This window comes from Anomaloglossus baeobatrachus, chromosome 4 (assembly GCF_048569485.1).
Source record: "Anomaloglossus baeobatrachus isolate aAnoBae1 chromosome 4, aAnoBae1.hap1, whole genome shotgun sequence".
Lineage (NCBI taxonomy): Eukaryota > Metazoa > Chordata > Amphibia > Anura > Aromobatidae > Anomaloglossus > Anomaloglossus baeobatrachus.
In genome coordinates, this window is record NC_134356.1 from 453,665,254 (window position 1) to 453,720,776 (window position 55,523).

General features: G+C 45.4%; 1 protein-coding gene across 1 annotated transcript; it reads right to left on the bottom strand.

Annotated features, from left to right (window-relative positions):
- Window positions 1–10,879: 10,879 nt before the first annotated feature.
- LOC142302503 (uncharacterized) lies at window positions 10,880–54,690 on the bottom strand. The gene is made up of 5 exons (XM_075343583.1): window positions 54,546–54,690; window positions 52,839–53,390; window positions 11,536–11,601; window positions 11,002–11,074; window positions 10,880–10,911 (listed from the first exon to the last, which is right to left on the bottom strand). The coding sequence occupies exons 1-5, from the start codon at window positions 54,579–54,581 to the stop codon at window positions 10,880–10,882; spliced, it is 759 nt and encodes a 252-aa protein (XP_075199698.1). The 5' UTR covers window positions 54,582–54,690.
- Between the last annotated feature and the right edge of the window lie 833 nt (window positions 54,691–55,523).

Consider the following 55,523-nt stretch of genomic DNA (forward strand, 5'->3'; position numbering starts at 1 on the left):
ATTCCCCTCCATGTGCTGATTCCCCTCCATGTGCTGCCTCCTCTCCCCCCTCCCTCCATGTGCTGCCTCCTCTCCCCCCCCTCCCCTCCCATGTGCTGCCTCCTCTCCCCCCTCCCTCCATGTGCTGCCTCCTCTCCCCCCCTCCCTCCATGTGCTGCCTCCTCTCCCCCCCTCCCTCCATGTGCTGCCTCTCTCCCCCCTCCCTCCATGTGCTGCCTCCTCTCCCCCCCTCCCTCCATGTGCTGCCTCCTCTCCCCCCCTCCCTCCCTCCATGTGCTGCCTCCTCTCCCCCCCTCCCTCCCTCATGTGCTGCCTCCTCTCCCCCCTCCCTCCCTCCATGTGCTGCCTCCTCTCCCCCCCTCCTCCCTCCATGTGCATGCTCCTCTCCCCCCTCCCTCCATGTGCTGCCTCCTCTCCCCCCCTCCCTCCATGTGCTGCCTCCTCTCCCCCCCTCCCTCCCTCCATGTGCTGCCTCCTCTCCCCCCCTCCCTCCCTCCATGTGCTGCCTCCTCTCCCCCCCCTCCCTCCCTCCATGTGCTGCCTCCTCTCCCCCCCCTCCCTCCCTCCATGTGCTGCCTCCTCTCCCCCCCTCCCTCCCTCCCTCCATGTGCTGCCTCCTCTCCCCCCTCCCTCCCTCCCTCCATGTGCTGCCTCCTCTCCCCCCCTCCCTCCTCCCTCCATGTGCTGCCTCCTCTCCCCCCCTCCCTCCCTCCCTCCATGTGCTGCCTCCTCTCCCCCCTCCCTCCCTCCCTCCATGTGCTGCTCTCTCCCCCTCCCCCCTCCCCTGCCCCTCCCCTCCATGTGCTGCCTCCTCTCCCCCCCTCCCTCCCTCCCTCCATGTGCTGCCTCCTCTCCCCCCCTCCCTCCCTCCCTCCATGTGCTGCCTCCTCTCCCCCCCTCCCTCCCTCCCTCCATGTGCTGCCTCCTCTCCCCCCCTCCCTCCCTCCCTCCATGTGCTGCCTCCTCTCCCCCCCTCCCTCCCTCCCTCCATGTGCTGCCTCCTCTCCCCCCCCTCCCTCCCTCCCTCCATGTGCTGCCTCCTCTCCCCCCCTCCCTCCCTCCCTCCATGTGCTGCGTCCTCTCCCCCCCCCCTCCCCCCTCCATGTGCTGCCTCCTCCTCCCCCCCTCCCTCCCTCCCTCCATGTGCTGCCTCCTCTCCCCCCCTCCCTCCCTCCCTCCATGTGCTGCCTCCTCTCCCCCCCTCCCTCCCTCCCTCCATGTGCTGCCTCCTCTCCCCCCCTCCCTCCCTCCCTCCTCCATGTGCTGCCTCCTCTCCCCCCCCTCCCTCCCTCCATGTGCTGCCTCCTCTCCCCCCCTCCCTCCCTCCATGTGCTGCCTCCTCTCCCCCCCTCCCTCCCTCCCTCCATGTGCTGCCTCCTCTCCCCCCCTCCCTCCCTCCATGTGCTGCCTCCTCTCCCCCCCCTCCCTCCCTCCCTCCATGTGCTGCCTCCTCTCCCCCCCCTCCCTCCCTCCCTCCATGTGCTGCCTCCTCTCCCCCCCCTCCCTCCATGTGCTGCCTCCTCTCCCCCCTCCCTCCATGTGCTGCCTCCTCTCCCCCCCTCCCTCCATGTGCTGCCTCCTCTCCCCCCCTCCCTCCATGTGCTGCCTCCTCTCCCCCCCTCCCTCCATGTGCTGCCTCCTCTCCCCCCCTCCCTCCATGTGCTGCCTCCTCTCCCCCCTCCCTCCCTCCATGTGCTGCCTCCTCTCCCCCCCTCCCTCCCTCCCTCCATGTGCTGCCTCCTCTCCCCCCCTCCCTCCCTCCCTCCATGTGCTGCCTCCTCTCCCCCCCTCCCTCCCTCCTCCATGTGCTGCCTCCTCTCCCCCCCTCCCTCCCTCCCTCCATGTGCTGCCTCCTCTCCCCCCCTCCCTCCCTCCCTCCATGTGCTGCCTCCTCTCCCCCCCTCCCTCCCTCCCTCCATGTGCTGCCTCCTCTCCCCCCCTCCCTCCCTCCATGTGCTGCTCCTCTCCCCCCCCTCCCTCCATGTGCTGCCTCCTCTCCCCCCCCTCCCTCCCTCCCTCCATGTGCTGCCTCCTCTCCCCCCCTCCCTCCCTCCCTCCATGTGCTGCCTCCTCTCCCCCCCTCCCTCCCTCCCTCCATGTGCTGCCTCCTCTCCCCCCCCTCCCTCCCTCCCTCCATGTGCTGCCTCCTCTCCCCCCCTCCCTCCCTCCCTCCCTCCATGTGCTGCCTCCTCTCCCCCCCCTCCCTCCCTCCATGTGCTGCCTCCTCTCCCCCCCTCCCTCCCTCCATGTGCTGCCTCCTCTCCCCCCCTCCCTCCCTCCCTCCATGTGCTGCCTCCTCTCCCCCCCTCCCTCCCTCCATGTGCTGCCTCCTCTCCCCCCCCTCCCTCCCTCCCTCCATGTGCTGCCTCCTCTCCCCCCTCCCTCCCTCCCTCCATGTGCTGCCTCCTCTCCCCCCTCCCTCCCTCCCTCCATGTGCTGCCTCCTCTCCCCCCCTCCCTCCCTCCCTCCATGTGCTGCCTCCTCTCCCCCCCTCCCTCCCTCCCTCCATGTGCTGCCTCCTCTCCCCCCCCTCCCTCCCTCCCTCCATGTGCTGCCTCCTCTCCCCCCCTCCCTCCCTCCCTCCATGTGCTGCCTTCCTCTCCCCCCCTCCCTCCCTCCCTCCATGTGCTGCCTCCTCTCCCCCCCCCTCCCTCCCTCCCTCCATGTGCTGCCTCCTCTCCCCCCCCTCCCTCCCTCCATGTGCTGCCTCCTCTCCCCCCTCCCTCCCTCCCTCCATGTGCTGCCTCCTCTCCCCCCCTCCCTCCCTCCCTCCATGTGCTGCCTCCTCTCCCCCCTCCCTCCCTCCATGTGCTGCCTCCTCTCCCCCCCTCCCTCCCTCCATGTGCTGCCTCCTCTCCCCCCCTCCCTCCCTCCCTCCATGTGCTGCCTCCTCTCCCCCCCTCCCTCCCTCCCTCCATGTGCTGCCTCCTCTCCCCCCCTCCCTCCCTCCCTCCATGTGCTGCCTCCTCTCCCCCCCTCCCTCCCTCCCTCCATGTGCTGCCTCCTCTCCCCCCCTCCCTCCCTCCCTCCATGTGCTGCCTCCTCTCCCCCCCTCCCTCCCTCCCTCCATGTGCTGCCTCCTCTCCCCCCCCTCCCTCCCTCCCTCCATGTGCTGCCTCCTCTCCCCCCCTCCCTCCATGTGCTGCCTCCTCTCCCCCCTCCCTCCCTCCCTCCATGTGCTGCCTCCTCTCCCCCCCTCCCTCCCTCCATGTGCTGCCTCCTCTCCCCCCCTCCCTCCCTCCATGTGCTGCCTCCTCTCCCCCCCTCCCACCCTCCATGTGCTGCCTCCTCTCCCCCCCTCCCTCCCTCCATGTGCTGCCTCCTCTCCCCCCCCTCCCTCCATGTGCTGCCTCCTCTCCCCCCTCCCTCCATGTGCTGCCTCCTCTCCCCCCCTCCCTCCCTCCATGTGCTGCCTCCTCTCCCCCCTCCCTCCCTCCATGTGCTGCCTCCTCTCCCCCCCTCCCTCCCTCCATGTGTTGCCTCCTCTCCCCCCCTCCCTCCCTCCCTCCATGTGCTGCCTCCTCTCCCCCCCTCCCTCCCTCCATGTGCTGCCTCCTCTCCCCCCCTCCCCTCCCTCCATGTGCTGCCTCCTCTCCCCCCCTCCCCTCCCTCCATGTGCTGCCTCCTCTCCCCCCCTCCATGTGCTGCCTCCTCTCCCCCCCCCCCCTCCCTCCCATGTGCTGCCTCCTCTCCCCCCCTCCCTCCCTCCATGTGCTGCCTCCTCTCCCCCCTCCCTCCCTCCATGTGCTGCCTCCTCTCCCCCCCTCCCTCCCTCCATGTGCTGCCTCCTCTCCCCCCCTCCCTCCCTCCATGTGCTGCCTCCTCTCCCCCCCACCCTCCCTCCATGTGCTGCCACCTCTCCCCCCCTCCCTCCCTCCATGTGCTGCCTCCTCTCCCCCCCCTCCATGTGCTGCCTCCTCTCCCCCCCCCTCCATGTGCTGCCTCCTCTCCCCCCCCCCCCTCCATGTGCTGCCTCCTCTCCCCCCCTCCCTCCCTCCATGTGCTGCCTCCTCTCCCCCCCTCCCTCCCTCCATGTGCTGCCTCCTCTCCCCCCCTCCCTCCATGTGCTGCCTTCCCCCCCTCCCTCCATGTGCTGCCTCCTCCCCCCCCCCTCCCTCCATGTGCTGCCTTCCCCCCCTCCCTCCATGTGCTGCCTCCTCCCCCCCCCTCCCTCCATGTGCTGCCTTCCCCCCCTCCATGTGCCATCGCTCTCTCCCATCAGACTCTGCCCCCCTCCCTGATCTGCTGCCTGCTCTCTCCCATCCTTTTCACCCTCCTTCATCTGCTGCCTTTTCTGTCTGCTGTGATCCTGCTGCCTAGATCAATCCTGTAAGGTAGCTATCCCCAATCTCACCTCCCACCCCCCCCATCCTCCGCCGCTCCTCCATCCGCTGCGCCCTTTCCCATCCTCCATCCGCTGCGCCTTTTCTCATCTGCCGCTCCTCCATCCGCTTCGCCTTTTCTCATCTGCCGCTCCTCCATCCGCTGCGCCTTTTCTCATCTGCCGCTCCTCCATCCGCTGCGCCTTTTCTCATCTGCCGCTCCTCCATCCGCTGCGCCTTTTCTCATCTGCCGCTCCTCCATCCGCTGCGCCTTTTCTCATCTGCCGCTCCTCCATCCGCTGCGCCTTTTCTCATCCTCTGCCGCTCCTCCATCCGCTGCGCCTTTTCCCATCCTCTGCCACTCCTCCATCCGCTGCGCCTTTTCCCATCCTCTGCCGCTCCTCCATCCGCTGCGCCTTTTCCCAGCCACCATCCGCTGCGCCCTTTCTCATCTGCCGCCCCTCCATCCGCTGCCGCGCCCTCTTGCATCGCATTATCCAGCGCAGTTGCTCGCTTCCAGACTGCAGTGGATGATGCGATGCGAGACTCGTGCATTGCTCTCACGTTTGGCACTGGTCTTAGTGGCAGGCGCTCTTTTTTTTTTTTTTTTACTGATGTCTGTATTTTTTATTTCGCCAAACTAATTTTTTTTGTATGGGGGGGGGGGGGTCTAGTTTCCAAAATGGGATCACATGTGGGGGAGCTCCATTGTTTAGGCACCTCAGGGGGTCTCCAAATGAAACATGGCGTCTGCTAATAATTCCAATCAATTTTACTGTGAAATGGCGCTCCTTCTCTTCTGAGCCCCGCCGTACGCCCAAACAATTGATTTCCACCACATATGAGGTATCGTCGTACTCAGGAGAAATTGCACAATACATTTTATGGTGCATTTTTGCTGATACCCTTGTGGAAAAAAAAGCTACCTGTTTGAAAAAACAATTTTGTGGTAAAAAAAGGAATAAAATATTTTCACGGCTGAACATTACAAACGTTTGTGAAGCCTCCAGGGGTTCAAAGTGCTCACTAAACAGCTAGATAAATTCCATGAGGGGTCTAGTTTCCAAAATGGGATCACATGTGGGGGAGCTCCATTGTTTAGGCACCTCAGGGGGTCTCCAAATGAAACATGGCGTCTGCTAATAATTCCAATCAATTTTACTGTGAAATGGCGCTCCTTCTCTTCTGAGCCCCGCCGTACGCCCAAACAATTGATTTCCACCACATATGAGGTATCGTCGTACTCAGGAGAAATTGCACAATACATTTTATGGTGCATTTTTGCTGATACCCTTGTGGAAAAAAAAGCTACCTGTTTGAAAAAACAATTTTGTGGTAAAAAAAAGGAATAAAATATTTTCACGGCTGAACATTACAAACGTTTGTGAAGCCTCCAGGGGTTCAAAGTGCTCACTAAACAGCTAGATAAATTCCATGAGGGGTCTAGTTTCCAAAATGGGGTCAATTGTGGGGGAGCTCCATTGTTTAGGCACTTCAGGGGGGTCTCCAAACGCAACATGGCGTCCGCTAATAATTCCAACCAATTTTGCTGTGAAATGGCGCTCCTTGCCTTCCGAGTCCTGCCGTGCGCCCAAACATTTGATTTCCACCACATATGGGGTATCTGCGTACTCAGGAGAAAATGCACAATACATTTTATGGTGCATTTTTTCCTGATACCCTTGTGATAAAAAAAGCTACCTGGTTGAAGCAACAGTTTTGTGGTAAAAATTTTTTTTTTTCTTTTCACGGCTCAACGTTATAAACTTCTGTGAAGCCCCCAGGGGTTCAAAGTGCACATCAAACATCTAGAAAAAATATTTGAGGGCTCTAGTTTCCAAAATGGGGTCACTTATGGGGGAGCTCCATTGTTTAGGCACCTCGGGGAGTCTTCAAACCCGACATGGCGTCCGCTAATGAGTGCAGCTAATTTTGCACTCAAAAATTCAAATGGCGCTCCTTGCCTTCCGAGTCCTGCTGTGTGCCCAAACATTTGATTACCACCACATATGGGGTATCTGCGTACTCAGGAGAAAATGCACGATACATTTTATGATGCATTTTTCCTGATACCCTTGTGAAAATACTAATTTTTATGGCTAAAGTAACATTTTTGTGTTAAAAAAGTAAAATTTTCATTTTTTCGTCTACATTGCTTTGGTTTCTGTGAAGCTCCTAAAGGGTTAATAAACTTCTTGGATGTGGTTTTGAGCAGAGTGAGGGGTGCAGATTTTAGAATGGGGTCACTTTTGGGTATTTTCTGTCGCCTAGGTTTCTCAAATCACTCCAAATGTGATGTGGTACCTAAAAAATTTTTTTTTGTAAATTTTGTTGGAAAAATGAGAAATTGGTGATGAACTTTGAACCCTTCTAACTTCCTAACGGAATTTTTTTTTTTCAAAAATTGCGCTGGTGTAAAGTAGACATGTGGGAAATGTTATTTAGTAACTTTTTTGTGTGACATATCTCTCAGATTTATGGGCATAAAATTTCAAATTTTGAAAATTGCAAAATTTTCAAAATTTTCGCCAAATTTCCGAAATTTTCACAAATAAACGCAAAACATATCGGCCTAAATTTACCACTGACATGAAGTGCAATATGTCACGAAAAAATAATGTCAGAATCGCCAGGATCCGTTGAAGTGTTCCAGAGTTATAACCTGTCAAAGTGACACTGGTCAAAATTGCAAAAAATGGCCGGGTCTTTAAGGTGAAAACAGGCTGGGGGCTGAAGGGGTTAATTAAGAGGTGAAAAGAAAAATTCCAAAATTTGTAGACAAAACGTTGTGGGGTTTATTTTGCCTGTGTTAATTTCCGAGACCCATAACGTTTTTTTATTTTTCGAGATATGGGGTTGTCTAAGGGCTTTTTTTTTTTGCGCCCTGTGCTGACATTATAACGGATCCCATTTTTGGGGTACACACATTTTCATTGCCTGATGAATCCTATTGCAATGTTGTGATGACATTATAAAAAAAAAATTTGGTTTAATTTTTTTGTTGAGGGATTGGATTTTTTTTTCTATTTTGATATATTAGAGATTTCTGAAAGCAGAGCTACCAATTTTTTTTTTAAATTGTTTTAATTTAAAATGGAGCAAGAGGGGCGATTTTAACACATACATATACATACATACATATATATATTCAGATCCTGAAAGCAGCTGTGTTTGGTGCCCAGAGTCAACCAGTCTAAATGTGCCAATGATATACTGGCAGTAGATCAAGCTACAAATTGTAGACAATGACATAGTATGAAGCAAACACCAACAAGGAAACCACAAATAAGGCGACGAGTAAAATAAATAAAATTGAAAATACTTTAAGTGTTATCAAGTGACAGGGATATAATATTGCCCCGACAAAGCAGTGTGGGTGTAGTGTCTTAAAGGGGTGGTTCTCGTACAGTAAATTAATGTCTGCGTCATTACTCCCAGTGTTTGGCATTAACTCAGGAGCTGACATCGACAGTGCAGAAGAAAAATCAGTGTGCTCAGTCTCCACACTCACAGATTGGCTGTTGTGCTATCAGCATGAAGTCAGCTTCGCAGCCAGCGTCAGACACCAGGGGCAGCGGTGTTGACTCAGCAGTGGACCCAAGAAAGAGTATGGTGTGGTTTGTTTCTGTATAACAATCTGCATCAGGGAACATTCATTAACTAATAGAGAACCACCACTTTAAAGGTGCATTTACACTGGATGATAATTAGTAATGATCAAGCGCTACCGTGAACAGGCGCTCAGTAGTCGTAACGAGCAGATGGATGCATTTCCCCGAAAAATACTCCAGTCCCCCATTGACTGCCATTATACTTGGGTACTCCAGTCGCTCCAGTTTGAGAATCAGCTGCTTGTTACGAGTACTGAGCACTCGAGCATGGTAGTGCTTGCTCATCACTAATGATAATCCTGCAAATTCTAACGGTAACGACCCATTGTTCACGTCAATTGTGTAAGGTAAATGGGCTAAGCGACTGTACAACACAGTGGAATCTTGGATTAAGAGTAACTTGGTTTGAGAGCGTTTTGCAAGACAAGCAAAGCTTTGTAAAAATTTGTAACTTGGTTTAAGAGCAATGCTTTGCAATAAGAGCAAATACTCACAAAGCACACTTATGGTTCTGTCCTTTTACCGCGCTCTGACCCGCTCTGGAGGCAACTTCCTGTACATATGTACTGCATACAGTACACAATATACCATTGTACAATACAGTATATATAGCATATCTATCAATTTGCATTTGTGGATACAGTATTGTACTTTCTTTTTGCTAACCAGTGCAGCACATTACTTGTACTGTAATCTTGTAATCTAATTGCCTGTGCAGTATTCCTACCCCACATTTGGCTTAGTTCTGCCCTTATTTTGAGAATAGATTTTGGGGGTGTTTTCTTGTGTACTGTACTAGAATAAAGGTTGTCATATTTACACATAATTTTCTCTCTCTATATTGTACCTCCCACACACAAACAATTCTATTGTAAACTAACGTGCAATTTTATATGCTTTTTACTGTACAGTATCTTGTATTAGTGCACGGTAATAATTTGATATGAATACAGTACATTTTGTATTACTGTAATAAGTTTGTATAAATACAGTAATTTGACTACTATGTCCCAAGAATGACAAAAGTATATTAGGAGTGATACCTTTATAGGCTAACCAGAAAAATCATATTAGCAAGCTTTCAGAGCACACAGGTTCCTTCTTCAGGTAAATTACAAAGAAGGAGCCTGTGTGCTCTGAATGCTTGCTAATATGATTTTTCTGGTTAGCCCATAAAGGTATCACTCCTAAAATACTGTTGTCATTCTTGGGACATAGTATATCAATTGATTTTTCTGGCTAACACGGTACCACAATATTACCCTGTATTGCACATTATAAACACAGTCAATATTCTTTGGATTGTGGAACGAATGGTCTGTGTTTTCAATTATTTCTTATCAGAAAATTTGCTTTGATATCAGAGTAACTTGGTTTAAGCGCACACTCCCGGAACCAATTATGCTCGTAATCCAAGGTTCTACTGTATGCCCAAAAATGCTTGTTCATTGCGCATTAAATTGTTTGTGCAAATTAAAGATTCTCACTAACCTTTTGAAAATTGTTTAATGTAAATGGAGATCGTTCACTACATTGAAATCCTCGATAGGTATGGCTCTCAGCGATTGGTTAGTAATGCTCAGACAATTCTTCAGTAGCAGCTGAAGCATGTGAATGAGCACATATTCATGTCATATTGTTCATCGTTATTGCAAACGCTACTGTCCATGAACCATGACACTGAGTAAGCATATTAATTCGATCACATTTTCTTTCCACAATACTTTATGAATTCATGTATTAGAAATAAACACCTTCACTTATGGAATTGGAGAGTGGAACATTTCACTACACTTCAGATTATCTGTGCTCTCAGTGCATTATGTTCAATCGCTATTCAACTATCACTATTAAATCATTTCATTAGAAATTCTCGACCTGTATAGACACTTGTCTGACAGCGTTTGCTAGACGCGAGTTAAAAATTGCATTGTTCATTCGATTATCTGCTTGTTTAAACAAACCCTCAGTCCATGGTGCCCATTATACAGGCCAATCATTAATGCAAGGTAAAATTAATGGCCAGTTAAAATTTTTTTTTTTTTTAGTCCATGTACCAAACGGATTGTACCTGGACAGAACACTGAAATGAGAGCTTCACACATCAGCGTTTTCTTGGTCCAAACTCAGCCCACGCTGCACATACTGGCCACTGATCTCTTGACCCAAACGCCACAACTTTATATAGAGGGGCATGAGCTTGTTTAGTTCAGGTCAAAAACCCTGCAACTGGTCCATGCATGGTGATCCAGAACATGCACATGTGAACCTGGACTGAGGTCAGTAACTCAGAGTTCACATGTGATGGAGAGAGATAAAAAAAAAAAAAATTGCATATTGCAGCATGCACTAGTATCATCACTTGCAGGACAAAGTGATGACCCCCCCCCCCCCCCCCCCCCACCTCCCTTCCCGATCTGTTTTAACTCCCAAGTGCTGCAATCATTAGGGCCCTGTTTGAAATTACGACAGGTTGACCATCCAATGTGAATGGGGGCTTTCCTACTTCCCCACAATGTTAGCTTATATAATGACAACGTCTGCAGGCATCATTAATCACTGTCCCTGTTGGGGATCACAATATAAATTCCCTATCAATATGTCTTTGGTTGTGTGGGTGGAAACCCACACAAACACTGGGAGAACATACAAACTCCATGCAAATGTTGCCCTTGGTGAACCTGGTGCTGTAGACAATAGTGCTAACCTCGTGCGATAATCGGGCAGTTTAAATTCAAATGCCCAAGTCTTTGTCTTCCGTTGCCAGATGGGTCTAAAAATAATGTTTACCAACTATTTCTGAACTTTTTTTTTTTCTTGTAACCCTTTGGAAGCCTATAGGAAGAACAGCATTAACATTGTACTTTGAGCATTCCGTGTTCTGAGTGGAGACAAAAAACGCCAAAAACAAGGTCTCCCTACTGCTTAAAATTGCTATGTTGTGTTTCATACAGCCAAACTAGGCATTAAAGTAACATCTGGTCACATTAAAATACAAAAACAGCGAAAAACTATCAAATCATTTTCGAGAAAAGGGGAAACAATGACAGCAGCTGCTATTAGCTCACCTTTCTTTTGCATGAACACAAAGAGATCATCGAGAAATTCTTTCCGTTTAGGATCACTGTCAAGCTCATAAAGCTGGAAGGTAAAAAACAAATTAGCACACGTCTTACAAACAAAGCCAAACCTGAGGCTTGATTAATAAAAATTAGCCATCTTTTTCTAATTTTGACTTAATTTTTTTTGTGAATACTGTAACTTCTTGTGCTGCAATAATATACTGGACAGGTGTGTCACTATTTTTGGAAGAACAAAGCCATGTTTTTCTTATACTAGTGAACCCCTTTAGAAAGGCTCCCTATTAAACAGATGTCAGCTAATCGATTATTTGGTCAACAGCTATCTCACCTGAGTGACCGTTCCACAAGAACACTCAGTTGAGCGCTTGTGTTCGCTCTCAGAATGCTGCCGCCAGACTTCTGGCCATGGCTTATCTCGTGAAGAGGAAAGGAATTGGCTGTAGGAAATCGATCAATCCAAATCCATCTCTCCATGTCGTTGAGGTAGAATCTGTACTGTATTTTTTTTAGTAATATTACCTTTGCAAAATCCCGAGATGCTTCTCTGCTATGTCCATCTCCATGGTCAGACCAAGAGGTGTTCTCCTGATGAGAGATGAGAAGAGAAAAAAATAAAATAAATTTCAGCATGCAAACATGAGGTTCAAAAGCAGCAAAATTAAAGAGGTTGTCCACTACTTTGACATTGATGGCCTATGCCTAGGATAGGTCATCAATGTCTGATTGGCGGGGGTGTCGGACCACGGCCAATCAGCTGCTTTGTCCAAGCGGCGGCAGCAGGAAGTGATCAGTTCTGGAGCTGCTCCATCTTTTGATAGCGGCCAGGCCGAGTATTGCACATCTGCCTCCTACTGATTAGAATGGGAGGCGGATGTGAAGTACCGGGCTGCTATCAGATGATGGAGCATTTCAGGCTGCCTGCTGCCGGGACTGACAACAGCTAAATCGGTGGGGGTGCTGGGAGTCAGATCTCGGCCGATCAGACATTGATGACCTATTCTAAGGTTAGGTCATCAATGTCAAAGTAGTGGAAGCCCCTTTAAGTTCCTATGATGAGTATTTGGTGAGTTTTTGATGTTAAAGGGAACCTGTCACCAGTTTTTTGCCCTATAAGCTGCGGCCACCACCACTGGGCTCTTATATACAGCATTCTAACATGCTGTATATAGGAGCCCAGGCCACTGTGTAGAACATAAAAAAACACTTTACAATACTCACCTAAATCAGTCGCTGCGGTGGATGTGGCTCAAATAGGCGTATTCGTCCTCCGGTGCCGGCGCCTCCTCTTTCGGCTATCTTTGTCCTCCTTCTGAAGCCTGTGTGCATGACGCGTCTACATCACACACACTCGCCTGTCCCGCGCATGCGCAATACAATACTTTGATCTGCTCTGCTAAGGGCAGATCAAAGTGTGCCTGCTCAGGACCTGAATGCCGGAGAGTGTGTGTGACGAAAGCGTCATGCACCACGACTTCAGAAGATTGACAAAGATGGCCGAAAGAGGCGGCACCGGAGGACGAAGACTCCCATTTGATCCACATCCGCTGCAGCGACCGGTTTAGTTAAGTATTAATGTGTTTTTTTATGTTCCACACAGTGGCTTGGGCTCCTATATACAGCATGTTAGAATGCTGTATATAAGAGCCCACTGGTGGTGGCCGCAGCTTATAGGGCAAAAAACTGGTGACAGGTTCCTTTTAATTTTCCGCACTAATTAACTACATTAGGCTGCTTGAGTTTTTATCATGTCATGTTTTAAATAAAACTGCTCTGTAATGCCTCCTGTTACTTAGCTCTGCTAAAGATGTGCTGATAACTTCATCTGCGAGTAACATGTGTTTAGGCCTTTTCCTCTACAGAAATGCACTAAAAACACCTGTGTTTTTTACTCATGGATATTCATTACCTCATTTAAGTCTATGAGGAAAATCCAGCAATAAAAGATATATTCACCACAAGAGGTATTGATATGTTGTAGATTTTAAAAATGAACATCTAGTCAGTTTACGCTGCATAAAACTATGGAAAAACATTGTGTAAAATATGCATGTTTGACACGTCTCAATCCTGGGTTTTTCCAACACATTTGAATAGGTGTAAAATGCGTCAAACACACTGAATTATCAAGCTCAAATTTGAAAACAAAACCAAAAAAAAAAACAAAAAACCGCTTTAAGGCCCGTGCGCACTAAAAAAGAAAAGAAATTTTCTTAAGAAAATTCCGGAGGCTCAGCAAGATTTCCGCACCTGTGGGAAAATACCGCACTGAAATCAGTTTCCAAATCCGCATGCGGTTTGTTGCATTTTGCTGCGGATTTGGTGCGAAAATGCCGCAGCCAGCGTCGGACTGGCTACTGCAGGAATCTCCAATAATACCAGGCCTGGCCACGGTTAGCTGCACTGAACTCCTGAGCTCCCACCTGAGCTCCGGAGTGCAGCCTAGACTAAACTGCGAGCGCCGAGTGATTGATTGCCGTTTAGTTCAGGCCGGGCTGCTCTCCGGAGGTCAGGTGACAGCTCTGGAGTGCAGCCCGGCCTCTCTACAGCTGTCACCTGAGCTCCGGAGATCAGCCCGGCCTGAACTAAACTGCAATTGCCGGGGAAACAATCACTCGGCGCTCGCAGTTTAGTCTAAGCTGCACTCCGGAGATAAGGTGGGAGCTCCGGAGTTCAGTGCAGGTAACTGAATCCAGACCTGGCATTACTGGCGATTCCTCCGGTAGCCAGTCCCGCAGCTAAGTGCGAAAAAGAAGTGACATGCAATTGTTTTTGCTGTGGGAATCCGGCAGCAAAACATGCAGCTGTCAAAATCCGCCTAGTGCGCGCAGCATTTTTTTCCCCATAGGATTTGCTGGTGAATCACTGCAGAGATATTATGAACATTTTCTGCAGCGAAACATGCAGCAAATCCGCAGGAAATACGCGGGAAATTCCATCTAGTGCACACAAGGCTAATGGTTAAAATGTACAAGGAAAAATAAGCAGCGTGTGCATGAGATTTCAGAAAGCTCAGTTTCTTGGTACTGTAGTAACAAGAAAAATATGACTGGCATAAAAATAAAGCCCACATCACAAAAAAAGAAAGAAACATTACTATAATATGCAAATCAAATAATTTCACAGCCTGTATAAAAAAAAAAAAAAAAAAAAAAAAAAAAACTGGAAAAATATGCCTGTTTAGGACTGGGGGTAAATGGCCTGGTCTTCAACTATTAAAGTGCAGCATTTTTACCCCTGAAAAATGTATGCACCAAACAACTGACTTGTCATTTGTTTCTGCGATTTTTACCAGTGTTTTTCTGATCAGAATGCAAAAAAACAAATAAATACAAAACAAATACAAAAGAAAAACCACACGTTCGGTTAAAAGGGGGGGAAAAAACGACCTCGGTCCATCTAGTTCCACCTTCCTCCACCAATTACACATTTTGACATTAAGTCATTTATAACCGACAATGTTGTGTGTACTGAGGAAATCATCCAGCCCTTTTTTGAAAGCTGTTATAGTATCTGCCATTACTACCGCTTGTGGTAGGGCATTTTACAGTCTGACTGCTCTAACTGTAAAGAACCCTTTCCTATTTAGCTACTTGAATCGCTTTCTTCCACTTGCAGTTAATGCTTCCTGGTCCTTAGTACTGTCTTTGGAAGAAATAAGTCATGTGCCAGTCTTTTATATTGACCACACATGTACCTATACATACGAGATCTCCTCAGACGTCTTTTTTTCTAAGCTAAATAAAGCCAACTTTTCCAACCTCTCACCCTTCCCTGTAAGGCTATGTGCCCACAGGAGCTTATTTCTGCGGATTTTGCTGCGGAAAACCTTCGGATTTTTCTGGATTTTCCAGATAAATCCGCAGGTTTTAGCATGTACAGTCACTCCCCATGTTATCCTATGGGACATGGGGAGTGCTGTGTCCACGCTGCAGAAAGTGCGGCTGCCGATCATGCTGCGGATGTAGGCATCCGCATGTATAATTGCATGTCAATTATTCATGCGGAATTACCTGCTGATGTCCCGGCCCTCCGCTATGGAGATAGAGGCCGGGACGTCCGCAGGTAAGCCGCATTAATGTCCGCATGTTTCCCGCAGCTATTCCGGTGTAATCTAGCAGCTAAAAATAGCTGCGGACGCCGGCGGGCAGCTGCGGGAAACATGCGCTCGTACCTGCTGATACATCCGCTGGTACGAGCGCCCGTGGGCACATAGCCTAAGTCTAGTTACCCGTCCTTTAACGTATTAATTTCTAACGTTTTTATAATGCGTTTTCCTGCCAAGACATGTAGTTTTAGGTGCAGAAAATCTGCAAACAAATCTGCAACATGGGAACATACTCTCAGGGTATGTGCCCAGGATCAGGATTCAGTGCGCTGTGGCCTCCTGCATGTGTTCTCCCTATGGAGGACGCATGCGAATCCACAAACAATTGACATGCTGCGGTCTGGAAAGACGCACCTCAGGTCAGTGTTTGCTGCGGGGAAAAAAAAAGCACAGTGGGCACAGGATTTTCTAGAAATCCCATCCACTATGCTTGCACTGTGAAACGCAGTGTTTAGGACACAGCTGAAGCAGGCTACATCCAAAACGCAAAGACTGACCATGGGGCACGCAGCCTTACAGTCTCAACATAATAAATGGAACTTGCTCATTGTAATCCACATGCTATGTTGTTTTTTATGTCATGCATTTGTAAATCATCAATGCGTTTTCAAAAATGTGAAATTCTAACACTGAAAAATGCTTCAAAAACACTCAAATGACAAAAAAAAAAAATAACAGACGCATAAAATCCATGTGTAATGTACTTTTTTTCTCAAAAAAAAAAAAAAAACACATTGCCAAAACACCCTGTGTGAACATACCATTACATTCACAACATTTGTAATGCATAAGCCGAAAAAGAAAAAAACTTAAAGGGAACCTGTCATATGAAAAAAAAAAAACAAAACAAAACCGCTATTAACTTACAGATATTGGGTTAATCTCCAGGTTAATAGCATACAGAACCTGCCTGACGCCTGCACATCAAATCCCGCTGATGGGAGAAAACGAACTTTATCCATCCTGGCAAAATTCAGGTTACGGTCATCGTGGTGACGCCGGTTCAGTCATCGCTCTATAACCACGCTCCCCGCACTGATAGCTGCTCAGCAACAGAATCAGCTCAGTCAGTGCGTGGGGTAGGGGGGTTTGGTACGATTGCCGCCGCCGCTCTCCATCCACAATGGTGACAACCTGTGCAAGCGCCGTCACGATGACAGAAACCACAACGTTGGCGGGAGGAATAAAGCAATAAGGTTAATTTCCTCCCAGCAGCTGGGTTTGATGTACAGACAGTGGGCAGGTTCCAAACACTATTGACCTATAGATTTACACCGTATTTGCAGGTTAATAGCATTTTTTCTTCACTTGACAGGTTCCCTTTAACATGCCATTTTTGGTTGTATTTTTTCAACAACCTGCCTGATTAATTAGCGTCTGTGATCTGAAAGCTTGCATATGTAATTTTTTTGTTTAGCTAATAAAAACTAATCACAAGTAGAATATTTGTGTCTTTGGAGGCATAAACCACAATTTATTTTTTTTTATTGTACAGTATTATAACCCCTTCACGACCGCGGGCCGTAAAATTACGTCCTATTTTAACGTGACTTAACGACCAGGGACGTAATTTTACGGCCTAAACTTCATTTGATTGCCGTGGCCATAGCAACGGCTTTCAAATGATGTCCCCTGCTGTTTCTTACAGCAGGGGACCTTTGCTTGACCCCAGGGGGGGCGGCATCGCCACCCCCTATCGACGATCGATGTGATTGGCTGTTCAAATCTGAACCGCCAACCACATCGATCGCACTAATTTCGGCAAAAATAATGCCCGAATTAGTGCGATCCTGTGAGATCCAGCTATGAGATGCCGCAGCTGCAGCAGCATATCATAGGTGGACCTCAAACATGCCGCCCCCAGCCCCTGCAGCACTGATTGGAGCGATCGTGCTATGACGCGCAATCGCTCCAATCAGTGTGCAGTGGGGCGGTCTGATCTGCCGGTGGCCGCCCTCCCCAGGCCTGTGCTGGCCTGAGAGCCCTCCCCCAACATGTCTGCAGCGTGCAGTGGCTGGTACTTGTGGTACCACGCCACCGCTGCCGCCGCCGTAGCTGAGGTCACCGCTGCTGCTGCACGTGAGTACTGTGCTCACTTTGCAGCCCGTGCGCGCTCCCGTGGTGCCCCTGCGCGCTGCCGTGATAGCCCCTGCCGTGCCCCCCCGCAATCTGCTCCCCCCAACCACCCCCACCCCCCCCCCCGACATCCCGATCCGCTCCCCCCGCGATCTGACTGCCTCCCCCATTATCTCTATTCTGCTTCTGCAGCTCCCTCTCCGGTCTCCCCCTCTGCTCTCCCCCCTCCCCCTCTGCTCTCCCCCCTCCCCCTCTGCTCTCAACCCCCCCTCTCCCCCTCTGCTCTCCCCCGACGTCCTCTTACCTGTCTTCACCGGCCTGATCACATCTGCGTCCATCGCTGGGTCCTTCCTGGGCATTCTGCTGATCTGCCTGCTGCTCCTGTAAAGCTGTCCATCTCTCTGCCATCTGTTCCTCTGCAGCTCTTCTGGTCAGTGATCCTCCTGCTAGTCCTCTGGGTACTGTGAGTATAACTTTTTTTTTCCGTATCCCCTGTCCATTTTTACACCTCATCCGTCCGTGCGTCCTGCCAAGCGCTGATCAGGAATGCAGATAACGGATCGGCATCCCTGCTCAATTTTTGGCGTGACTTTTTTCCGTATCTGCGACGCTTTTTGTATCGCATCCGACCGTGCGTCCTGCAGCGGCCGATCAGTGCACTGCGTCTGTGCGTTTGAAAAGTCAAATGGCGCTCCTTCTCTTCTGAGCCCCGCCATGCGCTCAAACAATTACTTTCCACCACATATGAGGTATCTGCGTACTCAGGAGAAAATGCACAATACATTTTATGGTGCATTTTTTTCCTGATAGCCTTGTGAAAAAAAAAGCTACCTAGTTGAAGCAACCGTTTTGTGGTAAAAAAAAAAAATTTTTCTTTTCACGGCTCAACGCTATAAACTTCTGTGAAGCCCCCAGGTGTTCAAAGTGCTCACCAAACATCTAGAAAAAATATTTGAGGGCTCTAGTTTCCAAAATGGGGTGACTTGTGGGGGAGCTCCATTGGTTAGGCACCTCAAACCCGACATGGCGTCCGCTAATGAGTGCAGCTAATTTTGCGTTCAAAAATTCAAATGGCGCTCCTTCCCTTCCGAGCTCTGCCGTGCGCCCAAACAATTGATTTTTACCACATATGGGGTATCAGCGTACTCAGGAGAACATGCACAATAAATTGTATTGTGCACTTTCTCTTTTCTCCCTTGTAAAAATGAAAATTTTATGGCTAAAGTAACATTTTTGTGTTAAGTAAAATTTTCATTTTTTCCTTCCACATTGCTTTGGTTCCTGTGAAGCACCTAAAGGGTTAATAAACTTATTGGATGTGGTTTTGAGCAGTGTGAGGGGTGTAGTTTTTAGAATGGGGTCACGTTTGGGTATTTTCTGTCACCTAGGCCTCTCAAAGTCACCTCAAATGTAATGTGGTCCCTAAAAAAAATTATTTTGTAAATTTTGTTGGAAAAATGAGAATTTGCTGATGACCTTTGACCCCTTCTAACTTCCTAACGGAAAAAAAATTTGTTTCGAAAATTGCGCTGATGTAAAGTAGACAAGTGGGAAATGTTATTTAGTAACAATTTTGTGTGACATATCTCTCAGATTTATGGGCATAAATTTTCAAAGTTTGAAAATTGCGAAATTTTCAAAATTTTCGCCAAATTTCTTAAATTTTCACAAATAAACGCAAAAAATATCGGCCTAAATTTACCACTGACATGAAGTACAATATGTCACGAAAAAACAATCTCAGAATCACCAGGATCCGTTGAAGCGTTCCAGAGTTATAACCTGTCAGTGACACTGGTCAGAATTGCAAAAAATGGCCCGGTCATTAGGGTGTTTTAGTGGCCGGGGGTGAAGGGGTTAACAAGGGAGAAAAATAATGGAGATCACACCACAAAATTGCCAAAAACCTCACCTACACCATGATGCTATTGATATTCAAAAAATCCTCAGGCCAACAAAATGCAAGAAAAAGAAAGCGACTACAGTAAAAGATACAGCACTTGTCTGGAGTTTACCATTTTCCTATTGACAGAGGTTTTCTGCAGAAAATGTGTTAAAATGTCACCGTAGTTTTTGGTGCAGATGTTAGAGAATGTCAGGTTTAGATTCAGCAGGAGGAATGGCTCAAGTCCTTCCTTTACGTTTCCCATGTCTTGTGAATCCATTTATTGATTTGGTTAAAAAATAAAATGGTCTTCCTGAAAAAAACTGACTACTTAAGTTTTGCACATTTTTTCAAAGAAAGTGACTTTTTAGGCAACATTGTGGGACAGATAAAAATTTGCATACAACTGTAGTAACGCTGGGTTCATGGGCGCTCGTCAGAGTCCATGTACGGACCCCAATATCCGAACTGACTACAGTTCTCCTGAAAAAACGTACAGCTTCATGGGTTCATAGGAGACAAAAACTGTGTAGTCCGGACGATTGCGGTATACATAAGGACCATGATATATGCCTGTCCGAACACAGCCTACAGAGATAAGATAATGAGAAAAATTATATATATTTTCCGAATTTAAAACGCTCACTAAATACTCAAAGTGTGCATGTGGCCTCATTAAAGCATAAAAGACATTATCCGGACAGTCCCATAGAAAACAGTTAAGAGTTGTTCAATTAGGATTCCCATTATATCACAGCATTGCCGCCAGACTTGAGAAGGGATCAGCTTTAAATTGCAGCTACTAATCCTCTTTCAGCTCTAGTGCCAGTCAATGGACTGCTGGATCTACTAAACATTTTGTTCACCAGTCACTTCCCTTCAGGCATTAACAAACAATTTTATTAGCCCAGTAAAGAGCGATGGGGGTTGGGAGAGCTGGGCCAAATTTCAGTGCTTGTTTACTGCCCAAAGGAAATGGGGAAATAAAATCACTCCCTACATTCCCTATACGGATGGGAATTCCAGTGTGAACAAAAGGCTGCACCCTGCCGGCTAACAATCTTATATTTCACTGCTCAGCGACTTACAAGTCTCTCTAGGACGATCCTTGGAATAATACAAGTATGAATGAATCAAGAAAACAGAGGATTGGTTTTTACCCTTGATTCACCACTATTGAACTGGTTGGAAATGTTATGAAGGGTTTATATACATGACATCATAAGGCCCTGTGCGCACTGGAAAACGGAATTTTCTTAAGTAAATTCCGCAGAGTCTGAAAGATTACCGCACCCGCGGTACAAAACCGCGGCAAACCGCACCCGAAAACCACATGCAGTTTGCAGCAGTATTGCCGCGGTTTTGCCGCATGCGGGTTGGTACATGTGCTTTAATGCATTCAATGCAATTAACACATTGAAGAAAAAAAAAAAAAAGTAATTTCCTTCTGAGATCGATAGCAGACAGATAAATAGACATATAGAAGAATAGATAGAAGGATAGATAGGTAGATAGATAGAGTCCCTGTGAGAACACCCTGCATTTCTCCTGAGTGGTAGTGTGTTCACATTACCGGCCGTGGGAAATGACCGGTAATTACCTCTCTGCAGTCTGTCTCGTTGCGAGGCTGCATTCAGCAGTGTCAGTCGCGGCTGGATGCAAGTATCGCAGGACGTGGATTACGCCGGAGCTGTGTGTTTCGGGGGGGGGGGGGGTTAATAAAGGGGTGAACCAGGGGCTTTTTTGTGTTATTTAAAATAAAGGATTTTTCGGTGTGTGTTTTTTTCACTTTACTTACGGGTTTATAATGTCAGCTGTCTCATAGACGCTGCCATGATCAAGCCTGGACTTAAATGGCGGCGATCCGCTGTCATTTAACTCATTATTACCTGGATAGCCACGGCATCTGGAAGAGTCAGGGACAATCCGGGACTGCCGCATAATGGATGAGACAGTCCCGGGGCAGCTGTGGGCTGATATTCTCGGCTGCGGGAGAGGGGGCATTAACCCTGCCCCTCGTCCTCCCCATACTGAGAATACCAGGCCGCCGCTGTGTGCTTACCTCGGCTGGACAGTAAAAATACAGCGGAGCCCACGTGTTTTTTTTTCTTTATGTCTGTTTGATTTGTATGTACCGTATTTTTCGGACTATAAGACGCACCCTGGTTTTAGAGGAGGAAAATAGGAAAATAAAACTTTAAGCAAAAAATGTGGTCATGACACACTGTTATGGGGCGAGGATCTGCTGCGGACACTGTTATGGGGGGTAATGTCCCCAAATTCTCTACTAAGGTACCCCAATCCTGGTAATGATCTTCCTGCCTTGTATATGATCCTGCTCACATACCCCCATCCTGTTCACATTATTATTATTTATTATTATAACGCCATTTATTCCATGGCGCTTTACAAGTGAGAGAGAATATATGTACAACAATCATTAACAGTACAAGACAGACTGGTATAGGAGGAGAGAGGACCCTGCCCGCGAGGGCTCACAGTCTACAGGGAATGGGTGATGGTACAATAGGTGAGGACAGAGCTGGTTGCACAGTGGTCTACTGGACTGAGGGCTATTGTAGGTTGCACATACCCCCATGCTGTTCACATACCCCCATGCTGTTCACATACCCCCATGCTGTTCACATACCCCCATGCTGTTCACATACCCCCATGCTGTTCACATACCCCCATGCTGTTCACATACCCCCATGCTGTTCACATACCCCCATGCTGTTCACATACCCCCATGCTGTTCACATACCCCCATGCTGTTCACATACCCCCATGCTGTTCACATACCCCCATCCATCCTGCTATATGCCCCCATCGTGCTCATATACCATCCTGGTATATGGCCTGTATCCTATAGCACAGAGAAAAAAAAAATAAACGTTTATACTCACCTTTTCCTCACTCCCTGCAGCCGATCATCTTCCTTTCTGCACCACTGACCTGTGTGTGTGGAGCCGTTCCCCTGCAGCATCGCGATGTCTTCCTGTCTGTGCCGGTCAGCTGATCAGCACAGATCAGCTGACCGGCACAGACAGGAAGACGGCTCCACACACGGGGACGGGTGAGTACACTGATTCACTGCACCCGGCGCTGATAATGACGTGCAGGGAGCAGTGAATACAGCCACACATGATCACTCCAGGCTGTAATTGCCAGGGGTGATCATGTGGGCCGGCTCTTTACTATGCGTGCGTCCCCGCTCGTCCTCCCGCCCACCTATCAGCGCCGACTTCTGCGCTGAGAGATGGGCGGGAGGATGGGCGTGCATATGTAATGAGCGGGCCCACGTGCCCCCGATGACCCGCTCCACCGCAGCACCTCATTCCCCGCAGCTACAGTCAGACCATAAGACGCACCCCCAACTTTCCTCCAACATTTGGGGGGGAAAAAGTGCGTCTTATGGTCCGAAAAATACGGTATATTCTATATGTGTGAGTGCGATGTGTGTGTGTTCTGTGTGTGTGATCTGTGTGTGTTTACTCTCTGCTCCGCTTCCTCTTCCTGTCATAATGACATCACTTCCCTGCAAAACTCAGGCAGTGATGATTACCGCAGGTAAACCGCAAAATACCGGAGGGAATAACGCAGGAAAACGCAATGAACCGCACAGAATTTGCTGCCTGCGTTATTCCCTGCGGGATTTCACGATTACATGGCAGTCAATGGAGTGAAATCCCACAGCGACGTGCGGAAAAGAAGTGACATGCAATTGTTGACACGCAGCAAAACATAAAGCTGTCAAAATCTGCATAGTGCGCACAGCATTTTTTTTCCCATAGGTTTTGCTGGTGAATCACTGCAGAGATGTTATGAATGAAACATGCAGCAAAACCGCAGGAAATCCGCGGCAAAAACCGGCAAGTGCGCACAGGGCCTTAGGGTTTGTATATAAAGTTAGGCTAAGCTCACATCAGATATCCTGTAGTCCTGCCTTAGAACGGATCCAGCAGGAATCCGTTGGCAATCCGTTAATAGATCAGTTTTCCATAGACCCTACAGTTAAAAAAAAAAACCGGATCCCGCAAAAATCTATTTTTTTTCAAAACTGACAAACGTTCTGTTTGCACAATGGATTGCTGCTGGATCTGTTCTAACAGATGATTACAGGACATGAGACCTTAGGCTAAGAGGGCTTCTAATGAGGAACATGGGGTCTTCTGCATCTCTGAAAGCTTCATATGGAGACCAAGGAGTTTCCTCTTTTGGCATATTACATCGGAGGCACACATCTTATACAGTTGGCCATGCAGCTCCCATGTAAGGCAGCCATATTGCCTCAGTGCACAAGGCTCTTTGGTACTTTGCCTCACAAGCCCCACTTCTATGAATAAGGTCCGATTCATCGCATCACTGGATCAGACTGGTATCCTTTTTTTCTTGGACATGTTGAAAAAATAGTTTCTCCACCTTCATTATGTCAGTTCAATGTTTTTCACAGACCCATAAGCTTGGGCAAACAAATGCACACTAACCTGCCCGTTTTCCATATTTACAAGCATACTACCAAATAATACGGGGAAAAAAGGCAGAAAAACAAAACCTGCGTACAGATTTATTGGCTGTAAATTAGGTGACTGTTTTAATCTGCAGGATCTGGAAACCATGCATATTAACTCCGACACACCCATGCTGATTTGGCCAATCTTTACCTTAATTAGCTCCAGTCAGCGATCCTCATTTATTGAGCAAAATCATTGAGTCAGCTTATGGGATTAGACTTTAAAAGATGCTGTATACCTTCCCTTCTATATTAGGTGAACAGGGCTGACACTAGAACTTCAAAAGAGAGGACTGTGTGTGTTAGCACCTTAGAGGGTGGTATACAATGTGCCGTGCATGCCAGAATGCTAATTGCATCCCACCCATAAGCTTATTATAAAATTATGGAAGGGAATCAGAAGACATACCGAACAATAATATGACGGAATAACACAAAACTTCTATACATGGTTCTTTGATTTGCGTCATGGGCTAAAACACAATTTTTGTATTACATCATCAATATTAACTGAAAAGGGACTACACCTTGTTACTAGTGCTCTATTAATTTCTACAAACTAACATAGTTGACCATGAAAACTGGCACCGACACACCCCATAAAGACTAAGGCTAATTTCACACTTCCATTGGGCGAAATCCGCTGGGTCCGTTGCTGCGTCGTTTTGACGCATCCGTTATTTTTTGTGGTGTCAACGGATCCGTTATTTCACAGGAATAAGTTAGCTGATTCCTGTGAAATAACGGACCTGTTGCATCCGTTTGGCGTCCGTCTAAAAGAATGCGTCGGCTCTGTTTTGTTGGGGGTTTTTTTCTTTTTTTTTTTTTCATTCTGGGCATGCTCAGTAGAAATTAGCAAAATCCAGCAGCTGATTCCGCTGTAAAGCACTTTGCAACGGAATCCGCTACCATAGGGAGCCATTATAAATTAACGGAAGCAACAGAATCCGCTGGTCAGCGTCATTTTGACGCAAGCAAATAATGTTACATTCAGCGTTGCTTCCGCTGAGCGGATGCAACGGAGCGTCGGCCAACGGAAGCCACGCAGGAACTTTTGGCACAATCCGTCATCAATGCAAGTCTATGGGAAACAGCGGAATCCGTTAACGGATTCCGCTGATTCCCAAGACAGCAGATTGCACCAAAAAAAAAACGGAAGTGTGAAAGTACCCCAAGTCTGATGTTTAAGTACAGAAAAACATTCATACCTGCTTGATTTAACCCCTCCAAGATAAAACAGAGCCCAAATCAAAGAACCAATTTGCACAGCTAATTTGTAAAATTAAATATAAAACCCCTTTGGTCACGCTAAAATATTTTCATGTCAGTGCCCAGCTCTCTTCATCTGTCCCATAGAACTCGAATGGTGCAGTATGTAGTGGGAGCGACTTACACTCCTAACAACTTGCGCTAGCTTCCGTCTAAAGGTTGGGGAGAGGGTGGGGTACAAAAGGCCCCAATCCTGGAGATCAGTGGGGTTCCAAACTGTAGGAGCTACATTGAAGTCATTACCTATTCTTATTATTAGCTATCCAGTGGATAGAAGATAATTTAAAATGGCATACCTTCTCGATATCGGGTGGCATGGTCCAGCGTATGGTGTGGACTCAGGAAAAGAGCCCTGCTCTATACTCCCCAGTCCACAATGCGTTGCACAAGCAGCACATTCCTCTAACTGTAGCGACAGGGTCTAGCTCAGTCCATGGAAGTTTAAACATTGAGAGGACGCTGCCACTATATTACATCAGAATTTATATTGTTGGGATCTGCGTGCCATGATTGAGGAGTGCTGATCGCTTACAATGGCATTTGAGGGCCTACTGAAGGCACTCACTGCGGCAATCTTAATAATCTTATAGGAAATCTTCAATTTTTGCAATATTTGCAATAATAGTACAAGCGATCAAATGATTGCATGAAAGAAAAAAGGTAATAGGTTGTTAAATATATTTAGAACAAAAAAAAAAACTTCTGCAATACAAAATTATAAAATAAATCATAACTAGGTAACACTGCACCTGCAGAAGTCAAATCATGAAATTATGAAATGTCGTAAAGAAAAAAATGCATAAACTGGTGTTTTTTGGGTTCTCTCATAGAAAAAGAAAAAAAAAAAAAAAAAAGTGGTCACAGCACAGATCAAATCTACCCTCCTTTATATTACTGGAATATGGCAGAATAATAGATTAAAAAAAACAAAAAAAAACTACAGCTCCCCAAACAAACAGTAAACCCTCAAACAGCTCCATAAATAGGGAAAGATGGGGGGCAGGGGACAGAAAAACCATACACACACCTGTTTATACTGATTTAGGAATTTAGAGTTCAATTTAGAAAAAAATACAAGAGGTTAGGGATATTTGTCCACAAGCTGCAGTCGGTACATTTTTACTGACTTCCTTTACAGACCAGGCATTTGCCATAAAAATGAAAGTTATTTACCTAGTCTAAATGCAAATGTTGTCCTGAATCTTCAGTTTTTAATTCTTAAGATATGATCTCCATTTTTCTGTATGCAATTCTAGTCTTGTTACCAATTGGGTGTGGTCTTCCAGCCTCCCTTAAAGAAAAGTTGGCCAACAAGACTAAATTTACATTCAGGATGGGGGGGGGGGCTGTTTCTCAGGAACAAAAGAAAAATATCTCCCAATTCAGGTGAACAGTAGTATTGAGTGAGTAAGTAAATAAATAAATTAAAAAAAACAAAAAACACAAAGTTAGGACTATCTGGCTTTAGGGTGAAAATTCAGGAGGATCCTATAATGCACACTAACCTTCTAATGTGACGGTCTGAACTTTTGGATGCACATGTCCAACTGTTCCAGGTTTCAGTACTTTTTGCACAACTTGCTGTTCAACAAGGAGCTTAGTGGCAAAATTCACAAGAGTTTGATCCATGAATCGCCCAATACATTTCGTGGTTCAATTTGAATTGGTATTGGAACAGTCCTCATCATACTGTTCACATTTTTACATCATGAGACCAAGACGACACCTAACAATTGATCAGTAGCAATTCGCCATTGTGAGACTTCAAGCAGATGTTCTCAGACAGAACTTAGTGGCCATTGAATTTAGAGTGTCACAGAGTGTCATTAGCAGCTTCTACAGAGATACAGAGAGACTGGAAAAGTCACAGAAAAGCATAGAAGCGGATATCCTTTGGATAGATCACACACTGATGACCACTTTTGTGAACAATGCCCTGCGAAACTGGATGATGAATGCCACACAACTCCATGCACATCTAAGGGAGGCGAGAGGCATCCAAATGTCATATCAAACCATTCAAAACTGTTTATTATCAGCATGGTCTGCGTGCTAAACAGGCATTATCCTGCATGGGCCAGGGAGCATCAACACAAATTAGGGTTACAATATGGCTGTGCGTCGGGGAGCCCTCGGATGAGACTTAAAATCTAGGCTTCAAAAGTATATTAGAACAAAAAGGTATTAAATGAGCTGGAAAAAAAATATGAGCAATCAAACCAAAAAAGTGACAAGACAAGCCTACAGATTTATTAAAAGAGGATAGTAAAATATTTCATCAGGCTGTAGTCCGCCTTATAGGCCCCTGCAGCCCATGGTAAACCTGAATTACCAAGGGGCAAAACGTGAGCAATTCTTTGTAAAAGATCAAAGTTCAGACTAACATTGTCATTTAACCTTTCATATAGTTCTCCAACTTTTTTACATATGATGCAAGATCTAAAGGAAAAAGGAGAAGGTGTCTTATTTTTCCCTTTTTAGTATGTATTTGCTTACTGACAGATCCTTTTAAAGCAGCTTTTGTTTGTGCTGTGAGGAAGCCATCTCTCAGGTATGTGATCATTAATGACCAGAAGAAAATATACTGCAGAGGATGAAAGAAATCCCATGTCCATCAAGATCAGCAGCCTTTTCTTTTACAACCCCCATTCAAATTGATCAAGGCATGAGCTCTAGAGACCCCTCCAGTAAATTATTCTAGTCCCATCTGAAGGGCTTTAGTAGTTCATTAATATCTGTAATGGTCATTTATGGCCTTCAGCACTAGAAACAAGCTACATAATTAGAATAAAGGAAATTACCATATATTCTGAGTGTTACTTTCACTGATATATTGTCACTTTAAAACAAACCAAATAGCAAAAAATATTTAAAAAGGGAACCAGTCAACAGGATCATCCCACATAAGCAGTCTATATGAGCATGTAGGCGGGCTGTGGAGTCAGAGTCGGAGCTCATTTTGGTGGAGTCGGTATAAAATGCACCGACTCAGACTCCTAAAATATATAATAAATTGGGGACAGTAGTGCAGTTCAGAATGTGCTGAATATTTTACTAAATAACATTTAGTATAATGCTTATATTTAAGGGAAAAATGTATTGTAGTACAATGTGAACTTTAGACATTTAATTATTTTTATGATACATTAATCAAGATATTTGGATAGAACAAGATATATTTATTGAAATACAACTTTAGAACACAAAAAAGTAATAAATTGTAAATATGTAATACAATATGTAAAAATATATTTTAAATTATATATATATATATATATATATATATATATATATATATATATATATATATATATATATATATATATATATATATATACACACACATACATATATATACACATACATACATGTACATACACGATATATATGTAATCTACTGTATATTACATATTTACAATTTATTACAGTTTGTTCTAAAGTTATATTCCAATAAATATATTTTATGTTATCCAAATATCTTGATTATTGTATCATAAAAAATTATTAAATGTCTGATGTTCACATACACATGTTCATGTATTACAATATATTATAACTAACACCTAACTATAAGCAATATATGTAGGAGTCTGAGTCGGTGCAAGAGAAATTGAGGAGTCGGAGTCGAATGTTTGGTTTACCGACTCCACAGCCCTGCATGTAGGTCATAGAAAACTGAATAAATTGATACTTTGATCACTGCAATCCAATGTCTTATTTCAAAGAAAAACTTTTTTTTTAATATGTAAATGAGCTTTTAAGATATGGGCCGGACATAGATCTCCCAGAGGATCTGCACCTATACCCTACTTCATATGAAAGGGAGCATTACCAGTGTGACATGTAGATCAGGAGAGCAGTCAGTCATTACATGTCTCACACTCATAACGCTTCCATTCATTTAAAATAAACTCTGTAAGCAGATTCTCTCAATGAGAGCAGAATCCTGTCGGTGGACATATAGAAAAATATTGATTTCATAGTAATAAGACAAAGGATCACAAGTTATGACTTTAAAACAATGGGAATAAAAGGTTTAATGCTGCGCTAGAAACCACATGAAAACCAAAAAGGTGTGTGATGAAATCCTTTTTTCTTTATTTCTGAAGGTCAACGCGTTTCAAAGACATATCAGTCTTCATCAGGACAAAAGAAATAATATAAAAGGTATCACTTTATTCAACTTCTAATGACCTATATGCCCATATAGAAGGCTAAGGAGGGTTCATCCTACTGACAGATCCCCCTTTAACCCCAGGGCACTTTCCGTTTTTAGCGTTTTTGTTTTTTGCTCCCCTTCTTCCGAGAGCCGTAACTTTTTTATTTTTCTGTCAATCTTGCCATATGAGGGCTTGTTTTTTGCGGGACGAGTTGTTCTTTTAAATAAAACCATAGGTTTTACCATATAGTGTACTGGAAAACAGCAAAAAAATTCCAAGTGTGGAAAAACTGCAAAAAAAGTGTGATCGCACAATAGTTTTTGGGATGTTTTATTCACGGTGTTCACTATATGGTAAAACTGATGTGTGGGTATGATTCCTCAGGTCGGTGCGAGTTTGGAGACACCAAACATGTATAGGTTTACTTGTATCTAAGGGGTTAAAAAAAAAAATCACAAGTTTGTCCAATAAAAGTGGCGCACGTTTTGCGCCATTTTTCAAAACATGTAGCGTTCTCATTTTTCTGGATCTATGGCTCAGTGACTGCTTATTTTTTGCGTCTCGAGCCGACATGTTTAATGGTACCATTTTTGCGCAGATGCTACCTTTTGATCGCCTGTTATTGCATTTTACGTAAAACATGCGGCGACAAAAAAAACGTAATTTTGGCGTTTGGTAAACGGCGTAGCGGCAAAAAAATTTCAATCAGAATAATTGATTTTATATTTTGATCGGGCATTTCTGAACGCAACGATACCAAATGTGTATATTTATTTATTTTTTTAACCCTTTAATTTTCAATGGGGTGAAAGGGGGGGGTGATTTGAACTTTTAGGGGGGGTTTTTTTAAACTTTTTTTTTATTTCACTAGTCCCCCTAGGGGGCTATAGCGATCAGCAATCCGATCGCTCTGATCTATCTGCTGATCACAGCTACACAGCTGTAAACAGCAGATACGGTCACTTCCTGTTTCATTCGGCTCGGGGCCAGGTGAAAACGAAAGTGAAACGTCATAGCTGCAGGCGTCATCACATGACCCTGTGCTACCATGGCAACCACCGAAAGTCACGTGATCAAGCACGTGACTTCCGGTGGGGGCGGCGGTAAGTAAAAATCATGGCCGCGTGCATATAGATCTCGCTTTGGCAGCGAGATTTAAGGGGTTAAATGTTGAGAGTGGAAGCGATTCCACTCGCAACATGCAGCCACACGTCAGCTGTTGAAAACAGCTGATGTGTGCCGATAGTCGCCGCCTGCCCGCGGCAGGGCTTAACGTGACACGCTCCATGACGAATAGATCCGTCAAAGGTCGTGAAGAAGTTAAAGAGGACATGTCATCAGATCAAAATAAGCAGTTACTGCTTTTATTTTACTACACATTTCTAAATGAATAACCCAATTTTTTATCATTTATATATTAATTCCATCATACAATTCCAGAGTTGTGGCCAGCTTTATTCAGGGCTACTTTTTATGTTCTTCATTATGGAAGCCCTAATGTGGTTTTGCAGAAAACCTCTGTAAATTGGTAATTTGCATGAACTAAGCCAAGCTAGTTGACCATTTGCAATGCCACCTAGCTGAACTGTGAATGCTGCTCTAAACTGAAATAGAGGCTTAAAAGGGGTTGTGTGGTCTAAACCCAAAGTCTGCAATCCCTCTATATGACTGCTGAATCCTCACATCACATGCACTATAAGGCTATGTGCGCACGTTGCGTACAGTTCACTGCAGAACTTTCTGCAGCGATCTGAAGGGCACATGTGCGCTTTAAATCGCTGCAGAAATGTCCGTAGTGAGCGCCGATTCCATGCGCTCTGCCTGCAGCTCCTCCCATAGACAGAGCAGGAGCTGCCGGCAAAGCGCACGGAAGAAGTGACATGTCACTTCTTTTTACGCAGCGCTTCGGCGCTAGCCGAAGCGCTGCGCTCTAAAACGCCACGTGCGCACGGCCCCTGCACAATCTCCATAGACTGTGCAGGGGACGCAGGACGCATGCAGTTACGCTGCGCTACAAAGCGCAGCGTAACTGCATGTATTTACGCAACGTGCGCACATAGCCTTAGGCCCTGTGCACACACTGCAGTTTATGCATTTTTTTTTCTTTCTTAAAATGTGCATGTCTCTCCTGAAGCCAGAAAAGTCTCAGATTTCTGAAGTGCTGTGCCAAAGCTGCGTTTTTTTTCCTTGCAGATTTTGATGCAGAAATAATCTGCAGCATGTCATTTATTGGTTCGGATTTGCAGCGTTTTTTCACCCATTGGCTTCAATGGTGTAATGAAAAACACTTCAAATCTGCAGGTGTGTTCACACAGTTTTTGGTGTGGCTTTCCAGCTTTTTTTTTTTTTTACACAAAACGCATGGCTAAAATAGGATGTGATGTCATCAGGAGCAGGACCATGTAAAATTAAACCAAAGAACGGTTGAAAAAGGAAACAAAGTTTTTTTTTTTTTTAATTAAACAGTCTTACTTGTTGCATGCAAAAAAAAAAAAAAACGCACCAAAACCGCATGTGATTTTGGTGCGTTTTTCTGCCACAAGGTGCAGCTTTGGTGCATAAATATTAAGCACCAAATCTGCAGTGTTCTCATATAGCTTTAGAATTTGCTGCGGGCGGCACAGTGGCTCAGTGGTTAGCACTGCAGTCTTGCAGCGCTGGGGTACTGGGTTCCAATCCCACCAACATCTGCAAGGAGTTTGTATGTTCTCCCAGTGTTTATGTGGGTTTTCTCCGGGTACTCCGGTTTCCTCCCATATTCAAAAGGCATACTGATAGGGAATTTAGATTGTGAGCCTCAATGGGGACAGCGTTCCTGATGTATGTAAAGCGCTGCGGAATATGTTAGCGCTATATAAAGATTATTTTTTTATGTCCGAGTCAGGAACTTCGGTCAGGTGGCCGTGAGTATGCAATATGTATCATCCCTGCCACATTAAAAATAGGTGGGGCAGCCTCGTTCAATACACTTGCACTGAGCGCCCATCAAGTCAGATTCTGTCCGGAAGTCTGCATATTGCATACTTGCAGCCACCTAATTTAGAGAACTGCAGACTTGTGGAATTAAACTGGACAACCCCTTTAAAAGCACAATAAATAAAATAGTGCATTTACACCATTACTCAACGACTAAGGGTTTGCACAATAAGTGAATGGACTACTAAAGGTCACCTTGTAATGTAATTTTACATAAACTCTAGGGGTCCTAAAACTGACCACTTATTGCAGAAATACAGTGGCGTTTCCATACTTTGGACTGCAGCGGGGGAAATCTTTGGTGATGCTTGAAGCATTGACATGCTCTAGATATTTCTCCACAATGAGTGGATATAATTCCACAGAAGAAAATCCAATAGCATTCAAAATGTTTAGGTTTCTAATCATGAAGACAGTTATAAATAAAAACGTCGATGTGACTATGTGCCACCTGTAGTTTTGAATGCTCTCTAAACTACCTCCTACCAAGTAGAATGAGAGGCAATATGCAAGCATGCGATGCAAATACCACTTTGCAGGCAAACTATACAATTCCAAATCCACAACAGATCAAGGGAAGTGTGAGATGTTTATAGCAATTAAAGGCGATGAGGACACAGCTGGGATTACCACCATACCACCTGGTCTATCTACTTAGAAAGGATCTCAGATGTCTGGAAATTTCCCAGCCCCCTCTCCTCAATCACCTTCCATTCTGCACCAAACAAGGAATGCGCACTAGTGAGCCACCAGAATATTTACAATTGTACTAATGATAGCAACGCTGTCACATTAAATCTGACATTTATATTAAGTTACAGAGCCGTCGTAGACCACCAGCGGAAGCGGCAAGTAGCACTGGGAGCACAGAAAACACGGCTTTTCTATTCTTTGTACATGAAGCGTTAGGAAAGGAAAAGAATAAGCACAACCCAAGACACTAAATGGAAGGCAGAAATAAATCCTAAACACTTAAGCTGGAAACACTTATGGCATGTCTTCAGGCGAGGAAAGGCAACAGGAGTAGACGGGAAGGGCAGTCAGTGCTTGGTGCTCTTCTTTCTAACATCCAATGTGGGTCTTAGCACCTGGACACCCCCCAAAGCACAATTTGTAACAAACCTGAAGGTTCTTTAAAATATATACACATTTTAAACAGACTTTTACATAGTCATTGGAAAATGAAAGTGATGATATGATTGAAACAATAAGCCTACATAAGAGGGATACATCAAAATTGGCTTTAATAGTGAACTAAAAACCCCACATACTTTTCCATCCTCTTCCTTTGGGTGAGCTGATGTATGTAGGCGTTGTCGGGAACATTTGTTGTGTATGGTAAAGCCTAGTTTTTTTTTTTTTAATGCCATGTAAACGGCCTTAAGAGCAATACTGGGAAACATTGATGAGAGGTTATCGTAGAGTGACTACAGTTTCCCCAAAATTAAGCCCTAGCAGGAATTTTCAAGCATTTTCGGAGTAAGGCTTAAATATAACTACATCGAAAACACCACTGTTACTTACCGGTAGCCGTTTTTTCCAGAACTCATGACAGCACCACGTGAGAGAGGGATCTGCCCAGGGAGGACAGGAAACCATTCTGAATAAAAGGGCGGTACCTCTCCCCTTCGTCAGTTGATTACCGAGAATGAGAGGACTTCCAACAATTGTTAGAACTTACTCCATCAACACTAAACACACAAGCACACCCAGAAGTGCACACCAAGGAGGAGAAAGGGAGGGATTATATGGGTGCTGTCATGGGTTCTGGAAAAATCGGCTACCGGTAAGTAACCATGGTGTTTTCCCCTCACCCATGACAGCACCACGTGAGATATTTCCAGAGAAACCTATTTATGGAGGGAACACCGCCTCAAGCACCCGTCTACCAAACGAAAGAGCAGCCGAGGAGGATAGGTCCAACCGATAGTGCCGGAAAAAAGTAGACTGTGAGGACCAGGTAGCGGCCCTACAAATTTGTTCAATAGATATCTGTGCACATGCAGCCCAGGAGGTAGACACCGCTCTGGTGGAATGGGCCCGAATGGTCTCCGGAACGGGCGCTCCACTATAGGAGTAGGTCAAAGAAATGGCCTCCCTAATCCACCTAGCAATAGTACTTTTTGGGCACCCCCTGACCCTTTGTACTACCCTGAAAGGAGATTAATAATGACCCGCCAGTTTTCAGAACAGGGGTCCACCATCAAGGACAGGAAACTAACTGACGAAGGGGAGAGGTACCGCCCTTTTATTCAGAATGGTTTCCTGTCCTCGCTGGGCGGATCCCTCTCTCACGTGGTGCTGTCATGGGTGAGGGGGAAAATAAGCCCTGTAGCAGTTCAATAATGAAGTGTCCATGCAGCTAAAAAAAAAAAAAAAGCGAATACTGTAGGACACTTCATTAAAGAAAGCAGACACCCCCAAAAGAGAGAGAGAAGACAGACCCTGCAATCATACTCACCAGACCCAGAACCGGATTTGAGGGTGGAACGCATAGGGGACCTGCAGGTGTGTGCGTGTGTGTGTGTGTGTGTGTGTGTGTGTGTGTGTGTGTGTGTGTGTGTGTGTGTGTGTGTGTGTGTCTAAAAAGAAAGGAGGAAAAAAAAAAAAAAAAAACCTACAGTTGTTGTAATGTACTGACCCGGGGACCTGGTGGAACGCATCAAAGACCTGTACTGAAACGTATCGATGGGTTCCACCACAGGTCCTCATGTTGCACAGCGTCCCAGGTCCCCCCTGCCACCCGGAAGCAGTACGGTATCACCAGGTGTTTGTTCCACCACAGGGCCAAAAGCAGTACGTGTGTGTGATGCATGCGTGTGTGTGTATATCGCAGGAGGACATGGGAGCGATGCAGATGTCTGGAGTTTAGTAACTGATTCTCCTATAGAGGAGTCTGCCTTTTCCTTCTTCAGGTGTAAACTTACTCCCAAACCCATGTCTCCTCAAAAATAGGCCCTACCCTGAAAAAAAAGCCCTATATAATTTTTTTTGCCTGAAAAATGTGCTAACACTATCTTATTTTAGGGCAAATCCACCTATCCGAGCCAGAGACTGGGAACCTCTCATTCTAGAAATCAGTGGGGTCCAGCTGCTGTACTCACACAGATAACAGCTTTATCAAGTCCAATTCACACAAGAGTTTTAGGCTACTTTCACACATCCGGTTTTTGCTCTGCGGCACAACATGGCGCTCTTCAGAAAAACCGCAACCGTTTTTTTTTTGCCGCCGGTTGCGTTTGTTTTTTTTTCATAGACTTACATTAGTGCCGTATTATGCCGCATGGGCTTGCGTACGGTCCGGTTTTTGCCGCATGCAGCAGATTTAGCCGATGCCGCGGCCGGATGGAACGTTGCCTGCAACGTTTTTTGCTCCGGCAAAAAAACCGCATCGCGCCGCATCCAGCCGCTGCGGCGCATTTTTCAATGCATGCCTATGGACGCCGGATGCGGCGCGATGCGGAAAAAACGCATCCGGCTGCCGCATGCGGTTTCTTCCACTGCGCATGCTCAGTAGCGTACCGGAAAAAAACGGACGGGCCGCATGTAAAAACTTATGCAAAGGATGCGGTGTTTTCGCCGCATCCATTGCATAGGTTTCACAGCCGGATTGAGCCGCACTGCTCAAACCGGATGTGTCAAAGCAGCCTAACTGAAAAATCTGGTCAATGTAAATAGCTGGAGACAGGAGTTTTTCGGCTGAGATTTATTGAAGTAGGACGCTGACATTGCTGACATTTGTAAACACCTCTTTACACAAAGGCGACGTTAATTTCAATATTTGGTCAGTCAGTCTTGCTTACTATTAAAAAGCCTATTCATGAGGTAACTAAACCGTAGCCAGAACCATTTATGTTTTCACATTTCATGTCCTATACATCATGGATTAGGGTGAGTAATTATCTGAGCAAATCTACCATGCGAAGGGTAAACTCTCTGAAACATTTGCATGAAAGGCCATTTTCTCATCCAGTTTACTTGAATGGTTAGGCCGGATTCCCACATCCGTTTGTCGTACTCCAAAGGCTGAATTTATGCATGGAATGGCCACAGGCCTCCAGACCTGAATTTGATAGCTTTATTTACACCCGAGAGGCTATTGAGTTCAGCTCAGATGTGTTAATGCAGTGTTACGCACAGCAGATTTTCCTACCCTCAAAAAAATAAAGCAAGAAAATAAAAGAACAAACATAAGGCACAGAAAATACACTATGTGGGAACACGTTCTGAAGCTGGTTTCACACATCCAACATTCACAGTCCACAAACTGGCAAACAAGGCTTCGGACCCAAACGCCATCTCATGGGCATATATGAGGCTGTTGAGCGCAGCTCAGGAGACCTGGGGCCGCTCTGCAGTGTTAACCAGGCCGGGACAATCAATGTCAGATGCCTACAGTCAGCATAAACTACGCCATGTCTGAACATAAAACATAACGATCCCTTTATAGTGACAATCAAAACAGCAAATTATTGATCAAAGCTCAGGTGTCTCAAGAAAATATGCATAATTTTTATTAATATTTTGCAGTAGATCTTTCAAACCAACACTATTACAGACTACAAACCACACAGAGTGTAATGTCAGCTTAACAAGGTGCAAACCAGGCCATTAAAACAACAGTCGATAGGCCGATCAGTTTTTATTTTATTTACTTGCCTCCTTATGATCGCTATGTGCCCACAGACTGTCAGGTTAACAGCACATCACCTGTTTACACAGGACGATAGGCTTAGGCTATGTGTCCACGGTAGAATGTACCTGCGGATTTTTCTGCATGAAAATCCGCGACTTTCGCGGCAAATCCGCACCCTTTTTTTTGCCGCGGATTTTTTTTTTCCCCCATTCTATACCCAAAATCCGCACCAAAATCCGCAACAATAATTGACATGCTGCAGATTTTTCCGGATCAAAATCCGCGGCAAATCCGCCGCAGAAAAATCCGCAGCATGGACACAGCATTTCCAAAATGCCATTGAAATGGCTGGGAAGTGCCGCTGCTGCAGATTTTCAGGAAATCCGCGATAAATCCGCGGCAAAATCCGCGAGAAATCCGCAGCGTGGGCAGATAGCCTAACAATACCAAGCTTACAAATCAACCATGAATTAGCATTTTCTCATCTGTTGAGTGTCTGCAGGCCTGTTTAGGAAGGCTATCCTTCAAACGCTCTTTCCCAATTATTAGGCTTGTCAAAATGGGCCAACAGATTCTTGCAATGAGGTGCACCCATATGCCCCTGACTTTGTGAAGTGCTGTCTGTAGGGTAGGGCATAGTCTTAAAAACATTGTATAATAGTAATAAAATTCTCAAAAAAAAATCTACTGTCAGGGAATGGGAACACTGAGTTTCTCCAAAAATAAGACAAAAGATGAATTGGGGCTTAGTTTCAGGGGCTAACTATTTATATTTATTCTGAACATAGAAAAAAAAAAACCCCACAAACACTTATTCGTCTCCCGACACCTCATTCTCATATCAGGTTTTCCAATTCAGGAAACTACTGTCGTTGATCTGATCCACACTTGCGCTTCTTAGCATTTCTTTGCTGACTAAGGTTATCGTACGCTGTCGTTTTTGGACCATTCGGATGTCCAACATTCTGTTTGCGGAAAGCAGTACGATTTTTACCTGGATAGTTCTCAAAAATTCCTTTCTTGTACTCAATGGAATAGTTCTTTATGCCCTTGTTGTCTGGGGAATCAAAAAACTATAGTAGTACGGTATATTTCTTGCTCATCTGTTTACATACAGTACTGTACAGTAGTATATGGTGGACATACTTCACCAAGAAGAGCAGACACCCCCAAAAGTATAGCACGCAAAAGACCCAAAACAATAAGGCTATGTGCCCACGGGAGCTCGCACCTGCGGATTTTGCCGCGGAAAACCTGCAGATTTATCTGGCTTTTTCTAGATAGATCCGCAGTTTTCAGCAAGAACAGACACTCCCCATGTTATCCTATGGGACATGGGGAGTGTCCATGCTGTCTAGCAGCCGCACATAACTGCATGTCAATTATTCCTGCGGAATTACCTGCGGAAGTCCCGGCCCTCCACTATGGAGATAGAGGCTGGGACGTCTGCAGGCAAGTTGCATAAATGTCCGCAGGTTTTCCACAGCTATTTCGCTGGAATCCCGCAGCTATGTATAGCTGCGGACTCCGGGGACCTGCTGCAGGAAACCTGCAGACATACCTGCGTATATATCCACAGGTGCGAGCTCCCGTGGCCACATAGCCTAAGGGGTGCTTCACACACAGCGAGCTCGCTGCCGAGATCGCTGCTGAGTCACGCTTTTTGTGACGCAGCAGTGACCTCATTAGCGATCTCGCTGTGTGTGACACTGAGCAGCGATCTGGCCCCTGCTGCGAGATCGCTGCTCGTTACACACAGCCCTGGTTCGTTTTCTTCAAAGGCGCTCTCCCGCTGTGACACACAGATCGCTGTGTGTGACAGCGAGAGAGCGACGAAATGAAGCGAGCAGGGAGCAGGAGCCGGCATCTGGCAGCCTGCGGTAAGCTGTAACCAGGGTAAACATCGGGTAACCAAGGTGGTTACCCGATATTTACCTTAGTTACCAGCCTCCGCAGCTCTCACGCTGCCTGTGCTGCCGGCTCCGGCTCTCTGCACATGTAGCTGCATTACACATCGGGTTAATTAACCCGATGTGTACTGTAGCTAGGAGAGCAAGGAGCCAGCGCTAAGCAGTGTGCGCGGCTCAGTGCTCTCTGCACATGTAGCTGCATTACACATCGGGTTTATTAACCCGATGTGTACTGTAGCTAGGAGAGCAAAGCTAAGCGGTGTGCGCTGGTAACTAATGTAAACATCGGGTAACCATACCCGATGTTTACCTTAGTTACCAGTGTCCGCAGCTTCCAGACGCCGACTCCGTGCAAGTGCGTCGCTTGCACGTCGCTGCTGGCTGGGGGCTGGTCACTGGTCGCTGGTGAGTTCTGCCTGTTTGACAGCTCACCAGCGGCCATGTAGCGATGCAGCAGCGATCCTGACCAGGTCAGATCGCTGGTCGGATCGCTGCTGCATCGCTAAAGTGTGAAAGTACCCTAAGGGTTGTGTGAGCCTGGCACTTGCCAACCCATATTGTTTTGAGTCTCGTGGGGAATGTCTGCTTTCCTTTATTGAATGGTCAATATGTCCTGCTGCATTCTATTGCCAATTGATTTTATAAGTAAAGCTGCCTGGACACTTTCAATAAACTTTATGAATTCTAATTAGGGCTTATTTTTGGAATAGGTCTTCTATTTCCAACATCCACAAAAAATCTGGAAAAATCACGCCAAGACTTATTTTGGAATAGCTTTCTTTTTCAGGGAAATAGGTTAGATATGCCTTGGATTCTACAGCGTGAAAGAAATATACAAAACAGTGGTTTTTAATTTCTTAAAATATTTTTTTTTCTTAAATCCAGAAAAAGGCATAAAATAAACCCCAAAAATCTCAATTAAAAAAAATAAATAAAAAAAAAGCAAAAAAAAAAAAAAAAGCAATCAGAAAATGACCAAAGGAATTCAACACATTAGGCAACATTAGTGTCTTTAAAATTTAGCCTGTTCACCAGATTGGAAAAGATGTTGGGTGTGCATACCCTTCCTGTATGGCCATTCTGGCCTTCGTTAACATATAATAATGATAAAAAAAAAAGCAATAAATTATCCCAGCCTAAAAGTGACATCCAAAAAAAAAAACAAAAAAACTAAATCTACAAATGATTTTGCCATATATCATCATGTGAACATTTGCAGGGGAATCCACTTAAGGCTGGAGAGTCACACGAACATATGAGAAAACTGCCCCATTCTCATCAAGGAGAGGACGACAATTTTTTCTCACTTGTCATCTGTGTGCTCTCAGTTTTTTTCTCAGCAGCTATTAGTCATTTACAGGACCATTTACAGTGTTCTGTGCTACATGATAGTAATGTACTCATAAAAATGGACGTCATTAGGATGGTCCGTGTGCTGTCTGTTTTTTTCTCGCACCCATTAACTTGTATTGGCTAGTCTCGCACTATTTTAGCTACAGCATGTTGCGACTTTTCTCTCATCCAGAATCTGGATGAGAAAAAAAAAAAAAACTGACCAACTGCTCTGCCTCATTGAATAACATTGGTCCGAGTACAATGAGAGATTTTCTCGCATTGCACTCGTCCGATTCTTAAGCTCGTGTAAGCGTATCCTTAGGGTGAGTTAACAAGCAGAAGATCTGTAGTAAAAAGAATGAATCCATCCTATAACAAATTTAACCAACATTTATGAAAAAATAACCATCAGATTACTGAGGCTGCTTTCACACATCCGGCTTGAGCTGTGCGGCTCAATCCGGCTGTGCAAGCTATGCAACGGATGCGGTGAACACACCGCATCCTTTGCATAAGTTTTTCCTTTGCGGCCAGTCCGTTTTTTGCCGCTTGCGACATGCTACTGAGCATGCGCAGTGGCAAAAACCGCATGCGGCGGCCGGATGCAGTTATTGCCGCATCGCGCCGCATCCGGCCGCCATAGGCATGCATTGAAAAATGCGCCGCATCGGCCGAATGCGGCGCAATGCGGTTTTTTTTGCAGCACGAAAAAACGTGCCAGGCAACGTTCCATCCGGCCGCCGCATCTGCTAAATCTGCCGCATGCGGCAAAAAAACGAACGGAACGCAAGGCCATGCGGCACAATGCGGCACTAATTAAAGTCTATGCAGGAAAATCGCAACCGGCAGCAAAAAAAAAAAAAAAACGGTTGCGATTTTCCTGCAAAGTGCCGGAGTGTGCCGCATTGCAGAAACCGGAGGTGTGAAAGCAGCCTAACATGGAACTGCGCAAAATGTTGCACATTTTTTGATAAAAAAATAAATTTAAAAATTGAGACTTTCAGGGTCTAAGACAATATTCAAAAAGTGCGGGGCTTAGTAAAAAAAAAGTGTGTGGCGAGCAGTCAGTCAAAATGCACTGAATGGAATGCATTCATTATGTTGGTCAGATGGCAGCTGAAAAATGAGCCAAAGACATTAACAGCCAGTTTTAAAACAATACAGAGATGGTTTCTGTATACTGGGCAGGTTCGGGCAAAGCCCAAAAGAAACGCAAATACCTATTCTTCATGCCTCATGCAGACATTGTTTTTTTCATAGATTGCACATTCTAGTTTATAAAGCTGTTCACATGGTCCTTTTTTGCTGCATGTCTGCAGAACAAAAATGAAAAATGGAGGAGAGATGTCAAGTTTTGATCAGAGTAGAGGATCAAAATCACCCGCTTAGAGGGGTGGTTCCCTACTCAAGAGTAGTGGCGACATTGCTGTAAAACTCATAAGGCTTTTGTCAAACACCTTGTGTAGTACATTCTGCCTAGATCGCTATTGCGGTCCACTCATCCCCTTCGCGTGACCCCGGGATCCATGATCTCTGAGATCCAGTGATGTCACATCAACTTCCAGTTGGCCCGACATCACCAAGGCCGGCCCTAGTCTCCATGAGTGACTGAGCTGTTGGCGGAGTTTCACCGCTTGTCACAGCCCAACATCTCACACGCTCTCTCTCCTTTACTGCAGAGAGCCACAAACAGGAGTGATGCTGGGCTGGGATGAGTGGTGAAATACCGCCCACAGCCCAGTCACTCAGGAAGATTGGGGCCGGCCGCGGTGACATTGGGTCAACTGGAAGTTGATATATCACCGGATCTCAGAGGTCACAATGTGGCCACTAATGCTGAGAAGTGAACCACCCCTTTAAACGGAACCAATCACCAGGATTTTCGTATATAACCTAAAGCCAGTGCTATACCGGCACTCTCAGGCTGATTCTATGCATACCTGTACGGGTCAGCTCGGATGTTCAGGTTTTGAAATCCAAAAAAAGTTTATAAAATTAGCTGCTTGTTGAGTGACAGCTGCAATGGAGCAGATAATATATTCATAGTTATCCCCTCCCCCTGTTAGAATTAGCATTATACCATCGATTTAACTTTTCACTAGGAAGGACCTGTGTGAGGTCATACCCATGTAACCTGAGATCCAGCTTTGTTGGCTGAGGCCCCGCCCCCTCTGGTCACATGGGTATGACCTCACACAGGTCCTGCAACAGACAGTGAATCGTTTGTATAATACTTATGCTAATTCTAACAGAGGGAGGGGATAACTATGAATATATTATTTGCTCCAGTGCAACTGTCACTCAAGAAGCAGCTAAATTTTATAAACTTTACTTTTTTGGATTTCAAAACCTAAACATCGGAGCTGACCACTACAGCTATATGGAGAAATAGCCTGATAGTGCCAGTATAGCCCTGACTTTAGGTTATATACGAAAATCCTGGTGATTGGGTCACTTTAAAAAGGGAAACTGTCGCCTCATTTTTCGACATTACATTGACCAGAATGTGTTTTAAATGAAGCTATGTGCATCACTAACAAAATTTAAAAAAAAAAACATTTATCAGAAAGCAGTGGTTTTTTTTTTACTTCAACAGGTATGAGAAGCAAGTAAATTTTCAGAGCAGAACAGAACCTCCAAGTTATTGAGGGAGGATTTGGAGAAATTCAGCTCAGTTTGTGCTCCAAAACCTCTTGAAAAATAGACTGTGCACATATATTCTTACTGTACCAGTGCCACAGATATAAATTACCAATTCTTTTACGTTGCACTAGCGGAATTCTAACATTTCTATAATGATGTGACACGATTGCACTAACAGACCTTCAGATGTCAGGTTTTAGCACATCGTAAATACACTTTAACAGGCAGCACATTGGCTTACATGCACCAGCCGCTATACATAATGACGGCAGCTAATCAGCCTTTTGATGACCAACATCCACCCTTGTCAGAGATCAGAGGTCAAGCCAACCCTGTTGTCCCTTCACTTGTCCCACAATCACCTCCCCTCCTCCCAGACACAATGCCTTGTAAATTACTGACATCTTCATGTCTCAAAGTCCCAAGTGGTTCAGAAGCTGCACCCCCCCTGGGAATCAAGGAGCAAATGCACTAGTCATAAACTATATTTGGCCAAAAGCCTTGAAATTAGAAGGTATAGCCAGCTGAGTGCTGATGAAGAATGTCCCATAGGTAACAGGCACAAAACCCATGTGCTGAAGCCTTCTACACATTGCAGGCTCATGGCTATACGCACGCCACTTTTCTAGCATTACAAAGTATTCCGGTTACTATTTTCAATAAGGGTACATGCCCATGATCAGTTTTTAATCACATTTTTGACACTGCATATATATTTGTTGTGTAAAAAATGCAGTGTTTTACCATTCAAGCAAATGGACATCATCTATAGAAACCTAATGTTCATTGTGCTTCATTTTTACACTGCATAAAGTCACCTGCGGTAGAAGCGCATGAAAAAAAGCATGTAGTCTGCATCCAAGAATGTCAATACCAGGATGTCACAAAAATAAACCATATCACACCAAACAGACAAACAAAACGCAGTGTAAGAACGCTGGTAAACTAAGGTGCAGAAATTCTGCACTGCCAAAACCTCAATACTGATATTGGAAAAGTAGCCTAAAGCAACACTACAGCGTGTTTTTTTTCCAGTGCTGGAGTGGTGCTTTAATTGTAAATCCCTAGCCCCGTCATATAATCACCTTCATCGTTTTTCGGCACTGTCCGGTCCTACAGCATCAACTAGAGCCCAGAAGTTACATCACAAGCACTTATTACAAGTCCATGAGAGCCAGAATGAGGCTCCCATAAACTTGTATTATTGGTGACCTCCATTAAACACTAGAGCTGCTGGTAGGTCAGATATCGCCAGAGACCAAGTGATGCTGGAAAAAGATGAAGACGGCGCAGATGAGTATACGAGCAGGGGCAGACGACTTACACTTAAAGGGAAGCAATCACCAGGGTTTTTTTAAATAACCTAAAGCCAGGGCTATACTGGCACTATCAGGCTGATTCTCTACATACCTGTTGTGATCAGCTCGGATGTTTAGGTTTTGAAATCCAAAAAAGTACCCATGTGACCGAAGGGGCAGGGCCTCAGCCAACAAAAAGGATACCAGGAAGCAACATTTTCTGTTGGCTGAGGGCCCGCCCATTCTGATCACATGGGTATGATCTCACAGGTCCTGCTAGTGAAAAATTAAATAGTTTGTATAATACTTATGCTAATTATAACAGGGGGAGGGGATAAGTACGAATACCACCCCCCCCCCAGCTATTATCTGATCCTCAGCTGCTGTCAGTCAAGAATCTGGTGATTTTATAAACTTTACTTTCTGGGATTTCAAAACCTAAAACATCCGAGCTGACCACTACAGGTATGTAGAGAATCAGCCTGATAGTGCCAGTATAGCACTGGCTTTAGGTTATATACGAAAATCCTAGTGATTGGTTCCCTTTAAAGCACCACTGCAGTGGGCAAATAAAAAACAAAAAAATGCTGGTGTGGTGTTTTAAAAGGAGAGATTCCAAAATCCACATTTCTTTGAGTTTTAGGGCCTGGCCACAGGTCTCCTAACCCTAAGGCCCTGTGCGCACACTGCGTTTTTACTGCAGAAATTTCTTGAGAAAATGGTTGTAACCTTTCTGCAGAAATTCCCCAGCAAAACCTATGGGGGGGGAAAAAAAAAAAAAAAAAAAACAAAAAAAAAAAAAAAAAAAAGCTGTGCGCACACTGCGTTTTTTTTCCCCCTCAAGAAAATTCTTTCTGCAGAATTTCTTGAGGAAAAAATGTGCATGTCACTTTTCTGCAAGTACCTGCATTTTTTGCCATAGATAATGGTAAAATAACGCAGGAACAACCTGCGGGAAAAAAAAAACGCACTAAACACGGAAAAAATGCATGCGTTTTTGGGGGGTTTTTTTAATCCTTTTTCTAGTGCGCACAGGGCCTAACACATCAGTCTCACAAGCATATATGCATGTATACTCAGGCCGCAAGACACAGATGTATGAAACTGGTCAACACCATAATATTGTTAGAGACTTAAGCATAAGGTTTTAGGACTAACAAAAAAGGCAACTGTGACTCATAAGAAAAAAAAAAAAAGTGCCCGTTACATTCTCCACAGAGCTGTGCCTCCCACTAAAACGCTGAAAAATGACACCAAACCCCAAATGACCCTCTGGTATCAATGATGTCTAACATATAACAGATCCAGTAGAACACAACTGGAGTGTGAATGGAGCAACATCAACGGATCTTAACATTCATCTCCAGTATTTCAAGCAAAACCTGAAAAATTCCAAGGTGAAACCATATAAGGCTATGTGCACAAGTATTTGCAGCAGACATTTCTGTACCAGAAAAAAAAAAGAAAAAAAAAAAAAAAAAAAAAGTTGACCAGGAAAAAATGAATAAAATCTGCCCGTTTTTACACATTCAGTTAAATAGGTGAAAACGCAAAAAGAATTCACATGGGGCAGATTTGAAACCGATACAAATCTGCAAAGAAAAACTAAGGCTACTTTCACAGATCAGTTTTTTGGCATCAGGCACAATCCGGCGTGTGCCTGATGCAACGGATCCGGCGCACAATATGCAAAAACGGATGCGCCTGATCCTTTTTTTTTTACAGATCAGGTATACCTGATCCGTCAAAAAACGGATGCGGTGCATCCGTTTTTGCATTAGTTTCGTCCTTTTTTTTTTTTTTTGCTGGATCAGTTTGTTTTTTTTTTCAATTGGAGCATGCTCAGTTTACAAAAACGGCATTCAGATCCGCCGTCCATAGGCTTCCATTGTAAATCATGCCGTATCACGACGGATCCGGCGCGCTGCGTTTTTTTTTGTCAGAGACAAAAAATATTACAAGAGACATTCCATCCGGCCGCCGCATTAGCAAATTACGACGGATCCGGCAAAAGCCGGATGCAACGCAAGGCCATCAGGCACAATCCGGCGCTAATACAAATCAATGGGAATAAAAAGGATGCTGCGCCGGATTCGTTTCATCCGTTTTTTTGCCGGATAATGCCTGATGGTAAAAAGCTGATGTGTGAAAGTAGCCTAAAGAAGCGTGTTCTGTGCAGAAATAGCAACAAAAAAGCAGCATGTGAACAATCCCTAGATGTTATTGTAGTTATCAAGTATTGGATATGTTATACTGCCGTTGTCCACAGAGCTACAAGCATCCTCCTGTAACCACGTTTTTACAGAGTACCTAATAAAGGACATTTTTTTATAGAATGGCGTGCCCCTTTTTCTATCTTTATATATTTATTTTGTGTCTTTATATAGCTATTACACATGTACTGTATATACACTGAGTATACGGGAGATCTGGCCACACCGCAATCTTCTGGGAGGTCAGAAGAGATGGTTTTGAAATAAGAAGTTAAACCAGATTGTATGAAAGCATGGAGAATTATGCATTGCTGTGGCCAGTTGGTCAGGCTAAACTGGTCTCTCAATCCATTAAAGTGTCTAGGGGTTGCATACCCAACATGTGGCAGCTTGTAATGAAGGAGGAGCCGATAATAAATACCAAAACTTAACCCCTTATTTACCATTTCTCTCAATAAAGCAAGCAGACAAAGAGTTGCCCATTTGTTCAAAATAGATTCCCTTGAAAAGAATGTGGTTTGTATTGCTCGGTCCTGCAATGATGATTAATCCGAGCACAGCATGAACTGACCTCCGCAGTCAAACATGATATTGGAAGGACAGAATTTCATTATCTGGAAGTGTATTGTGAAAACATGGAGCTCAAGCCATTTTCCTAGGTACACAGCATATTAATGCAAGTATTTGGCATGGAATAGTGACAAAGGACGACACGCATAGAGCTACTTTAGCTCGTCACATCACAGATTTATTAGAAAAAGAACGTATCTCAAAGACACGTATACTAAAATGTCGTCTACACCATATATGATGACTATGATCACAGGAGGCCTTTACTAATCGATTGCATGCTTAGTATGCGTGGCACCTTGATGAGGTGGTGAAAACGGTACGAGGGGCACAAAACCCCAATTTTATAGCTTAGCAATCTTCGACAGTGGTTTGAAATACCCTTGAGATGTAAAAGTAATAGTACTGAATAAATAATACCCAGGTAGGTTGATCAGCGACAGAATAAACTCTGCCCGTGCCTTTCTGGCTCTACCAGCTCAGCACTGATGACCATTGAGATAATATAGATGGCACCCGCTTTGTCTGCATCAAAAAGACCCCCAACATCAAAACTTTTTTTCTAAGGCTATGTGCGCACTAGGCGTTTTTGCCGCGTTTTTAGCGGCGTTTTTTACCGCGTTTTTGTGCTGAAAACGCAGTGACATTGCTTCCCCAGCAATGTCAATGGGTTTTCAGAAGTGCTGTCCTCACACAGCGTTTTTTTTTAGCTGCGTTTTTGTGGTGACCACAAAAACGCAGCATGTCAATTATTTCTGCGTTTTCCACTGCGTTTTTCACTCATTGAATTCAATGAGATGTTAAAAACGCAATGAATAACGCATATAGCCGCGTTTCTATGACTAAAAACGCAGCTATAAACGCAAGGGGTGGGTACTACAGTGACGTGTACAGGAAGAGGATTCCTTCTGTTGGTAAACACAGAAGCAGGAATCCTCCCGGTACCGTCACCGCCGCGTCCACCTCCCGTCCTGTGCATGTCAGCTCCGTGCGGCGCCATGTCTGCGCGGGAGGTGGAGGCAGCGGCGAAAACCAAAGTGAACAGTAGAAAAAAAAAAAAAATGTCATATACTCACCTGTCCGCAGGGTCCCGGTGCCATGCCCGCTCCCATCTCCTCCCGGTCCTGCCGCTCTGGCTGTGTGCAGTCTCCCCGGCCGGCAGGACCTTGCTTGCAGGACCTGGCGCTGATCACCTGATGCAGTCACCTGACGCATCAGCTGATCGCGGTGTCGCCGGCTTTTTCGCGCCCGGCCGGCTATCAGCTGATCCTGCCGTCAGGGGACTTCATCAGCTGATTACCGGCAGCTCTTGCAGCGATCGGACGGGATCAGACTCCTGTCCAATCGATCGCTCCAGGAGCTGCCGGTCATCAGCACAGCACACAAGTGAGTATTATTTTTTTTTTTTTTCTACTGATGCATCAGCTGCTTGTATAATCGGCTTTTATACAATCAGCTGATGTGTGATGGGATTCAGGCACTTGATCCTGACACATCATCTGATCGCTTTGCCTTCCAGCAAACCGATCAGATTATATTGGATCCTGATTGGACGGCGCGGGACCCTGACCCAGGATTACTGCGGAGGGGGGTTTATTTCAATAAAGATGGAGTCACTAATTGTGTTGTGTTTTATTTCTAATAAAAATATTTTTCTGTGTGTTGTGTTTTTTTTTTATCATTACTAGAAATTCATGGTGGCCATGTCTAATATTGGCGTGACACCATGAATTTCGGGCTTAGGGCTAGCTGATAATATACAGCTAGCCCTAACTCCATTATTACCTAGCTAGCCACCCGGCATCAGGGCAGCTAGAAGAGTTGGATACAGCGCCAGAAGATGGCGCTTCTATGAAAGCGCCATTTTCTGGGGTGGCTGCGGACTGCAATTCGCAGTGGGGGTGCCCAGAAAGCATGGGCACCCTGCACTGTGGATTCCAATCCCCAGCTGCCTAGTTGTACCCGGCTGGACTCAAAAATTAGGCGAAGCCCACGTCATTTTTTTTTTTTAATTATTTCATGAAATAATTAAAAAAAAAGGGCTTCTCTATATTTTTGGTTCCCAGCCGGGTACAAATAGGCAGCTGGGGGTTGGGGGCAGCCCGTATCTGCCTGCTGTACCCGGCTAGCATACAAAAATATGGCGAAGCCCATGTCATTTTTTTTTCTTTTTGGGCAAAAAACTGCATACAGTCCTGGATGGAGGCTGCTGAGCCTTGTAGTTCTGCAGCTGCTGCCTGCTCTCCTGCATACACTAGTGAATGGAGGCTGCTGAGACTTGTAGTTCTGCAGCTGCTGTCTGCTCTCCTGCATACACTAGTGAATGGAGGATGCTGAGACTTGTAGTTCTGCAGCTGCTGTCTGCTCTCCTGCATACACTAGTGAATGGAGGATGCTGAGACTTGTAGTTCTGCAGCTGCTGTCTGCTCTCCTGCATACACTAGTGAATGGAGGATGCTGAGACTTGTAGTTCTGCAGCTGCTGTCTGCTCTCCTGCATACAATGAACATTTTGAAGGAAATGACATCAGACCTTTTTTTTTTTTTTTTCATCAACAATCTTTATTGGCATTGTGCACTGATTAAAAACGCAGTGAGCAAAAACGCAGCAAAAAACGCACCAAATCGCGGCAAAAACGCATGCGTTTTTGCCGCGTTTTTTTAGCCGCGGGTGCGTTTTTTAGACAAAAACGCACATAAAAACGCAGCGTGAAAAAAACGCCTAGTGCGCACATAGCCTAAAGTGGACACCATTTTGGCATGATACATATTAGGGGATCCCAATGAGCACGGAGGAATCCGCCTTCTCCACATGGCAGTGCTTATTATTTACAGGATTCCCATCTCAATTTAGCGATCACTGTTACATCAGAGGGAATAAAAGGTTATATTCCAAGATATCACCATACATAACTATATAAATATATAAGCACTTTGTTACTGTGAGATAAATTAAGCCTAAACCCCTAAGGGCAGCCAACTGCTCCTTCACAGCATTTACCGCCTTTGTTATGGAAGATTTTGTTTCGCAATAGGTCTAGTGCTAGTCCATTATTCAGCTTCAGGGGAAATGTAAATGCAGTAGATTGTTTTTCTGCAAGTAATCAGCTTCATAGATGTGAATGGCGTTCTCTACTGGGCACCAATATACCCTTATAGAGCATCTCCCCCCTTCACATAGCCATGGGGTTAAAGTGATTGTCCCACTTTTACAACTTACCACCCATCCGTAGGATAGGTGGTGTTTGATTGCTGTTGGTTCTACTGCCGAGACCCCCGATCACAAGAACAGAGCTCCTGTGGATAGGTGGTATGTTGTAACTGTTGAACAACCCCTTTTAGTTATTTTTTTTATAGTAGGAGTCTTCATGCAGCCAAAGAGGAAGGGGGTTGGGTGGGAGGGATGGCAGTGGCTTTGGCGCCTTCACACTATAGATAGGTTTTACTTACACAGACGTACTGTAGTATACTGCAGGGACAGAACTTTTCATTATACAAAGGCTCATTTTGATTCATAGAGTAGTAGAAATGATACTTTTAGTTAGTGAAAGACTGCTACTGTACCTTGCATTTTAGTCATTCCTGAACTTGTGAACTACGTCTACCACAATGGGTCATCCTCCGTAGATGAATGCATGCACAACGTGCAATATGTTGGACAATTCAGCTACCAACAATGGTATTAGCTAATACCACTGTCCATTGAAATTAAATTGTGTATGTAGATTTAATGAACAAATAACACAAGAGTGGAATTTAAATGTATAGATTAACTGGTTACATCGTTGCTGTAATATCCTCTTTCGGAGCTATTCCTGCCACCCGTGCCTAGCTTAGCTGCATTTACATACGTTTCCAGTAAGAAAGGGGAATAAGCAACTGCTAGACACCTCCACAGTGAAAAGATCAGACATGCTCTAAACCAATATGCCCAGTCATCACCCCTTTCCCTATACACATTAGATAGACAGCGATTCCTGCCAGCATTAATCTAATGAATATAGCCATACTACTAAGCAAAATCATTAGCAAGCCTACATAATGCAGTAGAATAGCCAGTTGAATGGGAGTAAGGTATGACTAGGATCAGACTACAGAAGATTAGCTTGGAGCCTGTAACGATAAAGATACTTAGGATTGCATTAGAGCTGTAAACACAAACAGTAGGAGGTTTCTAATCCAGGCAATTTTCCAAATTGCTATATTTCACTTTAGATGCATTGGATGAATACACTTAAGGGTACTTGACACTGTGCGATATAGGTACAGATATCGCTAGCGAGTGTACCCGCCCCCGTCGGTAGTGTGACACGGGCAAATCGCTGCCTGTGGCGCACAACATCGCTTACACCCGTCACATGGACTTACCTTCCCTGCGACGTCGCTCTGGCCGGCAAACAGCCTCCTTTCTAAGGGGTTTGTGCGTCGTCACACGGTCGCCATCCAATAGCAGAGGAGGGGCGGAGATGAGCGGGCGGAAGATCCCACCCACCTCCTTTCTTCTTTTCCGGTGGACACAGGTAGGAAATGTGTGCTGCCACAGGAACGACGAACAACATCGTACCTGCAGCAGCAACGATATTAAGGAAAGGAGCGACGTGTCAACGATTTTTGACGTTTTTGCGATCGTTGATCCTCGCTCCTTGGTGTTACACGCTGCAATGTCGCTATCGGCGCCGGATGTGCGTCACTAATGACGTGACCCCGACGATATATTGTTAGCGATGTCGCAGCGTGTAAAGCACCCTTGGGCGAGTGCCTCGCGTGTAACTCGCGCGAGTCTCTCATTGAATCATCCGGCACGGACTCGCACTCTCCTGACAGGAGCGGGTCGGTTGCATGTATGTCTATGCAGCTGAGATGCTCCTGTCCTGAGAGTGTGACTACATGCCGGGTGATTCAATGCGAGGCACTCGCAAGTGTGACTCTGGCCTTAAGTATATCTTACTGGTGAACACCTGCTTCAAAAATAATTCCATTTAAAATGAAATTCATCAAAAACAAGTGAGAGGCCTTGTTACTTCACAGTGGTCACTGATAACCGTAAAGTGTAACTACACGTGACTTGGAAGACCCTAGAGTTAAGTCACATTCACAGCTTTACATCAAAAAGCCAGGGAAGAGCTACTTCTATAAAAGGAAGACCACTTAAGCAAATCTTTTCAATCATCACTGAAAAGCAAGTGATAAAATTTAAGCAGCACGGTGGCTCAGTGGTTAACACTTGTTTTTAGCGCCGGAGTCCTGATTTTCACATCCCACAAAGGACAATATCTGCGAGGAGTTTGTATGGTGTCCCCGTGTAGGAGGCTCCAGTTTCCCCAACACCACAAAGACATACTAATAGGGACTTAAGACGGAGCCCCAGTGGGGACAGTGATGATCTCTGTAAAGTGAGGAGGAAATGATGCAATATAAGTAAAAGAAACAAACAAATATAGTAGTAGCAATATGTCTACAAGCTGATCACAGAGATTAGATCGTTGTTGGAGGATCTCACTGCCTATGTGACCCATTGACAACAGGAACCTCAGGTAAATGGAAGAACAATTAATGGAAGATTTTCTGCTTTATTATAAACCAGAGAGATCTCCTTAGCACTCAGCTCTCTCAGAGACAAACATTGATAGGCACGATCACCATGAATGCAGGTTATGTGGGGGATGAGCGGTGTTTGATAAACAAAAAACAATGAATGAGATAAAAAGAATCATAATAGACATTAAAGAGGTTTTTCCAGTTGACTTTTGCCACCTATAAACAGGAGAGGTGAGCAACATCCGATCGGTGGGACTCCCCATATAACCAGATTGTGGCTTCTAAAGAGGCCACTCCACACACAGTCTAGGGGCTGACAGGCAGATAAGCGCATCAGTATCTCTCAGCCGATAGGCATGGAGGCTGAGCGTGTACCTCCAGAATGGGGTAGTGACCAGAGATCCTATTCTACTGATTATTGGGTTTGCAGAGATGACACAATTTATCACTTTTCCTACAAGTGACAGATAATCTATTCTGTGGGGAGACACTTTTTTTGCGGCTTGATTAATCTTTTTCTCCAATATTCTTGCTTGTAGTTGTCACTGTCTTTTTGAGGCATTTACATGTTATTTCTAAATAAAAAAGGTAAATATGAAGTGGTTGTGTGCAGTCCCAGCCTAATATTGTGTTATGGACCTTTCTTTTACAAATATTACAGACACATGGAATAGACACATCAGAATGTTTTCTTACCGGTTTAATGTGGTCCTCTATGTTTTGCTTTGGATGTTTAGAGGGTGAAGGATTACAATTCTCATCTTGGGGTTCCTCTTTCACAGCAAGATTTCGCTGACCAAGGTTCCTTTGCGGATTAGGAGTGACTATTCCCTGCTGCTCCCTCTGAACCTGTAGATACTTCTGTGCCAACATAGATGGCTGACCTTCCCTGCGATTGCCATCTTCCTCATAGGAGTCTCCATCACTTTCATCCTCATCTTCCATCTCATCTTCATCAGGGTCACTAGCAACCTGTGGAGGTGCCATGGGCGGGCGGGCCTTAGCAGCTGACAGAGTGGCAGGACCAGGTGTAGCTTTCATTGCTTGCTGTGATGCCAGCTGTTGGGCATACAGCAGATGTGTTTCTTTTATTTGCCTCTCCCGTTCTTCCATACGAGCAGCTTGCTGCTTTTGAAGTTGCCCCTTTTGAAGGTGCTCCATCACAGCCTCTAATTTCATGCCCTGCTTCGAATGCATCTGTGAACTGCCCGTAAGAGCAGGATTTAATCCACTTGGTATTAGCGAGGGCTACAATCAAAGAGGAATAAAAAAAAATTAATACCAAATACTATTTCATATTCTTGGAAACTGTTTTGTTATATTTAGAAAAATGCAGAACTAGACAAAAAATTGTGGCCAGTACATTATGATGCAAGAGCATACACTTTCTGCTGAGGAAAGTAATGGCAAAACCATCAAGCCCTATAAACCGTGAATGGACGCCGCCGATGCAACAACAGGGGCCTCCACTTATAATGAAGTCTCCGTATTGATGAGTTGCATGCGGTCAGCCATATTGGAGTGTTCTTCCTACAGCAATTCAGAGGATTTAGAGAAGTTCTGAAGCACATGCCACCTGCGATGCAACAGATTTCCATCATCTACTCAATTAATGACAAGTCAGACTTATGTGTGTGCACGGGACACGCTGGCCACACATATGGGGCAAGGAACAGGCGGGGTCAATAATCAAGTGTTTGATCGTCAGTATGAGCGCCTGGCTCAACAATAAGCCAGACTAATCTGGCAAACCAGCAAGGTACCTGAAAAAAAGGCAAAAAAGCAACAAAAAAGGAGAAAATGAGGATCTGTAATCGGCCGATCGTAGGATCAGTGCATGACCTGACAGATCACATTCTTTTCAGACAATGGTTTGGTGTGAGCTATTGTTAAAGATCATTCACATAAATTCCAAGCCATGATTGCCCCAAACGGTTCTAATGGGACGGGTCATCGGACAGTATCCTATGTGAGGGCTTACGGGCTCCGCTAGGTTAGCTCTTGGCTCTACCTAATATGCCAGAATCCTATTGGGAACTGATTGAAGCCATAGTGTGAAGACTCCAGGGTCTCCACCTGGGTAGAGGTGCTGGAAGCAGGAGGGGACAGTGAGAAACTTTCCTGCACAAGGGCTGATGGCACATGGGGCACCGAGCCCACGCCTGCTCCATGGCACTGCCTGCACCCGCCCATACAGCAGCGGATGCCCTGGACCACAGGGGCCCTGCCCGCCCGGTGCACCGCCGGCTCCGTACTCCTGCACATAGGCCACGTTAGGGCGCACAGTGCAGGCAGCGAGTGTCGCCAAGGAGCGGTGTGTTGTGTGCAGTGACCCCCGCCCTCCTCACCTCTCCCCACCTCCAGTCCCGTAAGACCCCGGTAAGTGCATGGCCCCCCGCTCACCATAGCCTCTCTCCCGCAGCCGGCCTTCTCCACCATCCCGTCAGTTTGCAGGCCTTTCGGCACCGCACTCTCCTGTTGCCACTTAGCCGCCCGCCCCGGCTTCCCCTCCGTTTCCGTCTCACTCCAACCTCCAGGCTCTATACTAGGCCCCTCCCGATACAGCGAACGATTCATCTGACGTCATCGCGCACATCGTAACGGCAGCACGTCTCTCTGACTGCCACGCGCGTGGCAGCCGAGCAGTGGCGGCCATATTGGTCCACCCACAGAGGTGTCGATGCTGTGAGCTACTGGAGATGTGCACTGACTTACTCAAGTCTTATTAACCTTTTAGACGCTCTATGTACACAAGACTCAGAATTATGAGAAGTCGAGGTCAAGAAAATGCGTATTCATATGTTCATGGACATGCTTATATAGAAGCGGCCATATTGGTACACCCGAGTACTGTGAGAGCCGCTGTGCACTGGCCATGCCTGACCAAACGTGTGTACAGAATTGTCACGGTCACAAGTGTTTGCCACTAATCTGTTCTAACATGCATGAATAGCAATTCCCTAATATATACTTATTAAAATGAGCAGGAAGGGAAATGCATCACTAATATGTAGTAATGATTCCCTTATGGCAGAAAACCACTGCAGTCCCATGTAAGGCTTCTACTTACATTTAGATATTCCATTTGTACCGATTTTAGTTTTACAGTAGAAGAAAAAGCGCAGCATCCAGAACTTTTTTCTATTCTATAAACTGACACGACAGAACCCAGATATACCCGATAGTAACATAAAGCCCCTCTGCGCCGTCTGCATCAGGGCACAGATTAGCTTCACGCATTAATTCCATTTGTCTGTTCTTAAAGATAAAATGACAAAACATTACTAAATGTATAGGCTTTCTGTACCAGTCCTCTGTGTGGTCTCCTGATGAACATAAAGCCCCCTTACACATTAGACTAATGTTGTACATGGTCCCCTA

Bases quoted from the DNA above. Each gene is read 5' to 3' on its own strand.
- LOC142302503 (XM_075343583.1), bottom strand. From the start codon at position 54,581: ATGGTGGAGAAGGCCGGCTGCGGGAGAGAGGCTATG. The intron at 11,602-52,838 runs GTAAGAAAACAT...ATCTCTCATCAG, and splicing joins TAGAGGACCACATTAAACCG to GAGAACACCTCTTGGTCTGA. The intron at 11,075-11,535 runs GTAATATTACTA...TTTACCTTCCAG, and splicing joins CATCTCGGGATTTTGCAAAG to CTTTATGAGCTTGACAGTGA.